Source organism: Lepus europaeus, chromosome 5, assembly GCF_033115175.1.
Source record: "Lepus europaeus isolate LE1 chromosome 5, mLepTim1.pri, whole genome shotgun sequence".
Classification (NCBI taxonomy): domain Eukaryota; kingdom Metazoa; phylum Chordata; class Mammalia; order Lagomorpha; family Leporidae; genus Lepus; species Lepus europaeus.
In genome coordinates, this window is record NC_084831.1 from 38898404 (window position 1) to 38968658 (window position 70255).

Sequence of the window (70255 nt, forward strand, 5' to 3'; positions counted from 1 at the left end):
TAGCACACTCCCGATCCAGGGAAACGTAGCACCCCTCTCTAGAGAACCCAGGGAACCCTGAAAAGACCACTCAGTGTGTGGACCGGAAAGGGGGCGCTGACTCGCAGGAGGCCCGCGCAGGCGCCGCCGCCGAGGGAGCGGCGGCACGCCCCGCCCCTTCCGGCCCTGGCGTGGACGCCTAGGCGGCAACGGCGGCGGGGCCGCGGCGGGCGCCGGCTCGGCCCGCCCCTTTCTCCCGCCACCTCTCCGCCCCGCCCCGCCCCTCGCCTCCACCGTGCCGGTCGCTGTCAGCTCCCTCAGTGGAGAAGCGGTGTATGCTGAATCGCTGTCGCCGTCAGCTGCTGCACGTCCTGGGCCTAAGCTTTCCGCTGCTGACCCGCCGGCCTCTTCTCTCCCCTCCCCACCTCATGAAGCCGCTGGTCGTGTTCGTCCTCGGCGGTCCTGGCGCTGGCAAGGGGACGCAGTGCGCCCGTATCGTCGAGGTGAGGCCCGGGCAGCTGGTAGGCTCCTTTGGGCTTGACTTGTCGCGGGCAGGCCTGTCCCGCCGCGCCCCTCGGCACTGCGGAACGGGGACTACGAGCCCCGGCGGCCATCGCGGCGCCGCGTGGCAGCGGTCGAGGGGCCGTCGGCGCGTGGCATGCCGGGACTCGTAGTCCGCGTCTGTCTGCCTCGCGGGGGGTAACCGCTTGGGGTCGCTTTTGTTACAGCGCCCCCTTTTTCCTAGGTTTTGGGGACCGAGTTCGTCTCCAGAGGGGCTGGGAGAGAGGGCCCTTGGAGGGCAGCCTCCGGGAGCCCCCAGCGCGCGGAGGCTAGCGTGTCGCGGTCTGCGGTGGGTGGAGGCGGCAGGAGCGCACATTGGAGTTAGAGGCCGTGTGCGCCTGCAGCTGCCGGACGGGGAGACCGGTTTTCCCTCTCCGTAGGCTCAGCACTCCTGACGTGGTTTTGCCCCAGAAAGGAGCCCCGGGAGCGGAGCGTGGGCCGCTCTCTCGGGCCGGACCGCAGCAGGCTTTGGGCAGGGCGGGCTCTGCGGCCAGCCCTGAGGCTCAGCCTGGGTTCCTACGGTTGGTAAAGCCGACGAGCGGTGTCCTGAGCCGGAGCCTGAACCTGCGGCCCTGCTGCCAACCACACCTGGTCGTTGTCCTTGTCGCTTCCTCTCAGCCTCAGTTGTCCCTTGTGTGATAAAACAAGAGGCTCCGCGTCCAGATTTTCTCGGAACACAGAACCCTTCCAACTTCAGAATCACATCACTTGCTTTTTCTTTGGCTTCGAGGCGTGAGAGGGTCACCAGTCGAATTCTGTTACCTGTTTTCATTCTAGAGTGACAGCTACATGGTTAGCCGCCGCCCTGGTTCAGTGAGGAGAAAGGCTCTCTGAACCAGCCGGAGGAGCGTTTGGGAGGGAAGGCAGCCGGGATGCTAGTGAGAGGAGAGGCGCCCGGGGAGGCATAGAACACCCAGGGGATCGCTGAAGCTCAGTGACCAACGGAAGTTTTTGACCCAGAACTCCTAAAATAATTCCTTGCTCTTCCAGGATAGGGCCTCTGTTAGCGCTGCGCTTTTACTTCCCTTCTGTGTTCATACAACCAACTGCTGCCCTCTGTTCTGTTCCCTAAAGAGCATCCAGAGACGCCGGGATGTCTTCTCAAAGTCATTACTGATTATTTTTAGGAGTGAAAGTGAAATTCGCTCAACACAAAAAGACAATATTTTTCTTATTTTTGTTGATTCTTTTCATTTTTTAAAAGGCAAATAGCAAAGGATGGTTTTAAGTAAAAACTTAAAAGACAAAAGACTTATGTCTGAGATAACTCTTATATGTAAATAGCATAGTAGGGGAAAGAAGCAGATTTTAAAGTCAAATAGATATGCGTTCAAAGAAACAGATGCAAATAATTTTTTACTCTATTTTAAACGTCCTGATCTTTTATTGGCTATTTTTATTTTGAAGTACTGTTAGTTTTTGAAAATTGGTTTATGACTGTGATCTTTGAATGCTTTTAAATATTTTGTTTCTGAATTGTAATATACGTTTAAATATCTATACCTGAACTAGTATATCCATATTACTCCACTGCATTAAAAATAATCTTAATCCTATAATATTATTCTTTGATCAGTAATATCTGATGATATTTTAAACCTGTTAAATACCAAGTATAAGATTCCATAATGAAATGCATTCTATAATACATTTTGTAAGGTTTCACAATTCTACAAACTTAAGCTGTTTTGTCATTTTCTTTTGTGAAAATACTTGCTCTTGATATCAATTGTTAATAAATGTTATTAACCTGGTAATCAAATAATTCCAAAGAGTTTATAATTTAGCTGTAGCTGTCCCCTGCTGATTAAGCACTCAATATCAGTTTAGTCAGAGGTGTTTTTTCCCTTTGTGGATGCCTTGTATTTTGATTCAGTATTTTATTATATAGCCAGTCATAAATTGAATTCCAAAAGAGTATTAATTTTAGAACTAGATTTTTTCTGCAGGGAGAAAGTTGTATAAATCAGTGTTAAATTCCCCAGCTATCGTGCCAAAGCTAATTTAGTTCACAGGGTCTGAAATAGAGTTGCTTCTCTGAGAAAATTAAGTTGATTTCCAACTCAGGCTTCCAGAAATACATCTTTGAGTCCTGGTTACAGAATCCAGTCCTACAGTAAAGCTCAAGAAGGGGAGATGTTGATTACCCTGTTTTGATTCATACACGTTCACATTAGATACATATTGAAATACCATTGTATACATATTGAAATATTACATGTTAGCCTATAAATGTGTGCAACTGTTGCTAATAAAAAGTTAAATTTGAAAGAACAAACAGACCCTGAGGATGTATTGCCCTTTATCATCCGGGATCATTGTAGTTATGGAAAGGGTGTGGTTACAGGGAGGCTGGTGCTTATTTTTTTCTGGAGGTGGATTTTTTTTAATTTTTTTAAATTTTTTTTATTTTTGACAGGCAGAGTGGACAGTGAGAGAGAGACAGAGAGAAAGGTCTTCCTTTTTGCCGTTGGTTCACCCTGGAGGTGGATTTACTCTAATTGCTCTCCCAAGATCATGAAGAGAAGGCAAATTGGTTAGAATATCTTTTGAGTGTCCTGAACTGAGAAGGAAAGTTTCAAGAGAGGTTTCGAGGTTGACTTTGCCCATTTATTGGTACTCATCTTTTCCAGTTTTTTGTTGATTTGTTTTTGAAACTTAACCATTTTTCTAAATCAGTATGATACTTTCTGAGTGCTCAGAGTGACTTGTGTAATAACTTGCTTTTAAAAAATGATGGAGATGCTGTGTCATTTGTCAAACTAAACTTTGTTTATGTTTGTTGTTTTGGCCCAGGAGAATTATGGCATCATACTAAAACTTTTCTTTGAAAATAATAATAATAATTTTGGATGTGTTGCAAGGAATATTTAAACCTCTTCTCACTTAAAGATTATGAACATTTTGACAGATTATTACTGAAGCTTGTATCCATGCCAAAGTGCTTTCTGTAGCACCCAGAAAGCACTGTTGTCATTTTTGCTGTTGTACCTTCCTCTAGGGCCTGGATGCATTTTGCATGGCCACCATATTTACTGTACTTAGAAATTTTTAGATGATATTGACTTCAGGCATGAAGAAACCAGAGGTTTGATTTTATTTATCTTTGTGTCTTCAGTATTGAACATTGTACTCGGTGCTAGTATGTGCTTAATAAGTACTATGTGAAGGTTCTTTAAAAACTTTATGGAAAATTAGTTAAAAGTCTATTTTGGTGCCAATTTTTTTAAATTCATGCATTGTTTTTTCATAACACACGTGTCCCATGAACTTTTTGGAGACTCTTTGTATTCATTAAATTTCTTTTCTGTGTAGTTTTATTTATTTGCGAGGTAGAGAGAGAGACAAACACAGACACTTTCCCATCTGTTGACTCTGCAAATACCCATGCTATCTGTGGGCTTGGTTGGATCAAGGCTGGGGAGTCTCAAACCAGCCTAGGTCTCCCATGTAGGTAGTAGGAGCCCATTTACTTGACCCATTGCCATTAACTTTCAAAGTCTGTGTTAGCAGGAACCCAGAGTCAGGAACTAGAGCTGGGTCTCAAACTCAAGTACTCTGATGTGGTATGTGGGCTTCTTAACTGTTAGGGTAACCTGTGGCATGGTTGGTTGAATATTTAGGGAGGACTTTCATTTATCACAAGATGCAAAAATTTCTAAAATTTGGTCCCCAGAGGGCGCCCAAGTAGCAGTTAACTCTCCCAATTTTAGGACCAGAAGTATGTGGGTAATTATTATTTTAACTTCTGCAAATTTGTTAATCTTCTTTATAAAGTTTTTCTGAATAAATTCTTCAATTTTTTTTATAAAAGGGGTCCATAAAGGTGAAATGACATAATTAGCTGATTGTATTAAAAATACTTCCATGTATTTGTAATTTGTTTAGAAAGCATTTTTTGAGAGCCAAGTGTTATGATAGCTGCTGAGTTGAGCGAGAAACAAACCTAGCTGCCCAAAGTTCACAGTGTGGTGGGGAGATAAGGAAGCAAATCAGTGGTGACTGTAGGATAGAGTGAGTAAATTCTGTGGTATAAATATGCCCAATATACCATTCAGATGGGGACATGTGAATTTCAGTCCAGTGGGTCAGGGAAGGCTTCCCAGCTGGGTGATGTGTATGAATTCAAGTTTTGAAGAACAGTAGGAAAGAAGCAGCTGGGTGGAGAGGGGGAGTGTAAAGCACTTAAAACCTCGGGTAATGGAGGTTTCAATTCTGAGAAAAACCTAGAGAATAAACCGACATAAGTGAGGTTGACGCAGAAACACTTCCTGAATGCAAACTGTGTGTACTGTGTTTGTGGTGAGGATACATTTAGAGGCTGTCTGTTTGGACTGGAGATTGACACACTTAATAAAATTTCATATAAAATATAAGAGAATTTTGCAAATTAAATGCTTAGCCATAAACTGTTTTTAAAATGTTTTTCTTTTAGTGTTGCCTCCCTGACTAGAGTGCCGTGTTTTTGAGAATGGGGACCCTCTCTTTGCCCACTCTCACTCAGTCACATCGTGTTTATGATGCTCACTCATCTTGCAGATCTTAACTTAAAGACTCCCAGATGTTCTCAGTTCCTTGACATCCTTAGTGTTTTTGGAATTTTTTTTTTTTTTCACAGCAGCCCTAGTCCAAAAGAAATACCTAACAGTTAAAGTTCTAAGGTAATTAGGTCCAAGATTATTTGACAACTCCATTAGATTATAAACTCCATATGGGTAACAACCCTAGACTTTAAACTTTATCCTCATAGCGTTAGTGCATTGCACAATATTTGGCGTAAGTTAATGCTCAGTAAATATTTGTTAAGTAGGTTTCGAAGCAACTCAGAGCTGGAATCCTACTCCTTGGTGAGTTTTTTTAAATATTTGCTCTTCAGTTTCCTCCATTGAAAATTAGAGATACTTATATACTTTATAGGAAATGGAGGGGGTTAATCAAGAAAACTCATGGAATAAAATATCTAGCACAGTGCCTGGTATATAGTAGGTATTTTATATGTGTTAGCACCTTCCGCCTTACTTCATTTTATGCTTATCGTCATTCAAAGAAATGTCTTGAGCAGTGTAAATATATGCTCTTGAGTAGACATTGTTAGTCATCACATTGATGAAAAATTGAAAGCCACACAAATAAATATTAGAAGTATCATACCCTATGTATTGTCTGTTAGAGAAGTGATGTGTAGAGGGAGGTGCTAGAGCCAGACTGCCTGAGACTGAATTTCTCCCATCCAATACTAACCAGACCTGACCCTGCTTAACTTCCGAGATCAGACGAGATGTGGTGTGTTCAGGGTGGTATGGCTGTAGCCCTAAGACTGAATTTCACACTACCACTTCCTGTGTGTGATTTTACCCAAGTTGTTTAACTTCTCTAAGTCTCAGTTTTCTCATCTTTAAAATGAGAATAATATGGTATATTATGCAAGGGATCTTTAAAAAGTTAATGGAAAATGCATATTATAAAATATTTATATATGTATTTCATTTTGGGGGGGAACCAAAATTTGTCTTTTAATTTCATTTTTCCATGAAGTTTTTAAAATACCCTCTATATGAGTGTTTCTCTGGAAAAAAAATAAATTTTTTTTTTTTTTTTTGTTTTGACAGGCAGAGTGGACAGTGAGAGAGAGAGAGAGAGAGAAAGGTCTTCCTTTACCGATGGTTCACCCTCCAATGGCCGCCGCAGCCGGCGTGCTGCAGCCGGTGCACTGCACTGATCCAAAGCCAGGAGCCAGGTGCTTCTTCTGGTCTCCTATGCATGTGCAGGGCCCAAGGACTTGGGCCATCCTCCACCTCACTCCCGGGCCACAACAGAGAGCTGGCCTGGAAGAGGGGCAACCAGGACAGAATCTGGTGCCCCTACATGGACTAGAACCCTGGTGTGCCGGCGCCGCAGGCGGAAGATTAGCCTATTGAGCCACGGCACTGGCCGAAAAAAAATAATTCTTACCCCAAAATATATTTTCACCTCTATCAAGATTAGATTTTTTTAAAAGATTTTTATTTATTTATTTGAAAGCATAACTGTGCCACAGAGTTATCCTGAATTTTGATTTTCTTGGTGTGCACTGGAAGTATAGGAATAATCTAGGGCCGGTACCGCGGCTCAATAGGCTAATCCTCCGCCTAGTGGCGCCGGCACCCCAGGTTCTAGTCCTGGTCAGGGCGCCGGATTCTGTCCCAGTTTCCCCTCTTCCAGGCCAGCTCTCTGCTGTGGCCCGGGAGTGCAGTGGAGGATGGCCCAAGTGCTTGGGCCCTGCACCCGCATGGGAGACCAGAAGAAGCACCTGGCTCCTGGCTTCGGATCAGCATGGTGCGCCGGCCACAGCGGCCATTGGAGGGTGAACCATTGGTAAAGGAAGACCTTTCTCTCTGTCTCTCTTCTCTCTCACTGTCTACTCTGCCTGTCCAAAAAAAAAAAAAAAAAAAAAGTATAGGAATAATCTAGAAGACACTGTACTGGGAATCGAATTGATTGATTTAGGTCTTAAATAGTCAAAATTTCTTTGCCACTTAATCATTTAATGATTATCATTATCAGGACATTATTTGAGGACAGAAAGAGGAAAGGCGGAGAGAGAGAGAGAGGTCTTCCATTGGCTGGTTCACCGCCCAATTGGCCGCAACGACTAGAGCTGAATGAATCCAAAGCCAGGAGCTTCCTCCAGGTCTCCCGCACAGGTGCAGGGGCCTCAAGACTTGGGTCATCTTTCACTGTTTTTCCCAGGCCTAGCAGAGAGCTGGATGGGAAGAGGAGCAGCCGACCGGCACCCATGTGAGATGCTGGCACGATTAGATGTTTCCAATTTAAGTCTGTCCTAGCTCAAAGCCCTTGATTAATATCAGTCGTTTCCTTCATTCCCTTGAAATTTACTTGCTTTACACCCATTAGGTTAAAATTTCTGTGACAATAGGTGAGTCTGTCTGAACACTACATTCCACTTAATACGCTAATAGAAGACTGTAGTTACATAGGAGTACATTATTTTTTCAATCATTATTTATTTGAAAGACAGAATGACAGAGAGAGGGAGAGATGAGAGAGAGAAAAAGGTCTTCCATCTGCTGGTTCACTCCCCAAATGGCCACAATGGGCAGGGCTGGGCCAAGCCGAAGCCAGAAGCCCAAAGCTCCTTCTTAGTCTCCCACGTGGATGGCAGGGGCTCAAGAACTTGGACCATTTTCTGCTGCTTTCCCAGATGCATTAGCAGGGAGCTGAGTTAGAAGTGGAGCAGCTGGGACTTAAACATTGGTTCTCTCATGTGGGATGCTGACCCCATGAGTCCATTATTTTAATGGTTGGCCTTCTGAATTAAAATTCAGAGCATTGCAGAGAAGTTGCCCTAGTTGTGGGGCTTTTAATCCACGTAAGAGAGAGAGGTGAGGACAGAGGGTAATTATATGTGAATTGTGTTGGAGTGGTCACACTGATTTATTACCTTAAGCTAATACTGTTAGCCCAATTATCATATGAAAATGTATTTGCTCTCACATTTCTGTTGCTTTAATCTGACAAAACAAGAATATTTTTACAGACTAAACATGTGATAAGAGCATTTAGAACTTAATAGAGAGCAGGTGTGACTGACATACTGTTTGCTGACAGTTTTATGCTGCCTGGTGAGTAAAGTTAACAAAACATCACTTTGGTAAAGGAAAAAGCACCAGTTGTTTCTATTCTCAGGAACTTTTACTTTGAGGGGCTGGGAAACACATGTTCCATGCCGGGTTTCCATCAGTATTCCATCCATCAGACCCATTCATTGGTTCCATTCACCATTAGGATATATCCCATATCAATAAGGAAATAAATAACTTGGAGCCACACAAAAGACTGCCTCTCTGCCCACTTCCTGTTTGGAGCTTCTAGGACATGTTAGTCATTGACGTTTGCTATTGGAAATTATTATGTATTTAATCCACAGGATTTACCTTTGGAATTATGTTGGTTTAAATAAATATATGAATTTTGGTTTTCTTTTTTTTTTTTTTTTAAGGTTTATTTATTTCAAAGCCAGAATTAGAGAGGGAAAGAGAGCTCTTCCAACCACTGGCTCACTCTCTAAATGGCTGCAACGGCCAGAGGTGGGCCGAATCCAGGAGCCAGGAGCTTCTTCCTGATCTCCAATGTGAGTGAAGAGGCCCAAGCACTTGGGCCATCTTCCACTGCCTTCCCAGTCCATTGGCAGGGAGCTGGATCGAAGTGGAACAGCCAGGACTGGAACTGGCGCCTATAAGGGATGCCAGCACTGCAGATGGCGGCTTGACCCACTGTGCCACAGAGTTATCCTGAATTTTGTTTTTCTTGGTGTGCACTGGAAGTATAGGAATGATCTAGAAGACACTGTACTGGGAATCGAATTGATTGATTTAGGTCTCAAATAGTCAAAATTTTCTTTGCCACTTAGTCATTTAGTGATTATCAGGTGAAGCAAGTACAAAACGGAAATGACAATGCTTCAGAGGTAGAGAAAGGTAAGGAGGAGGCAGAGGAAGCAACTTGGCTGAGTCAGGGTGGGGCAAATATGCTTAGCTTTTTGTGTGTAAAGTTCCTGACCTTTTCTTGCCACAGGATACAATAAAACTCCATCAAATTTGAGTCTCTTTTAAACTTTAACCCCAGATTCTGTTATTCAAAGGCTATAGTAGCTTTAAGGCCAAAGACTGCAACTCCATGTGGGTCATCTAGGAATTGCCTTACAGGCCTGTGGTGGACTGATAGAGTCACTGAGACACAGGAGACCTGACTTCTAATCTTGAACTGCTAGGTGGAGAGGAGGGCTTCAGTGAAACATGTTTCCATTTAAACCTTCGCTGCTATGCCTTTTGGATCCTCTCAACTGAGTGTGTCTCTAAATTCCCATCTGTTTCTAGCATATAAAACCGAACTGTTTTCTGTCTCCTTCTACGACTCTTGACTCCCTGCCCACGCAGTGTGTGTCTGTTTTGCCATATAATACTTTTGTTTCTCCTTTGTTTAAGGAGTGGATCACTTTCCAGAGAAATTTTATGTAAATATTTGAATTGATTTTTAGTTTTTAGTTTTGGAGCAATTCATCGATACCTGTCTCCAAAGCTGCTATTCTCTACAATGATTTAGTTTTAAATCTTAAATAAGCTTTTGGTTATGCAGGTACTATTTCCCTTTTTTTTTTTTTTTCTTGAAATCAGATCCTGTTTCTTACATTGAGATTCCTGTCCTTACTTAATATGAGGCTATTTTGAATTCAATTTTGCTGTGATGTTAGGATTTGCTACTAAAAAAATAGACCATCTTGCTTTGTGTTTGCTTTTTAAAGATTTGTACATAAGCTTTTTAAAAGTTAAAAATTTTTTTAAAAAGCTTTTATATATTTATTTGAGAGGTAGAGTTACAGAGGGAGGGAGAAATAGAGAAAGGTCTTTCATCTGCTGGTTCATTCCCCAAATGGCCACAGCGGAGGAGCTGGACCTGTCAGAAGCCAGGAGCCAAGAACTTCTTCTGGGTCTTCCACGTGGGTGCAGGGGCCCAAGCACTCAGACTATCTTCTACTGCTTTCCTAGGCCATAAGCAGAGAGCTGGATTGAAAGAGGAGCAGCTGGGCCATGAACCAGCATCCAAATTGGATGCTGGCACCACAGGTAGAGGCTTAATCTATATGCCACAGCACCGGTTCCTGAAAGTTAAAAATGAAAGGTCTTCTTAACCAGCCTAATCCTACTTTTCTTTTCTTATGTAACCACTTACTAAATTTGTTGTGTGCCTTTCTGGCCCTTTTTTCATGTATGCAGATATAACGTATGCATGTATGTGTGTCCACACATACACATTGCTTATTATGTGAGTTGCATTGTTTTACTTAGCAATATATCTTGGAGAGCTTTCCATATTAGAACATCTAGGTAGCCCTTCATAATATACACAATAATGTATTTAGTTATTAATATATTAGTGGACATTAAGATTTTCTGTGATGCACAAATGATGTTGACTTTGTGCATACTTGCAATAATACTGTAACTCCTAGAAATGGATTTATTGAGGCAACAGATATGAAAACTGAAATTTTGATAGACTCTGACATATTGCCCTCAAAAAAAGGCTGGATAGTCCCACAAAGTACGAGGTTAATGGTTTCCCCATCTCCTTGACCTTGATCCAAGTACAAGTCTTTTTCACTTTATCCCATCTGATGGTGGAAGATGGATTTGCATTGTTTTAATTTGAATTTTCATGATTATTAGTGAGGTTGAGTCTCTGGTTTTTTATTTTTTGTGGTTCCTTTTTTCTAACTCATTTTTGTATTGAATAGTTTTCTTTATTAGTAGGATCTATTTATATACAATGTATATCACTCCCTTACCTTTGTATAGTAAAAATATTTTCTCCTAGGTTATTGCTTGCTGTTTTGTTGTTTATAATACCTGTCTTTGTCCAAAAGTTTTTTTTTTTTTTTATTTTTGTGATCAACTAATTCTTAGCTGTTTGGGTTCCTATTTTGTAATACCTTTTCCTGTCTCAAAATTCTTTTCCTCTAGTGCTATCATAGGGTTTTTCCTTGATGGGTGTTTTAGGACCTTAATTCACTTATAATTTTTGTTTGTGTATGATAAGATGCAGAGGTCTAATTTTATTTTTTCCCACTACCAGTTGTGCAAATACTATATAAAATCCTTCCCCACAGATTTTTAGATGCTGACTATCATGTACTGGCCGACTATCATGTACTGAATTCCCATTTATACTTAATTCTGTTTTGGGACTCTTAAAGAGTTTCATATTTTTTTTTTGTCAATTTTTATACCATTATCACACTGTTTCAATCTGTAAGTTGATAATGTTGTTTTCAGTTTTGGTCATTCAGTTACATTTATTCTTTCTGATAAATTTGAGAAGAATTTTACCAAATTTCATTTAAAAACAAATAAAACAAATTCCAATAAAATTTTTTGAGGTTGCAATAAATTTCTATATTAGTTTGAGGAAAACTTAAATATTTATAGTATGACTCTTTATACCTGGGAATGCCTTTTCTTTATGATCTTGGTTTTATATATGCCCTATAGTATTCCTCTTAGTTTCTTCATATAATTCTTTTTTTAAAAAAGATTTATTTTATTGGAAAGAGTTACAGAGAGAGGTCAAGACAGAGAGAGAGAGAGAGGTCTTCCACCCGCTGGTTCACTCTCCAAATGACCGCAACAGTCAGAGCTGAGCTGATCCGAGCCAGGAGCAAGGAGATTCTTCCTGGCCTGCCACATGGGTGCAGGGGCCCAAGGACTTGGGCCATCTTCTAATGCTTTCCTAGGCCATAGCAGAGAGCTGGATCAGGAGTGGAGGAGCCAGGACTCGAACCGGCGTGCATATGGGATGCCAGTCCTGCAGGCTGGGGCATTAACTCACTGTACCACAGCTCCGTTGCCTCATGTAATTCTTACACATTGAGTTTTAGGTTTATTTCTTGAGTTTCTATTGCTGTTTGGAATAGGGTCATTTTAAACATTTTTTTTCTAGTTAGTCACTGCTGGTTGGTTGGAAAGCTATTGATCTGTTTTAAGAAGATAGTAGAATAAATAAGTTATTGTGGATCTCACATCTTTTCAGTATATCCATGGCACCTTATTTTGGAGCCTCTGTGTTTGGGGCTGTTTGCATAGTGAGTTGGATTTTCATGTGTCTTACTGTACTTTTCTGTATTCCTTGAGTTTGTTCATTTCTTTCTTTTTTTTTTTTTTAAGATTTATTTTTGAAAGGCAGAGTTGGAGAGAGAGACAGAAAGACAGAGAGATCTTCCAACCCTGTTTCACTCCCCAAATGACTGCAACAGTCAGGGCTGAGCCAGGCTGAAGCCAGGAGCTTATTCAGGGTGTCCCACATGGGTGTAGGGGCCCAAATACTTGAGTCACCTTCCACTGATTTTTCTAGGTAAATTGGCAGGGAACTGGATGGGAAATGGAGCAGCCAGAACTCAAACCGGCATACATATGGGATGCTGTTGCTGCAGACTGTAGTTTAACCTGCAGTGCCACGGCGCAGGCCCTAAGAGATAGTTCTATTTGTAACAGCTAATAATGATATCTTTCTACAGCTCATAGTGGAGTGTAGATGTTATTTCTGATAGTATAGGTATTATTTGTATTTTAGAAATAAAGACTAAGAATGGGTAAATAAATTTGCCACTGTTATGCTGATTTGTGGCAGAGTTTAGATCTACTGTTTTATTTAATTTGTTTCTAAACCTTAAACACACTAGGTCAGTGTTCTGTTACTCATATAAGGTCCTTTGATCCTTGCTGAATTCTGTGTTTCTCTGAATGCATCTCTCTGTTAGTTTGATAATTTTGCATATTGCTCAAATGTTATGTTTGCATAATGTCATTCAGAATTTTGTCTTTTTTGCACATTTTCCTGAAAAATGTTTTTAATATTTATTTGAAAAGCAGAGATACAGAAAGAGAAGGAGAGAGAGAGAGAGGGAAAGAGAGATCGATCTTCTGTCTGCTGGTTCACTCCCCAAATGGTCACATGACTGGGGCTGGGCCAGGTCGGAGCCAGGAGGCCTTCCAGGTCTTGCATATAAGTGCATATAAGTGCAGGGGCCCAAATACCTGGGCCATCTTCCACTGCTTTCCCAAGCACATTAGCAGGGAGCTGGATCAGAAGTGGAGCAGCTGGCACTCGAACTGGCACCCATATGGGATGCCAGTGCTGCAGGCCGGGGCTTTAACCACTGGGCCACAGCAACAGCCCCTACATTCTTGTTTTTAATGAGCACCTGGGCCATTAGTGGTTATTTTAGTGATGAGGCTCTTTATAAGTTGCATTCTCAACTACTTGTCTCTCTTAAACTGACTTTGTTGCTTTTGATATTCCTTGAGTAAATTGTGTTCTCCTTTATAACACTATTAACCTTTTTAAAATAAAAAAAAATTTGGCCCTTTTAGTTGTTGTTAAGAAGCCTGTGTTTTATAAAGAGCAAAATAGAGACCAAGGCTTCATGCCAGTAGTTTGATGGATGTGAAGGTCTGTGTTACCTCTGCTGCCTGCCCTTCTCCAAGTGTTCTTACAGGAACTGAATTAACTGAATTCCAGACTCTTAAACCATCGGCAACAGTATTTCGATTGTAGTGATGTAGGAGAGACTTCTCAAGATACTGCTTCTGCCCAGAAGTAAGATGAATATATAGTTTGTAGGCTCTGCAGTGACAGTAAGAATTGATCATTTAGTTACCAAGAGTAGAAAATGTTTCATAAGAGTAAGGGGACCTTTTGTGCCTATCCCATAATGCTGCAGGTTTTCAAATTATTGTCTCTGAGTTCCTGGATTCCCTAGAAGTCATTGTCCTGAATTTTGTTGGGTCTTCTTTCTTTATTTTTAAAATTTTAAACATTTATTTGAAAGACACAGAGAGTGACAGAGACATAGAGGTCTCATATCCAATGGTTCAGTTCTCAAATGCCCACAACAGCCAGGCATGTGCCAGGAGCCAGGAACTCAATACAGGTGTCTAGCAAGGACCCAACCAATTGAGCCATCATCTGCTGTCTGTAAGAGTGTGCAATAGCAGGAAGCTGGAATCGGGAGCAGAGGTGGAACTCAAACCCAGGCACTCTGACATGGAATGCAGACATCCCAAGCAATGTCTTAACTGCTGGGCCAAACAGCTGCCCTTGGTCTTCATCTTTGACCATTTTCCATCCTCTGCAGGATGCAGATTGATTTAGAACAACTGAGAATACTACAACTGACCAACTGAAAATGAAAATGAAAAAATGAAATTGGAGGGGCCGGTGCCATGGCGCAGTAGGTTAATCCTCCGCCTGCGGCGCTGGCTGCCCCTCTTCCAATCTAGCTTTCTGCTATGGCCTGAGAAAGCAGCAGAAGATGGCCCAAGTGCTTGGGCCCCTGCACCCACATGAAGACCTGGAAGAAGACCTGGCTTTTGATCAGTGCAGCTGCGGCCGTTCTGGCCATTTGGTCAGTGAACCAACAGAAGGAAGACCTTTATGTCTCTCCCTCTCATTGTCTGTAACTCTACCTCTTAAATAAATAAATAAAATATTTAAAAAAATGAAATTGGAGTGTGAAAATTCCAGCTCATAGACGCTATACCATTTGGTATATTTGAAGCCTTCTGCAAAATATTAGGCCTTAACATTGTTTGGTGGCTTCAAACTCACCCTTTTTCTGAACTTTATTTATTGTTCTGTATTCTTGCCATTACTTCTGAAGGATCAACTTCTCCCCCAGAGAGTGCAGGTAAAGATTTTAAGTTACACAAATCTGAAGAATTGCCTTTATTAATAGTAAGGCTCAAGTCACTTTATGTATTTGCCTTCCTTAAATCAGCATATTACTCAGCACTCTGTAGACATGCTTTGTAGACACCCTGTAAATATTTATGGGTTTAAAATAAGTTCAAAGTGTTGCCTGAGTTAAGATTTTCTTACATGAATTGCAAAATATCAAGGAAAATGACATGGTGCTGTAATTGTCCACAGTTGAATAGATTATATCCCTCCTCTTTTTCTCCTCTGCAGGATGTAAGCTTTTACAATATCACTCTTTAATTAGAGCAAAAACTATGTTTCATGTTAATCTGAAGTCTGTCTGCTATAGCTCCTTGTTTTCTAAGAAAAGATTTAGCTTCATTTATAACTTCTGTACTTTATAGTTCATCTGTAGACTTGCAGTTAAATAGGCTTGGTCAAATGCAGTGCACACATTTAGAAATACAGTGAGGGCAGACTCAAAATGAGATTGGAAATCCATTATAAATTTAGGTCAAATATTACACTTAGCTTTTTTCTCACTGCAAATAGTCTTTTTCTTAATGATAGCCTGTCTTTAATGGTGATTATATAGGAAGAAACCTTTTTTTCCAATCCTCTGTGGGTGGGACTGGAAGGAATTCTAAAATATTGGCCAATAAGTCTCTGGGCAGTGTGTTCTGACAGTCAAAGAAAAGTATGATTCCCAGGTTTGTCAGGTATTGTTCCTGGAAAGTCCTTTCTAGACATCATTTAGATTAATTGGAAAAGCTCTATTGGAAATGTCTTTAAAACAAATGATAGCTTTACATGAAATGTTGCTAGGCTTTAAAGCTGTCATTTGCCACAGTACCAGACTGGTGAGTCTGGATGACTGCATGGTAGCAGCGTATTTCTGGAAGTACTGCTGGAAGTGGATTGTTGACAGCCTATTACCAGCATTTATATTTTAAGGTTCATTAATCTTTTTTTCTTTTTTTGTTTTAAGATTTATTTCTTTGAAAGGCAGAGTTTACGGGGTCGGGGGTGGGGGGGAGATACAGGAGATCTTGTATCCATTGGTTCACTCCCCAATGGGTGCAACAGCCAGAGCTGGACTGGTCTGAAGCCAGGAGCCAGGAGCTTCTTCAGAAGTACTTGGACCATCTTCTGCTGTTTTTCTAGGCATATTAGCAGGAAGCTGAATCAGAAATGGAATGGCCAGGGCTTGAACCTGTGCCCACATGGGATGCCAACATTTCAGGCAGCAGCTTTACCTGCTATGCTACAGCCCCAGTTCAAGGTTCACTAATTATTTATTTATTTATTTATTTATTTTACATGAAAGGTGGAGTTGCAGAGAGGAAGAGGCAGAGAGAGAGAGAGATTCCATCCACTGTTTCACTGCCCAAATGGCTGTGACGGCTGGAACTGGGCCAGTCTGAAGCCAGGAGCTTCTTCTGGGTCTCCCACATGGGTGCAGTGCCCAAGCACTTGGGCCATCATCCTCTGCTTTCCCAGGCACATTAGCAGGGAACTGGATCGAAAGTGTAGCAGACAGAACTTGAACCTGCACACATATGGGTTGCTGTTGCTGCAGGCAGTAGCTTAACCTGCTATGCTACAGCACTGGCCCCCTAAGGTTTACTAATCTTACAGAAAATGCAAAGTAGACTTAATCTTAAATGATTCATACATATGCGTTTAATGGATACCTCAAGGGCCTGTGTGGTGGCACAGCAGATTTAGCCACAGCTTGCAACACTGGTGTCCCATGTTGAAATGCTTGTTTGAATCTGGGCTACTGTGATGTGGAGCCAGCTTTCTGATTGGTGCTCCTGTTAAGGCAGTATCCCAAGTACTTGGCCCTCTACGGCCCATGTGGGAGACCAGGATGGAGTTCTGACTCCTGGCTTCTGCCCAGCCCAGAACTGGCTGTTGTGGCTGTTTGAGGAATGAACCAGCAGATTGAAGATCTCTTTCTATCTCTCCCTCTTTCTCTGTCACTCTGCCTTTCAAATAAATAAATAAAGCATGAGAGTTTTAATTTACTCAGTTGCTTTAAAAGTATGTTTGTATCCCATATTTCTAGTTTGTTCCTTCTGTGTAATGCAAGAGAGGGTCAGTAGCAGTCCTGCTGCATTCACAGGAAATTCCTGGTATTTGGATCTCTGCTTGCCATTGAGGACTTCCATTTATGTATCATTTGTACCCTGAAAACTGTTTTTGCTGGTCTTTGCTTTTTATTGTGTTTGTTATTATTCATACAGAACCACAATATCTTAATTTAGAAGGAAGGAAAGATAGTTGCTAAAAAGTGAGAGAAAATGATCAGATGGTTTGAGACTGGATGCCGTAATATTGTCAACATTTGCCTAACTGTGGTAAACTGGAGTGCTAGTCTGTACTTGTTAGAACATGGTGTTTTTCTCCCTTCAGATCTCAGTGTGTGATTCATAAAGGTTATTGAATTTTTTTCAACATCTTAAAGGAGGAAATAAAAAATTTCGACAGCTATTCTAAAAGAACTGAGTTTATAGATTTGTCACTAGAATACTATTTTTAGTTGAATAGTAGTTTGTAATTGTCATTACTGTAGTTTACAGAATTCACAAGCTGCTGTGGTTTTGAGTGTTGTTCTTAAGACTGTAGTTAGTGACCCACCAGGTTTTAATTGCTAGGAAACTTCAGAGAATGTGAAAAAGTTTTGGTTACGGCTAGAAAATATGCGTTTTTGCTTTCCTCAAAACTGGCATCAGAGACAACTGAATAATAGCAGAATGCTTTGGAAATAAGCTCTCTAAAGTCTAGCTATTATTAAAACACCATAATAACTAGGATGTAAGTGATAGTTTCTCTTTTGTTGAACTCTGTGGCAGGAGAAAACTTCAGGAAAATCTCTAAGAAAAATATAAAAATGTAACTGATTAAATAGAGAATTTAAAAAATGGAATGTGGATGAGAAATTGAGAAACACATGTATAGGTTTGACATGATTATAATTTCCTCGTTAGGATTTCGCAGGTCAGGTGGTTTTCTCTTCTTGACAAATTTAAACAAAATTATTTTTTAAAATGTCATTTGTATATATCTACAATTTACAACTAGTTTTTCTTTTGAAAGAGTGAAATAATGCCAAGCCCCTTTAATGCAATATAAAGCTTGCAAATTTGAGCTCTCCAACGTCAAGAAGCAAACAGTGAGTGTACTAATTTCTAAATTACTAGTTAGGCTTCTAAATGTATGTGTTGTTCATACAGCAGAGCATTACAGGGCCATCTGTATTGTTGGTATTTTACTGAGTGTTTGCCATTGTTTAGTACTGTTTGTCTCTGCATTTATTCAATATTACCATATGTTATAATCGCTAGACCAGAGTAGAGCATCCGGCAAGGAGAGACTTCTAAGTAGGAGCCAAGATAAACAGTGGGAAATGAAGCTGCTATAACATTTTGTGGACGGCAGTTGCAAAATGATTTTTGAGAATTATACATAGTAAATGGGAAAGTAGGTCACACCTCATTTTTTGTGAGGTCGTTTTTGTACCCAACTTTTGAGTAGTTTTCTTATACTGGATGAGCAAAGTAGACATTTATAAATGGTATGGAAATTATTTTAAAATAATGGTTTAAATTATTAAGCAGCTTTGTATTTATTTCTATTTTCTGTGATAGGATTTTTTAAAAAGAAAACTGTTAGAGTAATTAAATACACTTTAGATCATTTCCTTTTTTTATTTATTTTTTATTTTTATTTTTTTGACAGGCAGAGTGGACAGTGAGAGAGAGAGAGACAGAGAGAAAGGTCTTCTTTTTGCCGTTGGTTTACCCTCCAATGGCCGCTGCGGCTGGCGCGCTGTGGCCGGCGCACCGCGCTGATCCGATGGCAGGAGCCAGGTGCTTCTCCTGGTCTCCCATGGGGTGCAGGGCCCAAGCACTTGGGCCATCCTCCACTGCACTCCCTGGCCACAGCAGAGAGCTGGCCTGGAAGAGGGGCAACCGGGACAGAATCTGATGACCCGACTGGGACTAGAACCCGGTGTGCTGGCGCGGCAAGGCGGAGGATTAGCCTGTTGAGCCGCGGCGCTGGCCTAGATCATTTCTTTTAAAAAAATTATTTATTTATTTGAAAGGCAGACTTACAGAGAGAAAGGGAGAGAGAAAGAGATCTTCCATTTGCTGGTTCACTTCCCAAATGGCTGCAATGATCAGGGCTGGGCCAGGCTGAAGCCAGGAACTAGGAGCTCCATCCGGGTCTCCCTCGTGGGTTCAAGAGACCAATCACTTGGATCATCTTCTGCTGCTTTCCCAGGCACATTAATGGGGAATTGGATTGGAAGTGGAGCAGCCAGAAATTGAACTAGTACCCATATGAGATGCTGGCGTTGCAGGCAATGGCTTAAACCTGCTATGCCACAATGCTGACCCCTAATGATTTCTTCTGATGGGAGGGTGTATATAACTAAGAGACAGACATGAATTTGTGGTTTTGGTTTATTCTCATCAAACTTTATACCTGGTGTTAGTAAGCAGGTAAACTAGAGTGTTGTTTTCCTTTTCTGACCACCTTACTGTTAGCTCGTGATTTAATCATCAAGAACAAGTTTAACTAGCAATTTGGGGAAATTTATGGGTAAAGAATGTATGGCTTCTACCATTCAGAAAAAAAGAGAAGAAAATGTACCATAACCTGGGTCTTTTTCAGAGTTTTTTTTTTTTTTTTTGTAAAATATGAAACTGAAACAGCTTACAAAAGGTGGCAGTGTGGGTTGACTCCTTGAAATGAAAGAAAACATTTATCTATTATTTATTGTATACTTAGATAAGATGAAAATCTATTGAGGGAATTGTAAGAATTTGTGTTGAGGGCCGGCGCCATGGCTCACTTGGCTAATCTTCTGCCTTCGGCGCCGACACCCCAGATTCTAGTCCCAGTTGGGGCACCGGATTCTGTCCCAGTTTCCCCTCTTCCAGGCCAGCTCTCTGCTATGGCCCGGGAAGGCAGTGGAGGATGGCCTAAGTGCTTGGGCCCTGCACCCGCATGGGAGACCAGGAGAAGCACCTGGCTCCTGGCTTCGGATTGGCACAGCGCGCCGGCCGCAGCGGCCATTTGGAGGGTGAACCAACGGAAGGAAGACCTTTCTCTCTTTCTCTCTCTCTCACTATCTAACTCTGCCTGTTAAAAAAAAAAAAAAAAAAAGAATTTTGGATGAGATGGTTGATGTAACTGAGCATTGACTATAATTCTGAGTATCTTAATTTGAGAGAAAAAATATTTTAAAATGGATTATATAGTTCTTAGGATTTAATTTTTTTTTTTTTTAATTTTTGACAGGCAGAGTGGACAGTGAGAGAGAGACAGAGAGAAAGGTCTTCCTTTTGCCGTTGGTTCACCCTCCAATGGCCGCCGCGGTAGGTGCGCTGCGGCCGGCGCACCGCGCTGATCCGATGGCAAGAGCCAGGTGCTTCTCCTGGTCTCCCATGGGGTGCAGGGCCCAAGCACTTGGGTCATCCTCCACTGCACTTCCTGGCCACAGCAGAGAGCTGGCCTGGAAGAGGGGCAACTGGGACAGGATCGGTGCCCCAACTGGGACTAGAACCCCGTGTGCCGGCGCCATAAGGCGGAGGATTAGCCTAGTGAGCTGCGGCGCCGGCTCAGGATTTAATTTTTTTAAGATTTATTTATTTATTTATTTGAAAGGCAGAGTTACACAGAGAGAAGGAGAGGCAGAGAGAGAGAAAGAAAGGTCTTCCATTCGTTGGTTCACTCCCCAGATGGCCACAACAGCCGGAGCTGTGCCCATCCAAAGCCAGGAGCCAGGAGCTTCTTCCGTGTCTCCCATGTGGGTGCAGGGGCCCAAGGACTTGGGCCATCTTCTACTGCTTTCCCAGGCCATAGCAGAGAGAGCTGGATTGGAAGTGGAGCAGCCGGTACTTGAACCAGTGCCCATATGGGATGCCGACACTGCAGGCCACAGCTTTACCCACTATGCCACAGCGCCAGCCCCAAGAATTTAATTTTAAAAAGCATGTAAGTTCATATGGAGGAAGCTTTTCATTATTCAGAATTATTCCTTAGATCATTCCACTCAGGGAGAAGTGGCAGTACAATAGCATTACATCTAGTGGGACTTGGCTTAGTTATAACCCTATACCTTGACCCAATATATTATTGTAAGTCCTTAATAATAATGATCATTGCAATCATAATAAATATTCTACTGACCTTTCATATGATATTCATATCTGTTATATCAAACCTCCTTGTTTGACTTTCATATCAAAACTGTTAAGCCATGTCTTGGTCAGTCATTGTGGTCCCATAAGCTTACATTACCTGGGGCTGGCATTGTGGCCTAGTGGGTTGACATCCCATAGGGGCCCGGTTCAAGATCCAGCTGCTCCACTTCCAATTCACCTCCCTGCTAATGTGCCTGGAAAAAGCAGCAGAAGATGGCCGTGGTGCATCTTGTGGTGCAGTGAGTTGAGCCATCCCTTGGGATGCCTGCATTCCATATTAGGTGCCTGGTTTGAGTACCAGCTCCTCTTCACTGAACCAGCTTCTTGCTAATGGTGGCCTATGTACTTGGGCCCCTGCTACCCATGCAGAACACCTGGATGGAATTCCTGGCTCCTGACTTCAGCCTGGCCCAGCCCTAGATGTTGCAGGCATTTGGGGAATGAACCAGAAGATGAAAAATCTTTATCTCTCCCTCTCTCCCTCCATTTTTCTGTCCCTCTATTTTACAAAAATAGGTAAATAACATCTTTTTAAAGAGATTTTGTAGAAGTTTGGTACAGCAAACTATGGTTAAAATTTTGTGGGTTTTGGTATAGCTTTAAATGTTTCTTTGAACAGTATTACTATTTAAACTTTGACTGTGTTTGTGAAGGGATATAGTGAGGAGATAAGGCCTTGAATAGTTAGATAAATTTTGACATAATTTTGTGGTATGTGAACATTATATTTATAAAGAATATAGGTATTTATTGAGCAAGCTGGACTATATTAAATTTTTTTAAAGATTTATTTCAAAAGTCAGAGTTACAGAGAGAGAGAGAGACAGAGATCTTCCATCCACTGGTTCACTCACCAGGTGACTGCAACAGCCAGCACTGGGCTAGGTGGAAGCCAGGAGCTTCTTCTAGGTCTCTCATGTGACAGCCAACACATGAACCAGCACCCATACGGGAAGCTAATGTCGCAGGCAGCTACTGACACTGGACCCTAGTAAATTTCTTTACATTTTTTCTTTATTATTTTATAAGCAAGCCCTGAATTGAATAAATTATGATTTTTTCCTATGTGATTTTTGTTTCAGAAATATGGCTACACGCACCTTTCTGCAGGAGAACTGCTTCGTGATGAAAGGAAGAATCCAGATTCACAGTATGGTGAACTCATTGAAAAGTACATTAAAGAGGGGAAGATTGTGCCTGTCGAGATAACCATTAGTTTATTAAAGCGGGTAAGGAATCTGAACACAAACCAATTCAAACCAGCAAGGAAACAGAAATTTAATCTACCTTTCATTTTAAGTAATGAGATTTTCTTGCTAGTGGAAGATGGTCATGGACTTGGAGAGTGGCCGAACTGGAAACTGTGCTTTCACCTGTGGAGAAACTGGACAGTAGCAAGGCTTCCCTGCCTTGGTCTAGGAACAGCTATAACTCAACCTAACATTCATATATATGCACCTGACTTTTCCTTCTCAACATGAACTTATTCTCCCTTTCTTCTTTGTCCCCCTTTTCTTCTCTTTCCCTCTCTTTTTTGTTTTTGTTTTTTTTTTTTTGTAAGCATTCTTATTCCTTCTCTTTTTTTTTTTAATTGGATTTTTATTTATTTGAAAGGCGGAGTGACAGAGAGAGAGACAGATCTTGCAATTGCTTGGTCCCTCCCCAAAATGTGGGCAACAGCCAGGGCTAAAGTCAGAATACAGGAGCTGGAAACTGAGAACTCAATCCAGCAATCTCACAGGGGTGGCAGGGACACAGCAACTTGTGCCGTCACCTGCTACCTCCCAGGGTGCACATTAGCAGGGAGTGAAAATCAGGAGTGGAGCCAGGACTTGAAGCCAGGCTCTGATATGGGATGAAGTCTCTCCATGTGGCATCTTAACTGCTAGGCCAAATGTCTGCCTCCTCTTTTTTCTTACTTTGACCATCAGTAGAACCTCCTAATTAGTTGTTTAGCCTTTAATCCATCCTTGTCCCTTCTAATTCATCCTACTTGGTATAGTTATAATCTTCTTTTTTCCTAAGAGGCAATATAACCCTGTTATTATTTTACTTAAAATTCATAAATGGTCTTACATTGCTTCTGTAATAAAATTCAAAAAATCCTTTATGTGGCTTAAGACTTTCTTCATTAGTCTTGCCCCTACTTTCTTTCCTGTCATATCTCCCACCACTTTCTACACATGTCCTAAGATTTAGCTTACTTCAGATTCATCAATGCTGCTGTTACGTTCTCCCATTTCTTTTTTGTTTTTAAGATTTATTTATTTATTTGAAAGGCAGAGTTACAGAGAGGCAGAGGCGGAGAGAGAGAGAGAGAGAGTGTCTTCCATCCACTGGTTCACTCCCCAGTTGGCTGCAATGGCTGGAGCTGGGCTGATCCGAAGCCAGGAGCCAGGAGCTTCTTCTGGGTCTCCCACTTGGATGCAGGGGCCCAAAGACTTGGGCCATCTTTCTACTGCTTTCCCAGGCCATAGCAGAGAGCTGGATCAGAAGTGGAGCAGCTGGGTCTTGAACCAGCACTCATATGGGATGTCAGCACTGCAGGCGAAAGCTTTACCCACTACGCCACAGTGCTGGCCCCTGTTTTCCCATTTCTGAGCCATAATACATCTAGTTTCCACCCTTTAGAGCAGGGTGGGGAATGTTTGGCCCCAGGGGCTACATTATGCTCACAAAATCAGTTCTGGCCTTGCCAAGGCAACTGCAGACGGGATTTGAAATTCAATAAGTCTATAACAGGCTAATTTTTAAGTTGTTAATTTTGTATGGCCCATGATAATGGTATAAATATCCAAATGGTCTTTTGTAGAAAAAAGATTCCCTACTCCTGCTTTAGAGGAAACATTGATCCCTGACTTGCTTGCCATTTATATTTAGGTTTCATCTGTGGCCACCTCTTTGATAAAGGTCTCTGGCAGTTTCTCAGGCATTTTGCACTTCGTTGTTTTATCATGGCACCATTTACATGCCTCATCATAGAACTTAACACATCTCTGTGTACTTATTTGTCACTCAGTGGACTGCAGGCTCCCCAGGGACAAGAGCCATGACCCCGCTCTTCATGTTCCTTAATAGTAGGCCTTGAAGGTATGTTGAGTGACTATAACGTTGGTGTGCCGCCTTCTGATGTCTTCTACTCCTGTCAGTGGGGTCCAAAGCATTTGGTGATTATTAGAGGGAAAACTAGATACTGAGATAAAGCCAACCCTCAGAGAAAGTAATCAGGGGTCCTGACAGCTATTGCTCTGTCTCATGAACCAGTAAAGCTTTATGCATGGAGGGTAATATCAGCATGCTTTGGAATAGAAGCTCATCTGTGATTTGTCAGAGTCAAGAATCTGTGCTAATCCTGTGATAAGTGGAAGTGGCAAGGACTTGGAGATTGCAGTTTGCATCTCCCATTTACAAAGTCTCATATTGTACCCAAATGCAGGCTTTTGAAGAGGTTAGTGGAATATGTTTTTTTTTTTTTTTTTTTTTTTTTGACAGGCAGAGTGGACAGTGAAAGAGAGAGATAGAGAGAAAGGTCTTCCTTTGCCGTTTCACCCTCCAATGGCCGCCGCGGCCAGCGCGCTGCGGCCGGCGCACCGCGCTGATCCAAAGCCGGGAGCCAGGTGCTTCTCCTGGTTTCCCATGGGGTGCAGGGCCCAAGCACTTGGGCCATCCTCCACTGCCTTCCCAGGCCATAGCAGAGGGCTGGCCTGGAAGAGGGGCAACCGGGACAGGATCGGTGCCCCGACCGGGACTAGAACCCGGTGTGCCGGTGCCACAAGGTGGAGGATTAACCTGTTGAGCCGCGACACTGGCCGGAATATGTTATTCTTGACATCTTCCTAAAATTTCTACCTGTTTGGGGGCAACTAGTGGGATTTAGGTTTAATTAGCTCAAGTATAGGAGGTGGGCATCATGGTGCAGAGGTTAAGTCACAGCTTGTAGCCAACGTTGTCGGCATCCCGCATTGGAGTGCTGGTTCCAGTCCCAGCTACTCTTCTTCCAATCCAGATTCCTGCTGATTTGCCTGAGAAGGCAACAGAAGATGTCCCAAATATCCCACTGTCCATATGAGAGACCAGGATGGAGTTCCAGGATCCTTGCTTCAGCCTGGTCAAGGCCCAGCTATTGTGGGCATTTGGGCATGTACCAGTGGATAGAAGATCTCTCTGTCTCTCCATCTGTGTGACTCTGCTTTTTAAATAAATCTTTAAATAATTAATCCTACACTAAATTAGTACTAACAATTTTCTTTATATTTGTCCAAAACATTTTGCTGTTGGACTTGAATTATAGCAGAACTGAGTACTTGTAGAAGTAGCTTACTTCCTAACACAGCTAAGTGACTTGGGAAGGGCAAAGAAAAGCATCAGGGTCTCAATTTGTGAGGCAAAAATATTGATTAGTGATTAGTTTCCTTTTATTACTACTGATTGTTTACTCATAATCTTGTGAATGTTTGTGTGTATGTGGAAGTTGTATATGCTTACTATAGGAATTTTGGAAACTACAGAAAAAGTTGCATGTGTGTACAGTATGAGGAGAGGAGCACATATCCATAATCCCATCATTGACTTATTTACTTCTTGTCTACTTTTTTAATATGCGTCTTTCACTCTTGACTTGTGGTTTAAAGAATAATAATACTTGTAAAACAAACACCCATCTAAATACAACCTTGCTTAACCAAAACCTTGTTTTGCTAGTGTTGAACCTGAGTTTTCTTTTTCCTTTAGGAAATGGATCAGACCATGGCTGCCAATGCTCAGAAGAACAAATTCTTAATTGATGGATTTCCAAGAAATCAAGACAACCTTCAAGGTTGGAACAAGACTATGGATGGGAAAGCAGATGTATCTTTTGTTCTGTTTTTTGACTGTAATGATGAGGTAATGAAAATCTTTATCTGCCCACATAGACTTTAAACAACTGAGGGTCAACTGTTAAAAAAACAAAGTGATTTTCTTGAATTGATAGATTGGATGGACACAGCAGCACTTCTTTCTGTTGGAGTATTTAAAACTATTTGGCATCAGAAACCTTGTAGATTTAAAAGTTGCTTTATTTTTAAAATAAGAATCATTTAAAAATAGGTATTGATGTGCACAATAATGTTAGATAATGAAACCAAACCGTTTTCTTAAGGATGCACTGTTATCAGAGAGTATCTCGCCTTAGGTTATTGTTTATTGGAAAAGAAACACATTTCTGGGAAGTTGGTAAACTTTCTATCTTAAAGAAATGTAGATAGCCTAATTTGTTTTCTATGAGTAAAATGATCTGGAAAGAGGCAAGAAAGTGTTCTTTTTCTTTCTGGCATTTCTCATAACACATACAGAAATGCCTTTGGATAACTAAATGGATTTCTCGGAACCATTTAATTAAAAGGCCTGCCTTTTGACAGCTGCTGTAATATAAATTTCATTAAGTTAATGCCAACAGCCTGAGTGCATAAGAATCTAAAGTGGTGCCTTGAAGGAAGCTGGCTATTCGTAGGCTGAGTTGCAAATGTTCCTCTGCTGGACTTGCTGCAGCCTGTGAGTTGTAAAATGTCACTCTCTTCTTCCAACCCCCAAAAATATGTTTTCACTTATTCTTCAAAGTTAACTTTAGAATGTTACCACAGCTTTATAACTAAGGAATGTTTATTCACAATTAACAAGGGATGCTTCATTCAAATGCAAATATGTTGACTCTTAAACATTTGGATATTTATAGAATTATCAAAAAGTAAGCAAAAATGGAACCAGGTTTGAGTGAGGCATATAATTCATACCTAATAAGTTAATAACATATCCGAGATGGAACCAGACACATACTGATCTTCTTTTTATTGCGGTTTGAAAAAAATACACACAGGAAAAACTGAGTCATGAATGAGTTCTTACTATGCTCTGTACTTATTTAACCTAGTTTATATAAGTTGAACCACATGTTTAAATTTAAAAGAACTGTAGATGTTGATTAATGAATTAGACATATTCAGTTTAATGTGGGGTTCTTTTTGTAATTTCTTCTAACTTTATTTTTCTTTTCAGGTTAAGAGAATGTCAAATTCACTATTTTTGAAGTAACTTTGTGTATCTCTTTGTAGATCTGTATTGAGCGATGTCTTGAGAGGGGAAAGAGTAGTGGCAGGAGTGATGACAACAGAGAAAGCTTGGAAAAGAGGTACTTTGCATATGACCCCTCTAAACCCCAGTGTGTAACCTGAGTGTCACATTAAGTCCTGCCCCATTTTGGTCCAGAAGAAGAAAATAACATGCTGAAGTATGTGCACTGGCTTCTGTAAGGAGCTGATGAGTGAGTCAGCGGTGTCAGTTTTGGTGCTGTTCTCTGAACTGGCCTATAACACAGAGGACAAAGGATGTTTACCTAGAACACTGCAATATTTGTTTCTTTTACAGAATTCAGACTTATCTTCAGTCAACAAAGCCAATTATTGACTTATATGAAGAAATGGGGAAAGTCAAGAAAATAGATGCTTCTAAATCTGTTGATGAAGTGAGTATCCCTGGCCTGCCTTTGAGGGGAAAAAAAAAGTCAACTAAAAGTGTGTTTGTTTCTTTTGGGGTAGGCAGGAGAAAAAGAAATACTGTGACAGATTAGTTAGTTTTCAAGACATTTGAGACTAAATGAAGAATTAGGTTTTTCTCCTTTCTGAATGTCAGAGTCTGAAATGGGTTTTATAACTTCAGAGTTTTCCTGAGAAGTGAGTGGTTTATTCATTCCAACCTCTTTTCCCAAGCACTGGAAAATTGGCATTTTGAGTACTATACTGTGATTTGGCTCATGCTCATTTTTTAAATCTGCAATGTGAACGGCAGGTCATCTAGCTCAGGAGCCCCAGATGCTTTCTTCTGTTCCATCCCAAACAGCCCAGAGCAGCCGGGTTTCCATGACTCATCACTTCTCTTCCTTCAGTGAGGCAGTGATCTCTAAATTGTAGTTTGCAAGTCCATGGTGGCCGGCAGATATTTCTTGCACCTCTTAATTCACCTAATTCGCTTTCTCTGATTTCTTGAATCTCCTTCCTTTTATATTAAAATAGAAAAGAAAGATCTAGAGGAAGAAGATTTGGTGAATCTTTTTTAATTCATTGCCTCTTCCTGTAGAAATGAATAATGCCTGAGAAGGCTTAGTGTTTTAGAATCGGAATTAAGAAGATGAGCCAGTTCAGTTTACATTTTGTAAAATTTTTGGTAGCCTAACAAGAAATGTTTTTTTTTCTAAAAACACTAGTAAAATTGAACGCCACGCATTTGTAATGTTATATAAGTTATTTATGTCTGAAGTGAAATAGATGAAACTAAGAAATTACAATTTGAAAATTTATATAAAGTTGACTATTTTTAACAGAAATTTAGCTACATGGTATTTTAATAATATCTTCATTTAAAATTCTATTTTCCTTTACAGGTTTTTGATGAAGTTGTGAAAATTTTTGACAAAGAAGGCTAACTCTAAACCTGAAGGCCTCCTTGAAATCATGCTTGAATATTGCTTTGATAGCTGCTATCACAAACCCTTTTGAAGGCAATTTTAATCTTTCAAAATTACATCTCAGATTAATGGCTGGAAAGTATTTAGTTAAAGACAAATTCTTTATGTTCATTTGTTTTGGTCACAGGACTAGACAGTGAATTCAGGTTTAACTTAATCTTAGTTATGGTGCTCACAAAACAAAGAAGGGTATCAGCTGGTCCTTTGTTTTTATTCAAAAAGATCCCTTTTATAGTCTGTGCCTTCTGTGAGCAAGACTTTTTAAATATGCATGTTTAGTAATTACAACATGTTAGGATTAGGGACTCCCACTTCCTGTTTTCTTGCAGGTTTTAAATTTCCAATCTGTTAAGTGAATTTGTGGACCAAATTTCAAAGGAACTCTTTGTGTAGTCAGTCCTTGCACAATGTGCTTGGTAAACAAACTCATAAAATGGATTCCTACGGATGTTTTAGTATTTAGCAAATAACTGACCATTTGCTATAGAAGGGTAAGAAAGTTTAGGCTTTGTTTTATTATAATTTGTACAAAGTTGTATGACAGGGCACACTCTTTGCTTCTAAGAGTTGGATTGCGGGTCCTGAGGGTTCTGAGAGCCTGGCAGAATTATCAGCTTTATTCTGATATAATCTTGAGGGTATGGGGCAAGGACCGCTTCTAATGGCTTGTGTTCCTTGTGCTCTGTGATGTGATGTTCATGATTGTATGGAGCTTGATAAAATTCCCAGTGGTGGAACCTTGACACACATGTGCTAGATTTATGCTAAAACAATTCAGTTCTCATTTTAGTTAACACTTCAAAGTTTTTGTTTGTTATCTATACTAAATGTAGGGGTAGGGTAAATTAGAAGAAGCAATTTAATGGTTAAAGTTCCCATTTGTATTTTATTTTCTTGAATACTTTTTTCATAGTTATTTGTTTAAGAAAATTTAAAAATCATTGCACTTTGATCAGAAAAATAATAAATATATCATAAATGTTTGATTCCCTTTTTGGCTACTTTTATTCAGTAATTTTTTTTTTTTTTTTGGCATCATGTTGAAGCATCAAAAAAACCTCTGAGAAATTTGTTTTTTCCTTTCTTTTCTTTTCCCTCTTTCACTAATGCTAAGTTGCAGCCAAGATTTTTAATAGGAAATTTCTGAAAATGTTTCTCATTTTCAGCACTTATAGTATTTGGTACACAGGGTTAAATAGGGCAAGGGAGTTTTTTCCTTATATAATTAGATTTTATATTTAAAGTCACTGGAAATAATAAGGACAAATTAATGGATGTTCTTATATTGTAATGGTCATTTATATCTGTGTGTTAGGAAATTTGCTTATTAATGATAACTTTGTCAACATACTTTCCATGAGAAAACAAGATACCTGAGTACTGTAACATGTTGGCTACCAAAATTTGTGTTAAGATCATCTTGTGTTCTTGGAAGAAACTATAATGAGTTCTTTTTTTTTTTTTTTAATGAGTTCTTTAATGCAGTATTTCAGTCCACCCAATACAGAGTGGCTTTATTGGTGGATCAAGCAGCCATAGCATGAAGCAAGAGTAAAGACTAAGGTTCTGAGAGCATTCCTATTCACATAAGTGAGACAGTCTGTCAGATGGGAGTCTAAATATTTACACTGATGTGAGAACAACCTTAACGTTCTGAAGAAGACTGCTGGTACTAGGTGCTTTCAGCAGATATCTTTCTGTGGCATTGAGACCAGAAACCAAGAAACATGGTAATTACTAAATTATGAAGCTTTGCTTTATTTATTTATTTTATTTTATTTTTTTTTTTTTTTTGCTTTTAAGTAGAAAAACATGTTGGCAGTATTGAACGTTGGAGTTGATTGAGATACATCCAACTTTGCTAGTTTGGTCATTCCATTTGTTAAAGGAGACAGTCACAAAGAAGTTTTTGAGTTTCTTGAAAGACCCTAATTTGATTCTTGCTATTTTAAAAAATTAACATTATTTCGTTCAGTAATGTTGGATATGTATGAATTATTTAGTAAATAATTTCAATAAATTTTGTGCTGTGGCCTTTGTTACTTGCTGGTTCAGATTTCTGTTTTTTTCAGCATTTGAAAATCAAGAAGCATAAGATATATATATATATATTTATATATATATATATTTAAAGATTTCTTTATTTATTTAAAAGGCTGAGGTACAGAGAGGGAGAGGCAGAGAGAGAAGTCTTCCATCCGCTGGTTCACTCCCCAAATGGCCACAACAGCAGGAGCTTCTGGGACTCCAACGTGGATGCAGGGGTCCAAGCACTTAGGCCATTTTCTGCTGCTTTCCCAGGCCATAAGCAGAGAGCTGGATCAGAAGAGGAGCAGCTGGAACACAAACCAATGCCCATATGGGATGCTGGCTCTACAGACAACAGCTTAAACTGCCGTGCACAACATCAGCCCCAAGAAGTATTGTATTTAACGTGTGAATCCTCACATGGCAACGGCTGAGTTGATCCAGGAGAATTTTCTGCTCTGTGTACTATGTTTATGCATGACTTTATCCCATTCCTTCAAGAAGTAATCTAGACTGAGGCACAAGTAGTTTATTTTGTTACCTGCTGGAGACATTAATTCGTCTTTTTGAGGGAGTAACTGACAGCAAGCAGTATGTCTGAGAACGTGGGCTCTGTGTGGACCTGTGGCATAGTCCTTGTTAATTTTGGTGGTTGCCAGACATTTTCTTGGTCCCTGAAGATAATTGTGGCTGAGGGTGTTAGCCAGAGTAGGTCAGCATCTTTTTCCTGGGGGTATGGAGCTTCATCTTCACATGTATACTTAGCTTGCACTGCTGCTAGCCACAGCTGCATTCTCTGCCTTCTAGAAATTTTCTGTCTGAAATGCTGCTATGAATAGACCTTCAGGTGTCTTCTGCTGGTTAATTTCAGGCATTCCTTTTCTTTTGTTAAGATTTATTTATTTATTTGAAAGGCAGAGATAGGCAGAGAGAGAGAGAGAGGTCTTCCATCCACTGGTTCACTCCCCAACTGACTGCAATGGCTAGAGCTGCACCAATCTGAAGCCAGAAGCCAGGAGCCTCCTCTGAGTCTCCCATGTGGGTGCAGGGGTTCAAGGACTTGGGCCATCTTCTACTGCTTTCCCAGACCATAGCAGAGAGCTGGATCAGAAGTGGAGCAGCTGGGACTTGAACCAGTGCCCATAAGGGATGCCAGCACTGCAGAACAGCGGCCTTACCCGCCATGCCACAGCACCGGCCCCAAATTTCAGGCATTCTTACATACTCTATTTCAATTCTTCCTAACTCATCTGCATACTTAAAGCTAAATTCTTCTAAGCATTTTTTAAATAAAAGAAAAGCAGCTCACTTTTGTACCAGAGAAAAGAAAACAATGGTCCTACTCCTCTGTCTCTTTATTTCCTCATCAGTATGCACATTCTTGGATCCAGTTGTGCTTTCTATTGGGTGGGTGCAGTGGTAAGATCATTTGAATAGAAAAGTAGGATTCTGTTAAGTCCAGTTCATTTCATACAAGATGGCTCCTTTAGGAGCTTGTTCCACCAGTACTCCTTGAATATCTACCCACAGTTCCTGTGATCACAAGCCACAGTCCTACTCCCCTCCGTGAGTATTTTTTATGAGAATGGGTTTCAGAAAGGAGACTTCCTTAACCATCTATTTTCACTTATCTTTAATTTGTGGTTTGAGTAATCTTACGGATTTTTCTGACTTTATATATTTGACTTAAGAAAGTAATTGTTTAATTTGTAGTCATAGCTAAATCATTTTTATATGATACACAGATTATGGCTAATTAGTGAAATAATAGCTAGCATTATAGGCATTATCACAGTCTGTAATCACATTTGTGCAAGGGTTTACCATCTTAAATTAGCTAACTGATTACTAGCAAGCTGGTTTTCAGGGCTGTGGACTCCTGTAACTGGTCTCAAGAGTGTTACAGGTCCTACATCTTCCTCAGGCAGTGTGCCTGTCACCAACCAAGGTATGACAGCAACACCAAAATGATCGTGTTGCCAAAATTGGCCATTGAGTATGCCTGAGACATTAGTGATAGTGATACAACAATCTGCTAATGCACAACCACTGCACTCCACAGCCACTGTAGGTAAACTGAAATCTAGTGGTTCTTTCACTGTGTTGTGTTTCTGTGTAGTGTTTGTAATGCCGGCAGACTTTCTTACCTCTGGGATCTCATTTGGTTTTCCTAACAATTCTAAGGCAGGTTGCAATGGTGATTTTCCTATTTCATGGATGATTAAATGAAGGCCCAGTAAGTCCAAGTCAGTTGCCTACAATCTGTATAGCTAGATAGTTGTGGCTTTGGAACTGGACCCAGAAATCTGTGCCTCCGAGATCTGCCTCTCATCTTCCTAACAGCCCCTGCTGCCTACCTGGAACAGGGCAGTGTCCTTTAACACCCCACCATGCTTCCTCCGCAGTGGAGCCAGGTACCCTTGTTTATGTTCTTTATTGCTTATATCACCATGGGAAGTTACTGTGTTTACTTATTGTTGACTCTCCTACTGGATTTTAAGTGTCAGGAGGCAAAAATGCCTTTCCTGTTCATTCCTGTTTCTCAGTGTCCAGATCAATGCATACACAGAGTAGGCACCCAACAAAGATTTCACAGAATATAGGAAGCTGGCATTGTAGGCGACAGCTTTACCTGCAATGCACAGTGCCGGCTTTAATGCACTGTGATTCTTGATCAGTGGAGTCTGCATGGGAATTTAATCTTTGTTCAGTTCTATGTCTCTTCTCTCGATGACCCAGCAAAGTGTGGTAGTCACCTTTTGATTCCTTTCAAACACCTGAGAGGAGCCTCTTAAGAAAGGAAGGTTTATTCTGGCTTACAGTTCTGGAGATTCCTAGTTCCAAGATTGGATGGCCCATTAGCCTGGTATCTGATGTAGGCAGAACACTCTAGGAAGAGATCCTGTGGCAAGACAGGAAGCACACTCGGCTTGTCCAACCAACCTTCTCTCCAGACCTGCCTTCTGAATGCAAGCCTCCAGGGATCTGAAGAGTTCCCTCCCATGGGGCCCACCTCCCAGATACCATAAGTAGATCAAGTCTCCAACCTTAATCCATTAGCCGCTAACAATCTATTAATCATTAATCATCAAGCTAATACTTTGGGGACCAAGCCCCCAATACCTGGGTCCTTGGAGAGCATCCAGAGTTATCCAAGCCACAATACAGAGTAGATTCATAAGTTTTTGTATTGTGAAAGAAGGAAAATGGGCAGAACTAGAGCTAGGCCTAGAACCCAGGTCTCCTTTCTCCCCACTTACTCTTCAGCAGCACCATGCTTTGACCTCCGTCATTTCTGTCAAGGATTTGGGAAGGCAACGCAGTGATGCTCCAGAACCACTGTTCACTGTGTGGCAGGATTCCATTTGGTGTGCTGAGCTGATACTAAATTACTTCAAGCGCCATTTAAAACAAAATGCTTGGGGCCAGCACTGTGGCACAGCAGGTTAAGCTACTGTCTGCAGTGCCAGCATCCCGTAAGAGCGCTGGTTAGAATCCCAGCTGCTCCGCTTCTGGTCCAGCTCTGCTATGGCCTGGGAAAGCAGTGGAAGATGACCCAAGTCCTTGGGCCCCTACACCCATGTGGGAGACATGGTTGAAGCTCCAAGGTCCAGACTTTAGCTTGGCCCGGCCTGGCTGTTGAGGCCATATAGGGAGTGAAACAGAAGCCAGAAGATCGCTCTATCTCTCCCTCTCTCTGTAACTCTTTCAAATAAAATATATATATTTTTAAATTCTCTAGGCTATACCCCCAGAAGTTTTGATTTAAATTTTTTTTTTTTTTGAACGGCAGAGCATCAGAGAGAGACACACAGATCTTCCATCCACTGGTTCACTCCCCAAATGTCTGCAACAGCTGGGACTGGGCCAGGCCAAGGCCAGGAGCCTGGAAATCAGTCCAGGTCTCATGTAGCAGGGGCCCAAGTACTTACGTCATCACCTGCTGTCTCCCAGTATGTGCGTCTAAACCTCTGCTCCACACACCTGTTCCCTAATTTTAAAGGCTCACCAGTGAATCTAAGCGAGTGGTTCTCAGATTTCAGAGTGTATTAGAATCATCTGGAGAGCTTGTAAAACCCAGATTGCTGGGCCCACCTGGTTCAGCAGAGCTGGGGTGTAGTCCAAGTGTTTGTATTTATTTTCCTCTTTTTTAAAAAAAAAAGTTTTATTTATTTATTTGAGAGGTAGAGTTACAGACAGAGGGAGAGAAAGGTCTTCCATTCGCTGGGTCACTCCCCAAATGACCTCAACGTCTGGATCTGAGCCAGTTAGGAACCAGGAGCTTCTTACTGGTCTTCCATGCAGGTGCAGGGGCCCAAGCGCTTGGGCCATCTTCTGCTTTCCCAAGCCATAGCAGAGAGTTGGATTGGAAGAGGAGCAGCCAGGACTTGAACCGGTGCCCATAGGGGATACTGGCACCACAGGCAGCAGCTTTACCCACTACGCCACAGCCCTGGCCCCAAGCATTTGTATTTTTTTAAAAGATATATTTATTTATTTGAAAGGCAGAGTGAGAGAGGTCTTCTATCCACTGGTTCACTCCCGAATTGGCCACAACGGCTGGAACTGCACTGATCCGAAGCCAGGAGCTTCTTCCAGGTCTCCCACGAGGTGCGGGGAGCCAAGGCCTTGGGACATCTACTGCTTTCCCAGGCCACAGCAGAGAGCTGGGTCAGAAGTAGAGCAGCTGAGAGTTGAACCGGCATCCATATGGGATGCTGGCACTGCAGGCAGTGGCTTAACCCGCTAGGCCACAGCGCTGGCTCCTCATTTGTATTTCTTAAAAAGGTCCAGGTGATGCTGATATTTACCTTTTGAGAAGCACCATCACCAGGGCAGAAATTGGAAACTAACAACTTTGCAACAAGGGACCAGGTCTTGTGTGAGTATCCTTAGTGCCCAACATAGAGTGGCTGTTATTGTTTGGAAGAATTGATGCTTGGTAACAACCTTAATGGAAGCCCACACGGACAGTTGCCTAGTCTGCCATCCCTGAAGCTGACAGATGTGTCCTGCAAGAGGAGCTCAGGTGTTCGCCCACTGCGGGGCTTGTTGAATGGATACCAACTTGTCATAGTGGGGGCCACCTTTTAATTCAGCTGCCACTGTCTTAAAGGGTGAAGGGAGGGAGCCCATGAAACCACCGCCACTGCCTCCAGGCCTCTAAAAGGAGACAGCGTAGATGCATTCGGTGTGAGCTTGAGGGCGCAGCTAGGGCAGTGGAAGCAATATAAAGAACTAATGTGAGAGCTGTGCCCGGGGTTGGTGCAGAGGGTGAGGCTGCTGCCTGGGATGCCAGCACCTGTATGGGCACTGGTTCGAGTCCTGGCTGCTCCACTTCTGATCCAGCTCTCTGCTAATGCTCCTGGGAAACAGCAGAGGAGGGTCCAAGTACTGGGGCCCCTACACTCACTCGGGGAAACCTGCTAGAAGCTCCTGGCTCCTGACTTTGGCCTGGCGCAGTCCTGGCAGTTGCAGCCATTTAGGGAGTGAACCAGCAGTGTCTGTCTTTCCCTCTTTCTCTAACTGTACTTAATTTTTTTTTTTTTAGAAGGAGAGCTGTGCCTCAAGCATTGGACTGCCTGAGGATATGATGAGTTCCCTGTCCCAAGAAGTGTGCAAGCAGAGCCTGGAAGCCTAGTTGGCAAAATGTTTAGTTCGTAGAGTCGTCCAGGACTGAGAGTCCGTGGTTTGAGGACCATCCTGTTCAAGTTGCAGCTGTGAAGTCTGATGTCCACCTGCAACCCCAGCCACATTGCATGGGCCTTCCTGAAACCCATGGCATGGGAGCTCCCTGTCCATAGATGCGGGGAGGGAACACTAAAGAGCGTCATGTTCTTCCCATAAGAACTCAGATGCTGAGGACGTTCCTTATGCCTCCTGGGTGCTCTCACCAGTGTCTAGGATAGGGAGGTGCTCAACAAAGTTTGCTGGCGATAATGCTGCTGGGGGCCAGGAGGTGCCCGGGTTGTACTGGGCAAGAGAAATGTGTGGTCCAGTAGACAGACACAGCACTAGCAAAAAGATGGCAGCGGGGGATGGCGGAATGCGAATGTAATGGAAAAACCTTTAATAGCAGGTAAAGGAATGTGGCTTTTGTCCTGAGTTTATCTAGCTGAGTCCAGACTAGAAAGCTGGGCCGCTGCGAGGCAGGATGAGTCAGCTTGACAAAGGCTTTTCAGATCTTGGAGGCTGCTCTCCTGTTTTTCTCCTCTTCTCCCTCCTCACTGTAAGCTGTCCCTTGAGTTGTATTCTGAAAGCCTTAATGGTTTTTCCATCTCACTAGGGACAGTTTGCAAACCCTCTCTGACTTGGCCTGGGTTGGGTCTGGGCCCAGGGCAAGCTGGGGAGAGGAGGTGGGTCCCAGCAATAAGCAACCCACAGAATTGTGTCTGTTATTTAAGAAAAGTTTCTGGGTTTTCGGCTAATTGCAAAAATACATAATGGATGCTTTTCGCATCTGCTAGTTATTCTGGAACAGGCCTGCATCCAAGAGCAAACTTTAAACAAACAATAAGATTATGGAGCTTAACTATTTCAATGTGTAACAGAAAAGAAAGCCAAGCCCCAAAAAGTTACATTAACACATGCACTCAGACACGAGCATACATGAGATCACAGCGACAGATACACAAACATAGATGCACGTTTTGGCACTAGTCTGCCCATGGGTGTTTGCATACTAGCACCCAGTCCATATATGCACACAACTCACACACATGTGCCCAGTCATAGAGAGCAACACACATACTCAGACATGTACACGAATGCCCATGCGTACCTTCATACACGTGTATACACCTACACATTTGGCACCACAAGCATATGATCAATCCCAGACACAGATGTATTCACACAAATCATTTTTCCTGCAGTGAGTGATCCTCCTGAAAGGGGGAGTGTGTCCTCTCTACCCAGAAATGAATGAGTGAGGCACTAACACTCCATCAACTGGGCACTGCCGGATCCTGGGTGGTGTCCAGTGTAGTTCTCAGAGTGGCCACCAAGGGGCGCCCAGGACCCACATTTCCCTGGTTCTGTTGGCTGGTCAATTGTTTCTGCACTCCCCTTCCTGTTCCAGATCCCTGTACAGAGCTGGGAGGCTCCTTGCTCCCAACCAGCAACCTCCCAGGATCTCCTGTGCTCATCCTCATCCCCTGCTCCGGCCACTGGAACAACCGCAACTCCCCACGCCTCCTTCCCATTGGAGCTCCCGACCTGTCCTGCCACTGCTCCTTGGATAACTAGAACTGTCGGGGGACTGCCACCTTCCTCAGGAGCAGCTATCAGAACCCCACCTATTTTCAGTCTATTTTAGCATCTCCCAGTGCAGCATTGCCAGAGGCAGCAGTACATGTAAAAAGTGGGGCACAGCGGGTTCATCCCTGCTTGGGATGCCTGAATCCCATACTGGGGCCTCACTCTGGGCTCTGGCTCCTCCACTTCCAATCCAGTGTCCTGCTAATGCACACCCTGGGAGGCAGTAGGTGATGGCTCAAACACCTGGGCCCCTGCCACTTGTGTGGAGTGAATGGAGTTCTGGGCTCCTGGCATTGGCCTGGCCCAGCCCTTTGTATTGTGGGCATTTGTGGAGTAAGCCAGTGGGTAGAAGATCTATCTCTGGCACGTTCTCTCCTTCTCTCTCTCTTTTTCTCTCTCTCTGCCTTTTAAGTAGATGAAAATAAACTTTTTAAAAATACCTGTAAAAGTAATTGAATGAATGAGTTGGAGAGGTTTCTCACCCTCCAGCACCTGTCTCCTGGCTTCTGCAAAGCAAATCCTGACGTCAGAATGCAAGCGAGGGGCAGAAAGACCCGCGGCGTCGTGAAATCCATCCCATCGGCAGCCCTGACAGGTGGCTACCGATGTGAGGGAGAACGCCCCCCTCCCTGAGCAGCCCTCAGCACTGAGTAGCTCAGACTCCTAGAAAGCTCTTCTCTGGTCCTCTTCCACAGATGTTCTCAGAGCTCATCTGTCAGAACCGGGGCTGTGGCAAGTTCTGAAAAACAGCAATTTCTGCCTCCAGCGAGTGAGCCACCGCGGAGGGCAAGGGACAGCGGAGTAGGGCCGAGTGTGGAGGGCGTGGGGGCGTTTACAGAGTGGGGGAGAGCTGGGGAGAGCCTCCGAATGAACAGCACCCTCCTGGTGCTATTGAGTGAGCTCCTGGCTGCGCACCCTCAGGCAGGAAAGCTGCTAGCCCAGGCTTGCCTGTCTAGTCAGTGCTCCGAGAGTCTCCACGCTCTGCAGGGCAGGCAGGGAGGCAAGGCCATGCCATGTGTATTCGTTACCTGGTGCTGCCCAGAAAACCACCACAAACTCAGCAACTTAAAACACCTGCGTATTACCTCTGTTCTGTCGGTCGGACGTCTGGGCAGGCTCGCCGGCATTCTCTGCTCACAGAAACACAAGGCCAGAAAGCTGGCTGGGCGGGGTTCTCCTGCAGGCTTGGGAAAGGATGGGCCTCCACCCCCACCTCACTTCTCCCTGCCCCCCCCCAGCCCCCGCCCAGCACACTGCTGGCAACACTCGCTCCCTTGCATGGCAGGACCGGCTCTCGGCCTCCTTGCCAAGGTCAGCGCTGTGGTGTGCTCTTGGCACTGGAGACTGCACGCCTGTCCTCCACCTCTTCCATTCTCAACACAGCAAAGGCAGGGTCTTCCTCTCCTTTCTAACCTCTGACTCCTGTCACCAGTTAGGCAGCTTTTCAAGGGACCACAGGGTTATAGCAGGCCCATCCTGGAGGTCCTCCCACCTGAGCCAGTTAGCCACTGGAACTGCATCTGCAAAAACCCCCTGTGTAATGTTACGCAGTCACAGAGGAGGGAGTTGGGGGAGAACCCTGGCCGCCCAGGAACCTCAGTCTTTGCCTGGTGTCTTCCCCAGGGAGTGTGGATTGAAGCTGTGATTGTGTTGGGTGATGCGGCAAACGGGGGAAGACCTGGGCGGGGGGTGGGGGCAGTAGGCTCACAAAAGCCACTTACCGAGGTTTCTCTAGCTGGTAGGAAAGTAGGAAGCCAGGGAAATTTGAGTTAGGAAAAGGACTTGACCTGCCTTTGCCGTGTGCAAGGGAGTATGCCAGAGGCCCTCAGCGGACAGTCTGCAAAGAAATGGGAGCTCAGTCCTGTGCCTGGAGGCAAGTACACACTACCAGCTATGGGGGTGGCGTGGTGGTGGGCTCTCCTGGAGCCTTCAGGTAAGAGCCGGGCCCAGCCTTGTGGGTGGTGGGTGCCAGGGGCGCTTCTCGGGAGAGTGCAAGGGAGTTGGTTTAGTGGGCATGGACTGTCCGTCGGGAGGATGAAAAGCCCTGAGGCGAATGGTGGTGATTACCCTGCAGACAAACATTCGTAGGGCCACTGGGCAATTGAAAGTGGTTAGAACGGTGAATTTTATGTTCGGTAGATTTTACCACAAGGAAGACAATTTTAAACGATCGCCTCGTCACACGGATGCATGCTGTGCTCAAAGGCAGCAGCCTTCTGCCCTAGGCCTTCCGGGTGACGCTGCAGACTCCATCTAGTTGTGGAATGCACTTTTCCCTCGTAAAACGTTTAGGCAAAATACAAGGTGCTTTTTAAAGTTCATACATAATAGGATTAAAAGAGAAGTTTATTTGGATAAAAAAAATAACTGAAATCGCTGCATAGGAGAGGGCTTCATGGAAAATACATATTATGAAAAACTATGTGTGAATTTTACATTTTTTGCATCAGAATAAAAGTACTTTTAAAAATGTATTTATTGGGGCCATCACTGTAGCATAGTAAGTTACGCCTCCACCTACAGTGCCGACATCCCATACGGACGCCAGTTTGATTCCTGGCTGCTCCACTTCCAATCCAGTTCTCTGCTATGGCCTGGGAAGCGGGGGAGGATGGCCCAAGTGCTTGGGTCCCTGCAGCCATGTGGGAGACCTGGAAGATGCTCCTGGCTCCTGGCTTTGGATCAGCTCAGTTCTGGCCGTTGTGGCCATATGGGGAGTGAACCAGCAGATGGAAGACCTCTCTCTGTCTCTCCCTCTCTCTGTCTCTAACTTTGCCTCTCAAATAAATAAATAAATCTTTTTTAAAAATTGCTATACTGGTTACCTTTTAAAATGTAAGCGGTACAAAGGATTGTAAATCAGGTCTTTTGATGGGTTTTGTCTCTGCCTAGTAACTGAATGTCAATCTGATTGTCAAGTTTTTTTCTTAAAAATTGTACTTAAAAACCCCAGTGCCATGGGGTCCTTTGGGTTTTCCCCTCTCTTGGAAGCCTCCCTCCATGCCACTCTGGCTGGAGGTCTTTGACCCTAATAAATCTTGCTTTTAAATCTAAAAAAAAAAATTAGTATACAGGCAACTTATTCTTTTTTCTGTAACCTGAAGACTTTATTTTTTACCTTTCTCTCTGTCTCTCTCACTGTCCACTCTGCCTGTCAAAAAATTAAAAAAAAAATAAATAAATAAAAGACTTTATTTTTTACTCGCTTTTTGAGATAAGAATGTAGGTACTGGGACTGGTGTTGTAGTGTGGTGGATTAAGCCATGGCCTGCAATGCCAGCATCCCATATGAGCACTGGTTCGAATTCCAGCTGCTCTACCTCTGATTCAGCTCCCAGCTAATGAGCCTGGGAAAGCAGCAAAAGATGATGCAAGTGCTTAGGCCCCTGCACTCATGTGGGAGACCCGGATGAAGCTCTTGGCTTTGGCCTGGCTTAGTCCTGGCCCTTGTGATCATTTGAGGAGTAAAGCAACCTTGGGAGACCTCTCTCTCACTCTCTCTCCCCCCCTCCCCCCCTTCTGTGTGTGTGTGTGTTTCTCTCTCTCTTTAACTCTTTCAAATCAATAAATGAATCTTTAAAACCAAAAGAAAGAACACAGGTTCCCTTCCTCCCCTCCCCTCCCCTCCTCTCCCAACTTTTCTCCAGCTTTTGTCATTGGGTCATTGGTAGTTTTACTTCTGAATTTTCAAAGTTGATAAGGTTTAGATTTTTTCTTCAGCCGCAATGAAGTCTATGCTAAAAAAAAAAAAAATGCTTACTAGAAGTTAGAAATTAGCAGAGCTTATTTCTTATTTATTTATAGACAGAGACAGAAAGGCAGAGTGAGGCAGAGAAAGACAGAGAGGGCTCCCATCTGCTGGTTCACTCCCCAGATGCCAGGGGCCAGGGTGTGTTTTTGGATAACCATGCTGGCACGGTTCACAGCCCAGCTGCGGGCTTAGGCTGTGCATCCTTGCTTGCACCACCTGATCTGACTATCTTTGTCTTTCCCTGCAGCTTCTCCAGTCTCTCTTGCACCCACCTCCTCCTTGCCTGGGAGACTTCCTTTCAGGGCCCCCTGCTGTCCTGCCCCCTTCGGATCTGCTGTGGGATCCTGCTGGGCAGCTGGCCTCTGACTTCTCCCAGCTTCCTGCACGAGGGCACATTTCTGGAACACACTCGCCAAGCAGCCACCTAAGGAAGGGTGCACAGATATCAGTATTCTGCCTCTGTGGCTCCACGTGTTTTGTAATCGACAGGCCAGCCAGTGCGGGTCCAGATTTAGAACTCAGTCCTCCCAGCACGTTGAAGCATTTTGCCACTGTCTTCCAGTGCCCAGCATTGCTGAGAATCCGGAAGTCATTCTGACTCATTCCAGTGGGATCCTTTTCCTTTATTTTCATTTTTCTCCTCCTGAAAGCTTACAGGGCTCTTTATCCCTCTGTTCAAAAATGTCAAGGCTGGGATAAGCGTTTGGCCTGGCAGCTGAGATGCTGCTGAAGATGCCCACTCCCACACCGGAGTACCTGGGTTCAAGTCCTGGCTCTGACTCCTGCCCCCAGCTTCCTGCGAATGCCGACCCTGGGTGGCAGTGGTGATGGCTCAAGCGACTGGGTTCTTGCCACCACATGGGAGACCTGGACTGTGTTCTGGGTTCTGGCTTGAGCTTTGGCCTAGCCCCAGCTGTTACAGGCATTTAGAAGTGAAGCATTAGATGAGAGCTCTGTCTCTGCCTCTCTCTCTCTCTCTCTCTCTCTCTCTCTCTCATAAATACATTTTTAATAAAATGTCAGGATGTTGTACCTAAAATGTGGATGATTTTTTGGACATATAGATCTATTTATTTATTTATTTATTTATTTATTTATTTTGACAGGCAGAGTGGACAGTGAAAGAGAGAGACAGAGAGAAAGGTCTTCCTTTGCGTTGGTTCACCCCCCAGTGGCCGCTGCGGCCGGCGCACCGCGCTGATCTGAAGCCAGCAGCCAGGTGCTTCTCCTGGTCTCCCATGCAGGTGCAGGGCCCAAGCACTTGGGCCATCCTCCTCTGCACTCCTGGGCCATAGCAGAGAGCTGGCCTGGAAGAGGGGCAACCGGGACAGAATCCGGTGCCCCGACCGGGACTAGAACCCGGTGTGCCGGCGCCGCAGGTGGAGGATTAGCCTATTGAACCACAGCACCGGCCAGGACATATAGATCTTTTAATATGGAAACTTCATGAACTTTGTTTAAGGGACTGTTTATTGTAACTTTCAAATAATTCCTCTTCTTCATTTGCAGTTGTATTTGCTGGGATTCCCCTATGTTAGATTTTTTTTCTTCCTAGAGTAATTTTTTATGTCTCTTACAGTTTCTGTCATATTTTTTCACTTTCTCACATTTTTATTTCATTCTCTGAGAAGTTCCTTGACTTTAAAACATTCTAGGGGCTGGCATTGTGGTATAGCAGGTAAAGGCCATATGGGTGCCGGCTGGAGTCCTCGCAGCTGTTTCTGATCCAGCTCTCTGCTATGGCCTGGGAAAAGCAGCAGCAGATGGCCCAAGAACTCAGGCCCCTGCCATCCGCATGGGAGATCCAGATGAAGCTCCTGGCTGCGGCCTGGCCCAGCCTTGGCCATTGTGTCCCTCTGGGGAGTGAACCAGCAGATGAAAGATAGCTCTCTCGCTCTCTCACTGTTTCTCCCTCTCTCTCTGTAACTCTTTCAAATAAGTAAGTAAATATTTAAAATAATTCTAATTTAAAGACATACATATTGTATTTTTTTATTTTAAAAGATTTATTTTTATTTATTTATTTGAAAGGCAAAGTGACAGAGGGAGATACAGAGAGAAAAAAAAATCTTTCACCTGCTGGCTCACTCCCCAATGACTACACAGCAGGGGCTAGACCAGGCCAATGCCAGGAGCCCAGAACTCCCACAAGGTAACAGGACCTCCCATGTGGGTAACACAGGTCTAAGCGCTGGGACCAACCTCTGTTCTTCCATTTCCTGGTTCACTCCCCAAATGGCCACGACAGCCCAGGGCTGGGCGAGGCCGAAGTCAGGAGCCTGTACTCCATTTGGGCTCCCACATGGGTGGCAGAGTTCTCAAGCACTTGGGCCATGTTTCTGCTGCCTTCCCAGGGGCATTAGCAGGGAGCTGGATCAAAAGGGGAGGAGCCAGCAGCCAGGACTTGAGTCACTGCCCATATGGGATGCTGGTGTTGAAGGCTTTTGTATCCAAGCCTCTTGCAAGTACTCCCCTCTGGGGACACTCACCCCAGTGACCTCCCACGGAGTCCAGTCTCCACCCATATTCCACTCACCATTAACAAAGTTGGGCGTTTAAGCGTCATCAAGTTGAGGACCTGAATCTCGTTTAAACCACAGCAAATCATAGACTTTGACTTAGGCCCCTGCGTGGAGCTCTGGGCCGCTTCCGCCTTCCTCGGCTGCGTGCCCCGCGCGGCGCACCCTACAGGAAGACTCTGCCTGGCTGCACCCCTTCCAGCTCCTCCGTGTGCTTCCCGTTGTCCCCAGATGGGTTGTGAGGACGGTCTCCTGGGCTGCCCCAGCCAGCGTCTCCACTGCTGTGGGTGTGCGTTCTGTTTGTTCCTAAAAGCTCATTTCAGGCCAGCGCCGTGGCTTAACAGGCTAATCCTCCGCCTTGCGGCGCCGGCACACTGGGTTCTAGTCCCGGTCGGGGCGCCGGATTCTATCCCGGTTGCCCCTCTTCCAGGCCAGCTCTCTGCTATGGCCCAAGTCCTTGGGCCCTGCACCCCATGGGAGACCAGGAGAAGCACCTGGCTCCTGGCTTCGGATCAGCGCGATGAGCCGGCCGCAGCGGCTATTGGAGGGTGAACCAATGGCAAAAAGGAAGACCTTTCTCTCTGTCTCTCTCTCTCTCACTATCCACTCTGCATGTCAAAAGAAAAAGAAAAAAAAAAGCTCATTTCAGAGCCTGTGGAAGGGCAGGGCTGTCAATCACTCCCAGCGACCTGTTCAGCCCACTCTCTCCCCTCTCCCTCTTACCATGATGGCCCAGCCATGAGGTCCTCGAAGCGCCCCGCACACTCCCCCTTCCCCTAGCCCCAGGCCCCCCTTCCTCACTTTTTCCAGTTGTTTCTGCTTCAGGGAAGAATCCTGGATCCTTTTCCCCAAGGGTGCGTCCAGGTGGAAGCTTCTGGGATGTGTGCAGAAGCTCAGCCTGACAAATGAGGTGAGAATCGTGCAGTCTCTGTCCGGGGCTTGATTTGGGGGAGATGGATCCCAGGCAGGAGCACAGGCCTTGTACATCTCGGGCCCCTAAGATGATACCGCGTCTCTCACCTGTGACCGTGGCACCAGACTGCCCCTCCCGAAGGGCTGAGATAGGCCAGCGGGGCTACCGAGGGCCTGCGAGCACTCAGCCCCACCCTCCATCCCCAGGCCTGGACGTGCAGCCTGAGGTCATGGAGGCCCATGGCGCTGGTAGCCTGGCTCCTTCTCCCAGGCTCTGTGAGGCGAGGAAACATCTCTAGACTGGGCTGCCCCACCTGGAGATTCCCCTGCAGCCAGGATCTCACCAACCACCCTGGTTCCCCCAGGACCGGGGAGCTTTCCCAGGATGTGAGACGTCCTTTCTTTCTTTTTAAAACACTTACTTAAGGGGGCCAGTGCTGTGGCACAGCGGGTAAAGCCTCCCCAAATGGCCACAACAGCCAGAGCTGGACTGGTCTGAAGTCAGAAGCCAGGAACTTCTTCCGGGGCTCCCACACAGGTGCAGGAGCCCAAGCACTAGGGCCATCTCCAGCTTCTTTTCCAGGCCACAGCAGGGAGCCAGACCAGTAGAGGAATAGCCCGGACCTAAACGGGCATCCATGTGGTATGCTTGCACTGCAGGCAGCGACTTTACCTGCAGGTACATAGCTCTGGCCTCTTGGCAAACCTTTTGATGACCCCTGCCCCAGCCTGCATCACACTGCTGCCATGTGAGAAACCTCAAGTGAAATCTCTGCCGTCAGCCCACAGAATGGCGAATGCTAACAACAACTTGTTTTAAGATGCTGAAATTGGGGGGGTGATGATGACTGAAACAATTGACTTTCTTGTTCTAGCTTGCTGCCTCAAGTTACAAAATGGTTGCTTCAGCTCCAGGCATTATTTCAAACAACCACATCTAAAAGCAGAAGGAGTAAATGTTTGGCATAAAAGTTAAGATACTGAATGGGATGTCTGCATCCCACATCTGCATGCCTGTGTTTGAATCTGGCTCTGCTCTCCATTCCAGCTTCTGGCACTGTGCATCCTGGGAGGCAATTGGTGATGGCTGAGAGACCTGATTTGAGTCCCAGCTCCTGGCTTCAGTTCCACACAGCCCCAGCTACTGCAGGCATTTTGGGAGATCTCTATTTTTTTGCCTTTCAATAAATAATTTTTTAAAAGATTTATTTATTTGAGAGGCAGAGGCAGAGAGAGACTGAGAGAGGTTTTCTATCCGCTGGTTCACTCCCTAATTGGCCGCAACAGCTGCAGCTGTGCCGATCCGAAGCCAGGAGCCAGGAGCTTCCTCCAGGTCTCCCACGTGGGTGCAGGGGCCCAAGGACTTGGGCCATCTTCTACTGCTTTCCCAGGCCATAGCAGAGAGCTGGATCGGAAGTGGAGCAGCCGAGACTTGAACCAGTGTCCATATGGGATGCTGGCACTGCAGGCGACAGCGTTACCCGCTACGCCACAGCACCAGTCCCAATAATATAATTTTTTAAAAGTAAAAAGTTAGAGAAGAAATGAGAGAGTGAGCACAGAGCACTGGCTTTCTCCTTGAGTGATTTAAAGAGGAAGGCAACTCTTACCCAGAAATCCCCAGTGCTACCCCACATAGCTCATCGGCCACACTTGGTCACGGGGCCTCTCCTAACTGTGAGACAGGCTGGGCATCCCTGCCAGGCTCCTTGCTGTGATTCTAGGAGAGAGAGGGGTCAGGGCGTAAAGGACCCAAGATAAAGAAGGGGCCTCCCGGCACCTGCGGCCGCGCTGATCTCCATCGGGCGCGTGGAGGGAGGTGCGTGCCGCGGCAGGAGGCGGCCGCCTGTCCCTGTCCCGCGGTGCGCACCGAAAGGCCCCCTCCCGCTCCCCGGCAGGAGCGAAGGCCCACGCCCACCGTGGGTGGAGGCCGCAGAGCCCGCCTCTGGCCCCAGAGGTCAGGGTTTGCCAAACAAACCCTAATCACTTAATGAGAAAGGAAAATGGTGCCCGGTTCCTCCACGTAATTGTCCCTTTGAAAGCAACACACGGGAGACTTAGAGTAATCATCATAATCGCTCCATAAAAACCCGAGAAGTTGAAGACTGACACGCCTCACTTCTGGGCGGAATTAGAGGCAGAAATTAAGGCAAGGAATTCCCGGCCCGCCTCGGCCTGGCCCCCGCCCGCCTAGAGCGCCTGTCACCCTGGAGGGCCTCCGGCCCGGCTCCCTGCCGCGGACAGAGAAGAGAATGCGCCAAGGGGCCCCCAAAGGCCTGTGGGGCCTTGGAGGACACGGGACCCCCCTGAGCCCACCTGCGGCGTGGAGCCGGAGGGGACAGGGTTGGGGGCGGGGGGAACACGCGGGCTGCCCCTGGTTGTGGAAAGCCGGAGCGCCTGGGTTTTCCTGAGTCCAGGGGGTTCCCCTGAGATGACCGCGACGGCCAGGAGGCCGCACCCCCACCTCCACTTCCGCCTGCTGAGAACCAGACTCGCAGGAGTCCAGGCCGGCCGGGGCCAGACGCCCGAGCTGCGGCCAGCACCCTCCTCCTTAGCAATGCTTTCCTTCCTCGCCCTCTCCTGTGTCTCGCATCCACTCATTCAGAACCGCTCGGTCCCCAGACTGTCCGTTCCCAACACGGTGTGCACAGCGACCCTTGCACGGCCCAACCAGAGCATGGGGCTGCTCCGTCAGGCTCCAGCGGCTTCCTAAACCGGGAAAGGCAACCCCCCACAGTGTCTACCGGGCTCTCCTGCCCTGCCCCGGGCTCTCTGCTCCCATCACAGGGGCCTCTCTGCCCTACCTGGAAAATGCCAGGGCCGGCAGCCTGCACACCTTCCTGCCAGCTGTTCTGGCCTGGGATGCTTCCCGGGGGCCTCCACCAATGCCCCTCCCGACTCCCTGCAGAACGCTGGACCCCTCGGCCTCCCTGTTATCCCCCCTTGCTTTGTTTCTGTCCCCAGAGCTAGGACCTTCCCGACCTTCCCTTGCATACTGTAAGGTTGTAACTAACAAGCAATTGTTAGTTCTGCTTCCTGTCTGTCTCTGTCCTCGGTGAGCGAATCTGCGGAGGGCTGGGCTGTTGTCTGTTTCTTTATCCTGATGTATCCCACACACCTAGCACAGCACCTGTCACGCTGTGGCTGCTCCATAATTCTTTGTTGCTTTCTCCACCAGCAACAGCCATGTGCCCTCAGCCTCTACTCCTAGCCTTAGCTCAGATGTTGCAAGTGGCTCCGAGATGTCCCTGTCTTCTCCTTAAGGACCCTGTGGGGTGTGGGACCTTGTACATTTGACCTACGTTGCTTAGGCAGTGACCCAGGGGAGCAGGCTTGCAAGGAGATATTGGCCTAGGACAATGGAGAAACAGCGCGGATAGAGCAGTGAAAAGAAAAAGGCCCTGCCCTCGTGGAGCTTACGGTCTGACGGTAGAAGCAGACTTGATGGCCAGTTGCCCAGGGGACCAAGCAGCTGCACCGTGATCAGTGCTAGGCAGGACGGTGGCAGGTGCAGTGAGACTGCTCTGACCGTGGCCGGGCCACGGTGAGGTGCTCTGGAGGGCTGCTTGTGAGAGGACTGGAGTCCAGGCCGCTGATGCTCGGGAGCCAGGAAGCTCTGGGCAGCAAGCCGCAGCACAAGCGGAGCTTGGCCTCTGGACCCTTTGTGGGCACTAGGACGCCACGTGGAGGGCAGTCGTCTGCAAACTGAGCCTGAGTCCCCATTTGGCCCCTTCCGAGCTGGGCACCTGGGCCAGAGCACACACTGCCTTGTCTGTAGGACGCAGCAGGGTAATCAGCACACAGGGTAGTTGGGAGGAGCGAGGGACGTGCCTCTCAGAGCCCGAGCCTGAGCCCGTGGGACTCAGTAAGGGTGAGCTTGTCTTGGTCGAACCTTTGAATGCCCAGTCTCCTTTCTCCTGGCTGGGAGGAGCATGGGGAGCTGCCCGAGGCAGGGGGCCCGTGAGCGGGCTGAGTGCCCAGTGCAGGTCTCCAGAGATTTGCCGCATCCTGTAGGGGAGCATTTCACGGAAGAGTAGACTGGTGTCCACCGGGCCCCAGCATGGCTGCTTGAGGCCGCTGAGTGAGTTTCCCGTCGGCCTGCAGGCCCGATGCCTGTTGGCCACAGGACCCCGGGACTGGAACGAAGAGCTGCAGCAGCAGATGGCCTCACAGCGAGGCCCCAGGGTGCTGCCCGCAGCCTCGCTCGGAGGGAAGCCCTCCCTGACCCACACCGAGATGGCGCTCCTTACACATAGCATATACACGTGCAGAGCCATACACAGCTCCCAGCTCTACCACACCCACCGGGAGGGAGCGTGGCCTCGCAGCCCCTTCACAGCCTTCTCTCTACTGATTGCTAAGGGGGATGGGAGGCTGGGGAGGCAGGAAAGTCCTGCTTCTGCCCGCAGCGCCGTGCACGGTGGCTATAATCGGGCCCTAAGCGAGTTCTCACCCACCACGAGCCAGCCCAGCCCGCGCGCATGAGTCAGGTGTGTGTCTTGGCCTCGGGGCTCCTGTTCTAGCGGGGAAGCAGGTACTTGGCCAGGTGACTGTAAACCACACGGAGTGGGTCCCAGACGGAAACTACCTGCATTTCCCTCTGGAGTTGAGGGAGGGTTTCGCCTGGGCGGAGGTGCGATAGAGGGCAGACAGAACTGTACGGACTGACAGAGGTGTGTGTATGGCAGACGGGAGAGGGGGGACAGGGCCAGCATTTTGGATAAGCAGAAAAATTCAGTATAAAAAAATGGGCCGGGGCTGGCACTGTGATTCAGCTGGTTAAAGCCCTGGCCTGCAGTGCCGGCATCCCATATGGGCACCAGTTCGAGTCCTGGCTGCTCAATTTCTGATCCAGCTCTCTGCTATGGCCTGGGAAAGCAGTGGATGGCCAAGTCCCCAGGCACCTGCATTCATGTGGGAGACCCCAAGGAAGCTCCTGGCTCCTGGCTTTGGATCGGTTCAGCTCCAGCCATCACAACCATCTGGGGAGTGAACCAGCAGATGGAAGACCTCTCTCTCTCTCTCTCTCTCTCTCTCTCTGCCTTTACCTCTCCATAACTCTGCTGCCTTTCAAATAAACAAATAAATCTTAAAAAAAGGGGGGGGGGCACCAGGGCTGGCATTGTGGTACAGTAGGTTAGGCATCCCATGTGGGTGCCAACTCAAGTCCTGGCTGCTCCATTTCCAATCCAGCTCCCTGCTAATGCACCTGGGAAAGCAGTAGAAGATGGCCCAGGTCCTTGGGCCCCTGCACCCATGTGGGAGACCTGGATGAAGCTCCTGGCTCCTGACTTCCTCCTGGTCCAGCCCCAGCCATTGCAGCTATTTGGGGGAGTGAACCAGTAGATGGATGATCTCTCTCTGTCCCACTCTCTCTGTCTCACTCTGACTTTCAAATGAATAAGCAAATCTTAAAAAAAAAAAAACAAAAAACAAAACAGGGGCTGGCACTGTGGAGCAACACAGTAAGCCTTTGTCTGCAGTGCCAACATCCTACATGGACACTGGCTCGAGTCCTGGCGGCTCCACTTCTTTTTCTGTGTGTTTTTCTTTTTTTTTTTTTTAATTCTATTTTTTTAGACAGGCAGAGTGGACAGTGAAAGAGAGACAGAGAGAAAGGTCTTCCTTTGCCGTTGGTTCACCCTCCAATGGCCGCCGTGGCCGGTGCACTGCGGCCGGCGCACTGCGCTGATCCGAAGGTGCTTCTCCTGGTCTCCCATGGGGTGCAGGGCCCAAGCATCTGGGCCATCCTCCAATACACTCCCTGGCCACAGCAGAGAGCTGGCCTGGAAGAGGGGCAGCCGGGACAGAATCCGGCGCCCTGACCAGGACTAGAACCCGGTGTGCCGGCGCCGCAAGGCAGAGGATTAGCCTATTGAGCCGCGGCACTGGCCGCGGTCCACTTCTGATCCAGCTCTCTGCTATGGCCTGGGAGGGCAGTAGATGATGGCCCAAGTCCTTGGGCCACTGCACCCACATGGGAGACCCATAAGAAGCTCCTGGCTCCTGGCTTCAGATTGGCACAGCTCCGGCCGTTGTGGCCATCTGGGGGGGTGAACCAACAGATGGAAAATTTCTCTCTTTCTCTGTCTTTCCTCTCTCTGTACAACTCTGATTTTCAAGTAAATAAATAAATACATCTTAAAAGATAAAGAAAATGAGCTTGGCACTAAAAAATAAAACAAACAAACAAACAAAAAACCAGGCCACCAAAAGTGGAAGGTGCTGTGAGAGCAAAGAACAAGGCCAGCAAATCCAGTATCACACCAAGCGTCATTTATTAGGGGCATTCGGATGGAAGCGTCATCTTGGGCGGCTGCAAGATGGTTCGAGCCCCACGCTGAGAGGCAGGAGAAAAACAGGTTACAGACAAAGATGGCCTGTGGCTGAGTGGAATACACCAGGACTTTTTCAAGAAATGTGGGCGTTCTGTGCATCTGGTGAGAGGCACTCCGGGTCAGTGCCCAGCAGCCAGTACTCCACACAAGGCCAACATGACTTCGTTTCTCCCATTGGCTCAGGTGACTTTCAGGGCCACCTATAGGGCATGGTGGCATGGCAACCACCGTGGCTGCAGTCATGCCCACCTTGGTCCCTACACCAGGCTGTCAGGGGGAGCGTGGGGTGGAGACATCCCTGCTTTCCCTGTGATGGTCTGGTTTGTAAGCAGCCCTGGGAAGCCTCTCCAGGACTTAGCACCTGCCAGCCCCAATCTGTTCCCACCTGACACTGGAGGGGAAGACCTCGATTTCCTGCCCACTGCTTCACCACCCTGCCGGTCGCAGGCGCAGCCTCGCAGCCTCGCCTTGTGCCTCCCCCGAGGAGCCCTGCTACCTCTTTCCTCCCTTTCGTCCACCTGGTCCTTCAAGAGCAGGTGAGTCCACTCGCTGCCGCCCTGACTGCCCCGCCCACGCTGGCTTCCCTGTGGCCACTGAAACGGCTAAAGCACCGGAAGAGCTCCTGCGACAGGAGAGGCACTCTGCCACACGGCGCGCTAGGGCGCTGTGTGCACACGACGTCCACTGCAGGCAGTTTAACCGCAGGACGGGATGTGACCACAGGCACCTGCAGAGAAGGGCCTGACCGAGGTCTGGGAAAGCCCTCAGGGACGCAGCAGGCGGCTCTCGCCCTGCCTCGATGCTCTTCTTACCCAGATCTCCTCTTCTGCCCCTCAGATCATACGGAGAAGGATGACTGCTCCCAGCACCTGACAGGTCCACCCACATCTAAAGAATCTCCAGAGATGAGGCGATTGGACACCTGAGCCAAATCAGCTCTGGGTGGGGGGCGTACAGAGCACAAAGGTAGCTGCTGGCTGCACCCCTCCCTGGGAGCCACGGTGCACGGTCCTGAGGCTTGGCGAGTGGGCTGCTCTGAAACAAGGGCAGTTGTCATGAGCAGAGCAGACACCCCAAACCTGCACAACACACGTCTGTATCCAACGTGGCCAGATGCTCCCAGGACTTCCAGGGCCACACCGGCTCACTCTCTTCCTCGGTGACAAATCCCCGCCTTCTTGGACTGCAGACTCCTCCTTTGTACACCAAGGAAGGTGGAACTATGTCTTCTGTTGAGCCCCTTAACTCTCCAATCTGTTGGGTCAATTACCCTTTCTGGACCTCAATTTTCTCATCTGTAAAATGGGAGTAATAACATCCCCCTTACAGAGTTACGGTAAAATAATTGGCAGTGAAAATATCTAACGTGGGTTGAGTACAGAGTTGCTGTAAAAGTTCCAGCGACACTAGAACCCACAGTGGTTTCCCCCCCAGGGTGGTGTCTACGACGTGCCCAGGCGCCCAGAGGAGCATTGCTCCCCCTCTGGCTGAGAGCTGCCAGCCTTCACGGTGCTTCGCCACCCAGCCAGCATGGGGCCCGGGCTGGACCACTCGGGGTTCGTCTCTGGGGTTTCCCCCCGTGGCAGCTCTTTGATGTGCCTTTGCAGAGCTCTTGGGATGCGGACATCGGACAACCAGTCAATAGCCCAGTCCCCAGTGTGGAGGAGGCGGTCTGTGAAGGCGAAGCCGACCTGGGGAGGAGGCCTGAGCTCTTGGTTCCAGACTTCCCGGGGCTCGGTTTCACCCCGGCCCCACCTGGCTTTCCTTAGCTTCGAGTGAGTTGTGGCTCACCATCTCCCGTTAGATGCATTAACATGTGTTTTATACAGCTGGGTGCCCTAGCACTGGATACGTGCACACTTGCTATACTCACATCTTCTTGTTGAATTAATCTCTAATCAGTACATAATGACCCTCTTTGTCTCTTTTTACAGTTTTTGTCTTTTTTTTTTTTTAAGATTTATTTATTTACTTGAGGGGCAGAGCTACAGAGAGGCAGAGGTGCGGGGGTGGGATTCCATCTGCTGGTTCACTCCCCAGATGGCCACAACAGCTGGAGCTGAGCCAATCCGAAGCCAGAAGCCAGGAGCTTCCTCGGGGTCTCCCACGCGGGTGCAGGGGACCAAGGACTTGGGCCATCTTCTACTGCTTTCCCAGGCCATAGCAGAGAGCTGGATTGGAAGAGGAGCAGCCAGGACATGAACTGGTGTCTGTATGGGATGCTGGCACTGCAGGCGGCAGCTTAACCCACTGGGCCACAGCGCCGGCCCCAGTTTTTGTCTTGAAGTGTATTTTTTCTCAGGAGCATGGCTCCTCCTGCTCAGTTTCGATTTCCATTTGCTGGGCTATCTCTTTCCATCCTCTCACTGTCAGTCTGTGGGTATCTTTACTCGCACCTCCCCCTCCCTCTCTGAGCCTCGTTTCCTTAACTGTGGAATGATGCGGCTCCTTGCTGTCCCCTTCCAGCCTGAGGCTCGGGCGCTCCATTCGTCTGTTCATTCACTCTGCTACTGTCAGCTTTCACTGAGCATCTGTTCTGTCCCCAGCCCTGTGTCAGCTGCTGAGAACCTCGCTGGGGGCAGGGTGGGGGGAGGCTCAAGACTTACACAGGTCGGGGAGGGAGGGAGCTAAGCAGCTCCAGGTGTATTGTGTGTGATAATGACTGACAGAGCAAAGCACAGTTGCTGTGGGGAAGTCAGAGAAAGAAACTTGTCTACGTTCGGAAGGCTTCCTGGAGGAAGTGACTTGCACTGAACTTTTCAGACAGGGACGACTACAGAGAGAAGAGGAAAGGGATTCCCAGCAGAGGAATTACCTTTGCAAGGGTTCAAAGGAGAATGAGAGGGAGCAGCAGCCTGGGGCAGGAGGAGAAGGGACACACGGCCAGCCTACCCAGCATGCCTTTCCTCTCCATCTGGAGGAAGAAACTGCAGTTTTTAAGCTTGGAAAAATCCCCTGAGTATAGTCTTTGAGTGAAGATGCAAAGAGCCTTTTGACCATAGGAAAGCACTGGGGCGAATGATTCTTTGTCGATTAGGCTGCCCCACTGGTCCTGAGCCCATCAGGGAAGCCGGGCTCGCAGTCCCAGCCAGGGGCCGGTCCCAGGGCTGTCGGAAGGCTGCATCTAAAAATAGGAAGGCAAGTGAGCCTAATGCCAGCCAGACGGCAGGGGAGCAGCCTCGGCGGCCTGGGAGGAGTGTGAACACCCCTCCCCTGTAGGAAACATACTCATTACATTCTGAGAAAGGCAGCTCACAATGCACCCTGGAGAGAATATGTGGTTTCTGCCCCCAAATATGCCAAACCCCTGCTAATGACTGCATGCCTGCTCCAAAGGCACGAGCTCTTCCAGATGCGGCTCCCTGCCTCCGGGACGACCGTCCTGCCTTCCTCCGCCCAAGGCTCGGCACCCTCGGGCTCCGCGCCTCTGGGGCAAGTGCAGTCGCTGGTGGCCCTGGGGTGAGTGAGGGCCCTCTCTGGGCCTCGGTGGGGGCGGCCTCCGGGTCCTGGCCCCAACAGGCTGTTACAGGGTTTGTGCTGTTGCTGAGATGGGGGGGGGGGGAGTGCTGGGCACGAGCTGGGAGTCATGGCTGCGGGGGCCCTGAGGGGGAGGGAGGTGGGCTCTAAGCCTGAGTGTGTCTGGTTCCGGCCTCCCTCGGATGGTCCTGGAGCCGGAGGGGAGCAGCCGATTGCAAACTTCAAGCCCTACGTGCACTCCGAGGCTACAGCCACTGGCTGTGGACTTCTAATGGGTGCCTCTGGGCAGACCCCTCTGCCTCTGACCTCCACTTCTCTTCCCTAAACTGGGGAGAGTTTCTGAAATCAATTTTTTCTAGTTAAAGCACTCATGCATACCTATCGGTTTCTTAGAACTTTGATCAAAGGTCTTTGAGTAGGCTATGTGCTCATGGTTCCAAATTCAAAAGATGGAAGCAAATACTGAAGGACAGAGTTCAACTGTCCTTCCCACTCCTCGAGGTCTCTTCCTTGGAGGAAACCATTGATTTCCAGTGTATTAAATGTGCATGAATCTTAAAACTTCTTGTTGAAGTATTAGATTTATACAATACAGCAAAGGGCACACATCACGGTAACACAGCTCAGTGACTGATGCTCATGGTTTCAATCCTTTTAAAAAATAGAGAAAAGAATCAGAATCACCGAAAGAGAACTGTTGATGTCTTAGTGTGTTTTCCTCCCATTACTTGTGTGAGTGTGTGTATGTGTGTGTGTATATTGGAACCATGCTGTGTAACCCTTATAGCCTGTTTTCTATATTTACTATTATGTTATAAAGAGCTCCTAATGCCATTAAAAGTTCCTCAAGAACAGTTTCCTAATGTTTGCCTAGTGTTCCCGGGGGTGGCGCCCAGCTTCCCTGTGCAGGATGTCTGGGGCAGTGTTTTCTCTGTGCTGGGTGCCACCGCGAGGACCACCCTTGGGTGTGCGTCTCCAAGCACACCTCACAGGATGAATCCCGGAAGGAGGATGACCGAATCAACTCACCCGTCCCCTGCAGAACGCGGGGGCAGCTAGAAAGGGGGGGCCCGACCCCCAGAGCGGCAGCCGAAAGGCGCGGAGATGTCAGGCGAGGCCCTGGCCCTGGTGCGCCCAGGGGGTTCTGCACAAAGCGCAGGTAAGTGCCCCCTGCCCCGCCAGAGGTCCTCCATGTGGGCTTCCCCACCTGGAGCTCCTGAGGGAGCCAGATGGGGAATCCCCTGTCCTGTCGCTCCTTGTTGTTTTCTGATTAGTATTATTATTATTATTTACTATTTCTGTCAGTATTGTCTGACCTTCATTGCTTTAGCAGTTGGGGTCTTGCCTGGTGGTGAGCTGATAAATGGTTAACAATTGGCTCTCTGGCTGGTGGGAGCACGCTGATTTGTAGTACTTGCACCAATTTCTGTGGCATAAATTGTCTCACTGTGGCCAGTTCCAAAGTACCAACAGCACAGTTGGGATGAGATGCATACAGCCTCAAGCAAGTTTACTCTCCTCCCTCTTCCTAGTCCCTCCCCATTCACCCCCCTCATCCTGGGGCTCCTTCAAGGGGAAAGAGGCTTCAATTTTGTGGGAGGTGAATGTTGCTAAAGAACAAGAGCACCTTCTTCCAGTTCTCTGAGGGAGAAACATGCTCATGATGATAGCCCCGGGCACCTTTCACAGGGCTGGTCCCAGCTGAGGCCACTTCTGGCTAGGAGCCAGGGCTTCCTGCTATGAAAATACACTGTCTTTAAAAAAATTTACTGGAGCCAGCTCTGTGGCATAGCAGGTAAAGCATCCCATATGGGCACCAGTTCGAGTGCTGGCTGCTAAACTTCCAACACAGCTCTCTGCTATGGCCTGGGAAAGCAGTAGAAGATGCCCCAAGTGCCTGGGCCCCTGTACCCTCATGGGAGACCAGGAAGAAGCTCCTGGCTCCTGGCTTTGGTCTGGTCCAGCTCTGGCTGTTGTGGCCATTTGGGGAGTAAACCAACAGATGGAAGATCTTGTCTCTGTTTGTCTGTCTCTCTGTAATCTGCCTTTCAAATAAATAAATAAATCTTTATAAAAATATTTACCAATGTATTTGAGATGGAGAGAGATGGAAAGATATCAATAGGAGAGAGAGAGAGAGAGAGAGAGATTTCTGTTTGCTGCCTATTCCCCAAATTCCTGCCAGTGACTGGGAGGCAGAAGCCAGGAGCCAGGAATGCAATCCAGGTCTCCCCATGAGGTCGGCAGCAACCCAGTTGCTTGCGCCATCACCGCTGTCTCCAAGGTCTGCGTTAGGAAGCTGGAGTCAGGAGCCTGAACCAAGGATCAGACTCAGTGCTCTGACACGCGATGCAGGCATCTTGGCTGCTTGGTCACGCCTGCCTTTGGACGCGGTCTTTCCTAGCCATTCCTCTTCCTCCTCCTCTTCATGACCCATGACCTGGATCCACAAGAGGATGAGTCCCACGCCTCGCCCTTGAGAGCTGAGCGCGGGGGACCGACAGAGGGGAGCAGCTGGTCCGAGGCAGTCAAGTGCTCTGTGGAAGTTGCCCTGTCATCAGCTCCAGTCTGGTCCCAGCCTCCGTCCTCTGCTTGCAGTGGACATTGCTGGGGAGTCCTCGTCTTCCTCCCTACTGGCACCTCTTTCTTTTAGTGTGTGCTCTCTCCCACACAGCAGCCTGTCTCATGGGGAGGTGACCCATCCCCAGTTCCGGGGGGAAGTAAGTTCTAACCAGTGACTGCCCTTGGACTGAGACGTGATCCAGGTCCTGCCAGTCAGAGCAGGGGAGGCGTTTGGTAGTGGAAGGGTAGGAGCTAAGAAATAGGCTCGCAAAAGTCAATCTCCCTGGACACCTGGACGCTGTCATCACCTCGTGCTGACTCTGCAGGGACAGCAAAGCCGAACCATCCAGCCTCCGACCTTCCCTCTGGCTTAAATGGGATTGAGTTTTCTGCCCTTTGGTGCCAAGCACATCCTAAAAATTAAGGCCTTCTAGTCCACTACTCACATTACAGATGCATTTCATGATTCAAATTCTTTAACAGCTTCTTTAAAGAAATGTTTTGTTTCTATTTATTTGAATGGCAAGGAGGCAGAGAGAAGGGGAGAGACAACGAGAGAAAGAGATCTTCCATCCTCTGGTTCACTCCCCAGATGGTCACAACAGCCGGGGTTGGGCCAGTGTGAATGAAGCCAAAAGGCTGAAACTCCGTCTGGGTCTCCCCCGTGGGCGGTAAGGGCACCCAAACTTGGGTAGTTCTCTGTTGCCTTCCCAGGTGCATTAGCAGGGAGCTGGACCAGAAGCAGAGCAAAACTCAGACTCGAATTGGCACTCATTTGGGATACGGGCGATGTAGGTCGGTGCGCAAACCACTGCGCCACAATGCCGGCCCCTCTCACGGCTTTAGCAGTTAGGATAAAGTCTTTGTTCAATGTCTCTCTCCCTGCATAACCACCATCCACCTTCCCTCAGAGGGTGGGATCCTTGGCCTTCATCTTTGGCCTCCGGGTGTCCAGCGTGTGGATGGGGTGTGGAGCACGTGCAGACGGAGGGTGCTGGGTCTGAGCGCCAGGCTCTGGACCGGCAGCGACTTGCTTTGGGACTGCAGGCAAATCTCTTCCCCTCAACCTCGGTGTCAGAAACTTACAAAGCCGAATATTGGGCTCTAGCAGTAGCTTAAGAAGGACTAAAGAAACACCAGCCAGCTACCCCCATCTGATAGCAGTTTACTATCCATTTTATGGTATCCATTTTATGCTTTTAGTTTCCATCGATGGATTAAAAAACCATGACAAAAATTAAAATGCCAGCAAAGCTTTCAAATGTGGCTGTGTTTATCCATCACGGCAGCGTCCACAACCATGAACGTTTGTGCTTGTGGGAGACCCTTTGTGCATCCCGTGTACAGCCAGCGCTCGGCGCCACATGGCTTCCAGATGCGGCTGGCGGAGGGGCCCAGAGGTCGGGAATCAGCGGCCTAGCGCGTCCCGGAGTTCTCCGGGCATGTGGGGCTTGTGGCTCTGACATGGGCTGTGGCGGGCATGCAACACGACGCACCTCAGCTCACTCAGCCACTGAACGGAGGGTTCGAACTCCCACCTCCGCAGCCTGGGTTCCGTTGGCTCAGCCAGCCTGGTTGCCAGCACCACTCCCCTCTGGCTCGCTGGAAATGAGAAACAGGGAGGCCCGAGACTGCCTAGGGTGTGGGGCGAGGTGGCCATCTCAGAAGGCTGACAACCCGAAATGATGTGGGGCACGCTTCAGATGCCGCGGGGTGGTTTAGGAGTGGGTGGAATTATGCCCTCGGGGCTCAGCCAATATTGTCTGAGCTGCGTGGAGGGTCCGAGCCCGGCCCAGGGCCACAGAACCACAGAACTGAGCCGAGAAATAGGGAAGGCAGGAGGCAGAGCCCAGCTGGAAATCGGGCACAGGGAGCTTTTGCCTTTCCAGGCACTGGTGGTCATCCGCTCACTCATCCGCTCATTCATTCATCCAGCAGGACTTGCTCAACAAGTCCGTGCTGAGCAGCCCGTCTGTGCACCTGTGCTGGCGTCCGCGGATGAAGCGGGCAGGGCCCCGCCTCCAAAGCCTGTTGGTCCGGAGGCCAGCGGCAGCGTGCTGAAGTTCTCTGGGAGCCGGGTCAGGCCAGAGGTGTGAGCAGGCTTTTTGCTTGGGGCAAGAGAAAGGAAGGAGAAATTGGGAAATTTTTCTAGAAGGTAAAATGGTTCTCATGTGTGTGCGCCGTTCCCGAGGGAGCGGCAGGACTGCACCAGCAGGTCAGGGAAGAAAGGGCCCTCCTGACAGAGGGGCCAGTGCCGGGCGCCGTCCGTTCCTCCCTGGCTTTGCATGGGAAACCCCGCAGGGGTTTTTGTTGGCTTGTGTGTTTGTCATTTGCTTGACAGCGTGGAGGTGGGACTTCGGCTGAGGGACACATGGAACTCATTGCTAATAAAGGTCTTAGGGCATCGAGAGGCTGGTTGGACAAACAGATGATGCTGTATTTGTATCTAAAGCTGGCAAATTGGGTTGTGCTGATTTTGGTTACAACCGCTCAGGGAGGGAGGAGGCGCTTGGGCTGAAAGCGGTTCCACTTGGCTCTGTGTACTGTGTGCGCTGCCGGGTTGGGGAGGGGGGAGCAGAGCGGGCGAGCATGGTGAGTGGCGGGGCAGTGGGGCAGTGGGGTCCTTTAGCACCTGCCTGCCCTGAGGTCCTGAGAAGCCGCTGGAGCTGTGTGCACAGGGGCTACCATGAGGCACTTCTCCAGCTGCTTGGATGCGCGAGAGATCCAAGGGGGAGACAGGGAGACAGCCAGGAGGCTGCCGTCACCGGCGGTGGGAGAGCTCATGGTGAAAAGAGGGAGAGATGTGAGAACTGAGGTCTCAGCCACTGGAGGAGGAGGAGGAGAGAGAGAATATGAGGAAGATGCTGGTTTCTGGAGCATGTAACTTGATGCGTTTTTAGATATTTTGTTGTTGTTACTTGAGAGACAGACAGAGAGCCCCCCGTCTGTGAATTCACTCCTCCAAACGCCCACCATGGCCAGGGCGCTGGAGCCAGGAGCTGGGAGCTCAGTGCAGGTCTCCCGAGTGGGTGGAAGGGACCCAAATGCTTGAGCCATCAGCACTGCCCTTCACGGTCTGCTTTAGCAAGAAGCTCGAATCAGAAGCTGGGAGCTGGGAATCCAACCCAAGTATTCCAGTGTGGTGTGCAGGCACGCAGCTTCTCCATCTGCCTCTTAACTGCTCCGTCAAAGGCCCCACCCCAACCAAGTCAGTGATGTTCTTTAAAAGGTTCATTTCTTTATTTGAAAAGTAGAGTGACAGAGATGGAGAGAGAGAGAGAGAGAGAGAGAGAGAGAGAGAGACAGATGCAGTTAGAGAGGGAGAGAGAGAGAGGGAGAATCTTCCACCTGCTGTCTCACTCCCCAAAATAGTAGAGGCTGGACCAGGCTGAAGCCAGGAGCCTGGAGCTCCATCTGAGTCTCCCCTTAGGGTGCAGGGCCCCAAGCTTAGACCATTTCTGCTGCCTTCTGCAGTGCATTAACAGGAAGCTGGCTGAGAGCAGAGTAGCTGGGGCTTGAACTGGCGCTCTGATACAGGACATGGGTGCTCCGAGCGGCAGCTTCCCCCTCGGGGCCACAACACCCACCCAGAAAGTCAGTGTCTGAGCCACCATTTGAGATGGACAGCCGGAGGCGCTTTCTGCACCCTGGTCTGCAGTGGATAGGAACGGGCTGTCTGCTGGTTTCCGGAGCCACAGCCCTGGTGCGCTCCTCACCACAGGGTCAGCCCGCCACCTGTTCTCTCAGCTGCTAGCTTCACCCATCTCTTGGTGGGGAGTGTGGACAGAGTGATCTGAATGGGACGCCTCACCATGTCCCCCTGCCCACCCCGCTGAAAAGTTCTCCCTATTGTCTCTAAAAAGGTCCAAGCCCCTTAGCCTGCCAAATAAAGTCATCTACAATCTGACCCTGTCTGTCTGCCTCATCTCAGGCCTTTGCTACTCTATGCTAGCTAGTCACAGCGAGAACTGAGTCACAGCAGAGCCAAGAGGCTCTGGTTACACAGCACAGAGCCGTGCTGGGCAGTGCCTGGAGAACGTCACACATATTAGCACGTGGAATTCTCAGAAAACACTGAAAGTCTTAGACTCTGTACCCTTGCCGTCTACAGACGTTTGGACCGAGTTTTCTGGCCCTGCTGTTTTCTGCTCTGATACACAGTTGTTGATCCATCAGCCTGTGCTAGGCACTGTACTAAGTGACAGGGATCTACAACTGAGTGAGGCATGATAATGCCCTCCATGCACACAAAGTCTACTGGGGGAGACAGACAGCGAGGGATGGTGAGAGCACAATAGGGTAAGTGCAGGGTTAGGGGTGCCGTGGGGCACAGGCGATGGGTCCCCAGCCCAGCCTGGAGCCTTCTACCCTCCTGGTAACCTTCACAACTGTCAGGCTCAGGGAGCCCCCACTCTGGGCACCTGCGACCCCTGCTCTGCCTGCGTCCTACACCACCCACCTGATCCTGGGGCTGTCAGCTTGGCGGCCTGGTCCTGAGCACAGGGCGGGCAAGAACAGTGTGACGGCACGGACTCAGCACCCAGGGCGGCCTGCCTGGGCTCCTCAGGACGTGCTGAAGGAAAGAGTTTGAGGAACAAAGACGCGGACAGGGTCATCCTCCCGCTGGGCTCCTCCCTGGTGCTCCCAGAGCCAGGCCGGCGCTTGTTTCCTTCCCCGGGTCTGGCTTGGGCCCATGTGCCGTTGGGTCCTGCAGGTCAGGCTGGGCTGCTGCCTTCATCTCCAGTCCAGGAGCAGCCTGGTGAGAACAGGCCTGGCCAGAGTGAGGTCCCCGGTGCCCCCCAGCTGGGTGGGAACTTCCCGCTTCAAACCCTGGGCGGCCCTGGTTTGGGGCAAGGGGGAGGAAGCCCTCAGGACCCCTGGGTGGTGGGAGGTGATGCTGAGGGGGTCTCGGATTTCCTTCTGCTCCTGAGCCCCTTCTGCAGCCTCTGTGACGTGGGCTTTAAAAAGAATTAAATAAGTGGGACAGTCTCAAACTAGAGCTATTTGAAGACTATTCCAGGGAGTCTTGTGGGGCCTGGTGACAGGTCAGGTCGGCCCCTGGAGCTCTCACTGGGTTAACATGACTCTCCCCAGAGCTTTGGAGGAACCACCATGGGACCCTCCCTGGGGGCTGGAAATCTTGGCACAAGAACCTGAGACGACTTCCAGCCAGGCCCTCACTCTTAGGCAGAGCCCTTGGGAAGCTCTGGCCCCTACCCTCCACTTCTTGCCTTGAAGTAGCGCCTGGCGGAGCCTCTACAGAGCTAGGGTGGGGGCAGGAGGTCCCCGGGGGCTAGTGCTGATGGCTCTGGACAAGGGTGGGAATTTCCACTCCTATCTAGAGAGCCATCAACGCTGTATGCCCTGACCTGGGCCTTTGGCCTCCAAAGGGCAGTGGGAAGGCCGGCCCCAGGGCCAATCCCTGGCCATTAATCCCTCCTGCCAGCCCGAATATCCACCCAGTGTGGTCAGACAAAGGCCTGCCCGGCCCAGCCACTGTGTTCCTCCCGCCCCAGGGGCTCCACTCAGACGCTGGGCCGCCTGGAATCCAGGCCCATGAGAAAGGGGCCGCCTTCACTGGCCATCTTATGCCCGGATGCTCAGCCGCATCACGTCCGGCCCAGGGCCTGTGAAAAGAGGGCCCAGCCACGCTGAAAACACGGATTAGCCCTTGGGCCGCCCCCTGACACAGGCCTGCTTGGCTCCGGGAAGCAGGCCCAACGGAGGGGGCCAGACGGGCACAAAGAACTCCGAAAGTCTGGGTTCTCACCCCTTGGCCCAGCTCCCCGCCCCCCCCCCCCCCCAGGATTAGCACAGCCAACTACACATTCGGTACCATTTATTGAACATGTACTACGTCCCAGGAGGGAGACATGGGCCAGAAAAGTGAGAAATACAGGAAAAAGTGCAGTGGCCAAGGCAGGTGGCAAGAGTCACTTTTCCCTAGGACCCCCTTACTCCCTGGAGGGGTGAGACAGAGGTTACGGTAGGGGTTTCCAAGGGTCTTCATCCCTAAAGGAAGGTGGGGAAGGCAGTGGCTGAGCCCCCATCAGCTCTGGCTCCGTGCCTAGTCCAGCTGAAGAATTAGGCTGCACCTGCTGTGAGAACGCAGCAGGCTCTGAAGTCACTGCTCCGGCTCTGCCTCGCTCCTTCCCTGGCCGAGTTGGTCCTGGAAGTGGCCATTGTGCAGCAGGACAAGCAAGCGCCTCTCACCGAGCGCCAGTGTGGACTGGCACTTTGCTCCATGGTCTCATCTGAGTCTCCTAACAAGGCCCAGAGGCGACACTATTGCTTGTGCTTCGCTGGCAAGCAAGGAAATGGAGGCTCAAATGGGTCTCTGTGGCCTGGGAGCCAAGGTCCCGCTGCTGCAGGTGCTCGCGCACCTTCTTGTGTTGAGTGTGGCCCGTGCTCCTGTGGGAGAAGGCAAGGTGGTGAGGGTCCGGCCCTGTTTGAATAGAATCTCCTTCTCTGCTTGCACAGCCTCCTTCCCACCTCTCGTAGCTTGTAATCGCCCACCCCTCCACCAGATTGTGGGGCTCGTCGACTACGCCTTTCTGCCCTGAGACTAGCAAAGGACCTGGCCCAGAAGTGCCTGAAGAGTGATGTGGCCAGGAGAACGGAGGGAGGGCTGGGCCTGGATCCGCGTGGCACTGACAGGACCTGGCCGCTGCCTGGATGTAGGGAACAGAGTGGAAGAGAGGGGGAGGTATGCTTGCTGAACTCGGGAATGCCGAAGGGGTGGGGGCAGCTGGGGCTGCAGGGGGTACAGGGGTGGGGGGAGAGCTGTGCTTCACCCACGACAGCTGGGTCTGCCATGCCTGGAGAGACCCACTTGGTGATGTCTAGAGGGTCTGCCGCCCAGCAGGTTGGGAGACCGGCCCAGAATCCACTTTGGCTACTGAGGTCGTGGGAGCTGCAGGAACTCTGAAGCAATGATTTCTAGAGTTCTCGGCTTTCAGAGTGTTCTTGGCAGAGTGCGTGTACCCGTGCTCTGAGCTCCAGGCTTAACTGCAGCTCCGCCACTTACTGCTTGGTTGCATGAGGTTGTGAGCCGGACTCTCCTCACCTGCAAGATGGAGATGAGCGCACTGCTTGCACTTGCTCAAGCTGAGTGAAACGAGCGGGGGTGCTGTTAGCAGCGAGCTTGGAGCCCAGGGAGGGGCCCTCGGGCTCCAGGATGCCGCTGTGGGAGCTGCAGGGAGGGGCCCGCTACCCTGGCTGGACTGGGGTGGGGCAAAAGGGAGGCACCAGGGCCCCAACTTCAAGGAGGCCTGGCTCTCAAATGCTGCCCTTGCTCTTGTTAGACTCCTTCAGCATATGATGTAGGCCCTTCACTCGCCTCTCTATGCTCACAGCCCTGCTCCATCCTCCCCCAGCCTAGGATCTGCCCCTGCCCCCTAGTCTCCATTACCTGGCCCCGGTTCCCTAACTTCCCACGGTGGCCAGCCACACAGCCTGGACGCTGAGAGCTGCCAAGGCGGTCCTCGGCTCCTTTCCAGCTGGGGGCACAAGACCGGGAGGAGGATGGACTGGACCGGCTACTGGGAGGGGCAAACTGGGGAGGGGGCCAGGGCAGGGCGCTGAATGGGTGGATTTGTGGCTGGGACTGACCCACAGCGAGAGGGGCTAGGGAGGGGTGGGCAGGGAAGGAGGCTGGGGCCGGGGCCAGGGCGTGACCCAATGGAGATGGTGAGGCTGGGTCTGGGGCGGGGGGGGGGGGGGGAGGGGGGGGGGATTGACCTAAAGGGACGAGAGCGAGGGAGGGGCCAAGCGCAGGAGGGGGTCCTGCGTGCACCGTCAGGGGCGGGAAAGCCAAACGGAGGGGAGGCGCTGGCCGCAGGGAAGGTCGCAGCCCTGTCCCCCGGCGGCTGCGACCCTGGCGGTGGGGGGGAGGTGTCCATATAAGGCGGGTCGCCGGCCCCTGCCCTCGCAGGCGCGCAGGCACGGGCGCCCGCGTCCCGACGGCTGGGCGCAGCGACATGGATCCGCCCGCCGCCTTCTCGGGCTTCCCGGCGCTGCCCTCGGTCGCGCCGTCGGGGCCGCCGCCGTCGCCGCTGGCCGGCGCAGAGCCGGGACGGGAGCCCGAGGAGGCGGCTGCGGGCCGCGGGGAGGCGGAGCCGGGCCCCGCGCCGGGCCCAGGGCGGCGGCGGCGGCGGCCCCTGCAGCGCGGGAAGCCGCCCTACTCGTACATCGCGCTCATTGCCATGGCGCTGGCGCACGCCCCGGGCCGCCGCCTCACGCTGGCCGCCATCTACCGCTTCATCACCGAGCGCTTCGCCTTCTACCGCGACAGCCCGCGCAAGTGGCAGAACAGCATCCGCCACAACCTCACGCTCAACGACTGCTTCGTCAAGGTGCCGCGCGAGCCGGGCAACCCGGGCAAGGGCAACTACTGGACGCTCGACCCCGCGGCCGCCGACATGTTCGACAACGGCAGCTTCCTGCGGCGCCGCAAGCGCTTCAAGCGCGCCGAGCTGCCCGCGCCCGCGCCCGCGCCGCCGGGGCCGCCGCTGCCCTTCCCCTACGCGCCCTACGCGCCCGCGCCGGGTCCCGGGCTGCTGGCGCCACCGCCCCCGGCCGCCCCGGGCCCCGCGCCGCCCGCGCGCCTCTTCAGCGTCGACAGCCTGGTGAGCCTGCAGCCGGAGCTGGCCGCGCCCGACGCCGCCGCCGCCGCCTTCCCGCCCTGCGCCGCCGCCTCCCCGCCGCTCTACTCGCAGGCGCCCGACCGCCTGGGGCTGCCCCCGACGCGCCCCGGCCCGGGCCCGCTGCCCGCAGAGCCCCTGCTGGCTTTGGCCGGGCCGGCAGGTGCGCTGGGCCCGCTCAGCCCCGGGGAGGCGTACCTGAGGCAGCCGGGCTTCGCGCCGGGGCTGGAGCGCTACCTGTGAGCCTTCGCCAGGACCCCACCTCCCCCCAGGACCGGACGCTGCCATCGCCGCCTTCCCCACGCCGGCTTGGAGCCCACCTCCCAGTCCCCAGTCTAGCTCGAGTGCACCCACTACGACCTCGTCCGTGCCCACCCCTTGGGAAGACGGTCACCCTCGCATCACGTGCCCGAAACGACTCCGTGATGTGGGAGCCCCTGGTGGCTGTCCCCGCCCTCCCTTCGCGACTCCGTGATGTGGGAATCCCCGGTGGCTGTCCCCCGCCTTCCCCTCGCGAGCCCTCATCTCTGCACTCCCACGTGGCTGTCCACGGGTCCCACCGCCTCGGAGGTGGGCCACGGCCAGGGAGCCCCAGCCCCGGGTTTCCCGGCGAGTGCCCAGCGCCTGGGAGCCACACCTTCGCTCGGAAGCCCTGTTCTCTACGACTCTGCTTCTCCCAGCTCCTCTCATCCTCCCACGGCCTTCCCTGCCTCCCCCACGAGTTTGTTCTGTTTCTTGCTTGGAGCACCCGCCCCTTCCAACACCTGGCTGCCCTGGTGCCCCCCCCCCCCCCCAGGACAGCGGAAAGGACGGCTGAGACGCGCAGCGCCAGGGGCTCCCTGACTAAATGGAGTGTTGGGGGGGGGGGTGTCTTTATGTCTGCCTGCTTCCCCCCTACACCCCCGGAAAACATAGGCCTTATTGGGTTATTATTTTTTAATTAACACTGGTATAATTAAAAAGAAAGAAACCTTTCTCTGGGCTTGGTGTGCTTGCTGGTGACTTGGGAGGGTGACTTTGGGGGATAGTGGGTGAGCTTTGGATCCTGGGTGGCATCACAGTGCACGCGGCAGGGGCAGGGATTCTCTTGTGAGCCATCAGACAGAGGTTCAAGAAGTGGGATTAGGAAGAGAGTCAGTTGTAACCCTGCGCATAGTAGGACCAGTCAAATGCGATCCCTGCATTCCTGGCAGAGAGGAGATGGCACATGTGTGGCGTCTGAGTAGTGTGGCAGCAGGGGTACCTGCTATTTGGGATGCCTCCCACCTCCTGCAGAGAAGGTGGCATGGGTCCTGATTCCCTCCCCCATCCCCAACAAGCACGGAGTTAATGTGCCACGCACGGTGCTGGGCACAGTGCATACATCACTGAACCACTGGATGAAGTTCCTGCCTCCAGGAGTTTCTGCAGCAATGGAGAAAAGACGTTAGTGCAGTTATTAGTGCTTAGAGCAATGAGATAAACGTCCTACAGCCTTGCCTTCCAAGTGCAGTCTCTGGAGCTACAGCATCCCCCTGGGGCACATTGCAAAGGCAAGCTCTCACACCCCACCTCAGCTCCTGCATGTTAATACAGGGTAGAAAGGCCCTGGGCTCAGGTGGCGGCTCGGGCAACAAGCTTAAAGCTCCCAGTTGTGAGGACTGGGATGGCTACTAGGCCACACCGCTCCCTCTGAACTTCTGGAGCTGGACACTGCCCCGCCCACTCTGCCCCGCCTTCCCCCGCTTGGGCAGCAGACCGAGGTGGCTCATGCCTGAACCCAGCACCAAGGACAGAGTCTCGCTGAGGTGTGGGCGGGGAGTTGACCTCTGACCCTGTTCTGCTCCCTGGTGCTCACTTAACCACTAAGCATCAGCCCCACGCCCATCCCATCCCGAAGCTCCCAGTCTGAGCCTGGATTAGGGGTAGAGGACAGGGGAGGGCCCGTGTGTCTTGAACTCCATGTGAATGGGATTTGATAGGTGTTCTGGCTGCGCCTCTGACAGCTGGCACGGTTTGGAGCTCTGGGGTGGTGACCAAGGGTGAGGAGGTGGAGTGGGCAACCTAAGAAGGTGACAGGCATGCACAGTGCATAGCAGGTGCCCTGGGTAGACCCCCGCCCCAGCTATTAACCCCTTTGAGCAAGGGTCAGATTGAATTTGCCTGATGTGCAGCAGCCCTCCACTTAATATTTGCTGACTGATGGAATGAACAAACGCAAACCCCCAAACCCTTGACCTGTGGAACAGTGGCTGACTGGGTGGCACTTTGGCGCCTTTTCCATTCTCACCTGAAATCCTCACAGTGTTCTGTGACAAGCTGACAAGAGGTGAGGGGTGGTACTGGAGGTTACTCCCCCACATTCACGTTCAGAAAACTACCCGCCCCTCCCTGGATCCAGCAGGTAGTGGACAGTCCAGCCGGAGTTCTCTAAGAAGCAGAGCTACACGAAGATCAAAATGCCTGTTTTTGGAGGTGTTTGGTACAGTGGCCAGGACTTCACTTGGGAAGCCTGCATTCCTTATGGAAGTTTGGTTTTGAGTCCCAGCTCCACTTCCAATGCCAGCTTGCCGCTAATGTGCACCGTTGGAGGCACCCTGCCACCCACATGGGAGATTCAGGTGGACTTCGGCATTCCCGACTTGGGCCTGCTCCAGCGCTGGCTGGCTGCTGCAGTCACCTGTAGAGTGAAACACCAGATGGGAACTATCTGCTTTTCAAATAATAAACAAATGGATACAAATTTTCTTTAAATGGGAGCTTACTTCTGTCCAAATGGGGTTAGAGCCACTCCTGTCTGATAAATTTCTTCCAAATCCAAGAAACTTTCGAGGAAAGGTCCGGCCCTTCTCACTTCCCTGAAGCCACTTCCCAAGTTCTGAATTCCATCCTTGCCACCACCCTGCAGGTCTTGGTCTCCAGGATCATGGAATGCGTGGAGGATGGGGTAGGAAAATATCTGTAGGGAGGCCGGCGCCGCGGCTCAATAGGCTAATCCTCTGCCTTGCGGCGCCGGCACAACGGGTTCTAGTCCCGGTCGGGGCGCCGGATTCTGTCCTGGTTGCCCCTCTTCCAGGCCAGCTCTCTGCTATGGCCATGGAGTACAGTGGAGGATGGCCCAAGTGCTTGGGCCCTGCAGCCCATGGGAGACCAGGAGAAGCACCTGGCTCCTGCCATCGGATCAGCGCGGTGCGCCGGCTGCAGCGCGCCAGCCGCGGCGGCCATTGGAGGGTGAACCAATGGCAAAGGAAGACCTTTCTCGCTGTCTCTCTCTCTCTCACTGTCCACTCTGTCAAAAAAAAAAAAAAAAATCTGTAGGGAGATACTAGGAAGGTCAGTGCTGAACTGGAACGCCAGGTAGATTTTGATTTTTAGAATGCCTCCTTAACATTCCTTTATTTAACAGCATCCTCTGTGTTTGGCTCTGTGCTGGATCCTGCAGCCAGTACAGATACGATACAGTACTCTGTGCCTTCCAAGGGTTCCTAGTCTCCTATAGGTCCCAGAATGTCCTAAGAATTTGACAATTTGGCAGATGTTGAAACAAACAAAACGAAAACCTAATCCAACTCTAAAAGACCAAGCGCTTTTTATCTAGAAGTGAGATTTTAACATTATTCTCCCCCTCTTTTGGGGAGACGATAATCTGATTGGAAGCTTTAGAAATAAACATACGCTTCCCCCCTTTACACTGTGGAAACCTAGACATCGGTTTTGCTTTGTTTTTAGCTGTATGGGATCGATGAACGTGGAAGTCAGAGAGCAACCACAGGCTGATGGTGGTGCCTTGCCCCACCGTCAGGATCCCTGCTGTGTCCCCTAGCAGCACCTCCTTTTGATTCATATTTGCTGCTTTGGGTAAATATTTCCATGCTTGTGTTTCTCTTGAAACAGTGATGATTAACTTCTGTTATGATATATGATCATTTTCCTTAAAAAACTCTTATTTCCTCCCATTTTCACCCAAATTACCAACTTTCCATTAAATTAGATTTTGGTATTTATGATTTCTATAAAAATTGTTATTAGATAAGCTACTAGTGTACTATGATAAAAATTCATTTTTTAAAGATTTATTTTTTTTTATTTGAAAGTCTAAGTTACACAGAGAAGGAGAGGCAGAGAAAAAGAGGTTTTCCATCTGCTGGTTCACTCCCCAATTGGCCGCAACAGCTGGAGCTGAACCAATCCAAAGCCAGGAGCTTCTTCCAGGTCTCCCACGTGGGTGCAAGGGCCCAAGGACTTGGGTCATCTTCTATTGCTTTCCCAGGCCGTAGC

General features: G+C 48.4%; 2 protein-coding genes and 1 long non-coding RNA gene across 4 annotated transcripts in view; 2 read left to right on the top strand and 1 right to left on the bottom strand.

Moving 5' to 3' along the window:
- Positions 1-231: 231 nt before the first annotated feature.
- On the top strand, positions 232-29495 carry CMPK1 (cytidine/uridine monophosphate kinase 1). Its single transcript, XM_062191287.1, has 6 exons — positions 232-482; positions 22094-22240; positions 25743-25895; positions 27101-27177; positions 27414-27510; positions 28426-29495. The coding sequence occupies exons 1-6, from the start codon at positions 315-317 to the stop codon at positions 28465-28467; spliced, it is 684 nt and encodes a 227-aa protein (XP_062047271.1). The 5' UTR covers positions 232-314; the 3' UTR covers positions 28468-29495.
- Positions 29496-65326: 35831 nt separating this feature from the next.
- Positions 65327-66241, top strand: FOXE3 (forkhead box E3). Its single transcript, XM_062193327.1, has one exon. It carries the CDS (start codon positions 65336-65338, stop codon positions 66239-66241), a length of 906 nt encoding a protein of 301 aa, XP_062049311.1. The 5' UTR covers positions 65327-65335.
- A 1168-nt stretch (positions 66242-67409) lies between these two features.
- The window catches only part of LOC133759769 (uncharacterized), a 17709-nt gene continuing 14863 nt past the window's right edge, over positions 67410-70255 (bottom strand). The window contains exons 5-6 of one of the 2 annotated variants that reach the window (XR_009865919.1): positions 68216-68657; positions 67410-68176 (exon numbers count right to left, since the gene is read on the bottom strand). This is a non-coding gene — a long non-coding RNA (uncharacterized LOC133759769). Of the gene's footprint in view, positions 68177-68215; positions 68658-70076 lie in introns of those variants that run through there. The other variant, XR_009865918.1, reaches the window with a different exon arrangement.

What these genes read in the sequence shown, in the direction of transcription:
- CMPK1 (XM_062191287.1), top strand. Translation starts at nt 315, where the DNA reads ATGCTGAATCGCTGTCGCCGTCAGCTGCTGCACGTCCTGGGCCTAAGC. An exon ending in AGTGCGCCCGTATCGTCGAG is followed by an intron (nt 483 to 22,093) that starts GTGAGGCCCGGG and finishes TTTTTGTTTCAG; the next exon opens with AAATATGGCTACACGCACCT. An exon ending in AGAGAAAGCTTGGAAAAGAG is followed by an intron (nt 27,178 to 27,413) that starts GTACTTTGCATA and finishes TTTCTTTTACAG; the next exon opens with AATTCAGACTTATCTTCAGT.
- FOXE3 (XM_062193327.1), top strand. Translation starts at nt 65,336, where the DNA reads ATGGATCCGCCCGCCGCCTTCTCGGGCTTCCCGGCGCTGCCCTCGGTC.